Raw genomic sequence first — 72,089 nt, 5'->3', positions numbered from 1 at the left:
GTACGTGTCACATGACTAGGGCGATAACCTTTGAATACCACGGCCTCGTTTTCCCAAAAACTTGGACGCATTGTTGGACAAGTTCGCTGCGTCATCGTCAATATTGATGTCGGAGACGGTGTTGTTGTGGACGTTCATGATAGCATATCATCTGCCAGATAATCCAGCAATCACTTGACCTGATATAACGCAGCTGTGCTAGGATGAAGGTTACGCACCAACGGCCATCACTACCACCACGTCAACCACTACCACCACGACCACCAGTACCACCTCTACAATCTCTACCGGCTCTTCCGCCACTACAACCACGACCACCACTACCACCTCTACCACCACTACTACCACGACAACCACTACCACCACGACCACCACGACCACCACAACCACCATGACCACCGCGACCACCACCACCACCACGACCACTACCACAACGACCACCAAGACAACCACGACAACCACAACAACCACCACCACCACGACAACCACTACCCCAACGACCACTACGACCACCACAACAACCATGACCACCACGACCACCACGACCAATACTACCACCAGTATCGGTTCTACCACCTCTACCACCTCTACCACCACTACCACCTCTACCACCTCTACCACCACTACCACCTCTACCACCTCTACCACCTCTACCACCACTACCACCTCTACCACCTCTACCACCACTACCACCTCTACCACCTCTATCACCTCTACCACCACTACCACCTCTACCACCTCTACCACCTCTACCACCACTACCACCTCTACCACCTCTACCACCACTACCACCTCTACCACCTCTACCACCTCTACCACCACTACCACCTCTACCACCTCTACCACCTCTACCACCACTACCACCTCTACCACCTCTACCACCTCTACAACCTCTACCACCACTACCACCTCTACCACCTCTACCACCTCTACCACCACTACCACCTCTACCACCACTACCACCTCTACCACCTCTACCACCTCTACCACCACTACCACCTCTACCACCTCTACCACCTCTACCACCACTACCACCTCTACCACCACTACCACCTCTACCACCTCTACCACCACTACCACCTCTACCACCTCTACCACCTCTACCACCTCTACCACCTCTACCACCTCTACCACCACTACCACCTCTACCACCACTACCACCTCTACCACCTCTACCACCTCTACCACCACTACCACCTCTACCACCTCTACCACCACTACCACCTCTACCACCACTACCACCTCTACCACCTCTACCACCACTACCACCTCTACCACCACTACCACCTCTACCACCACTACCACCTCTACCACCTCTACCACCTCTACCACCACTACCACCTCTACCACCACCACTACCACCTCTACCACCTCTACCACCACGACCACCACAACCACCACGGCAACCTCTACCACCACGACCACCACGACCACCACGACCACCACTACCACCTCTACCACCACGACCACCACGACCACCACGACCACCACGACCACCACGACAACCTCTACCACCACGACCACCACGACCACCACTACCACCACGACCACCACAACCACCACGACAACCTCTACCACCACGACCACCACTACCACCTCTACCACCACGACCACCTCTACCACCACGACCACCACTACCACCACGACAACCACTGACACCACGACAACCACTTCAACCACAACCACCACCACCACGACAACCACTACCCTCACGACCACTACGACCACCACAACAACCACTACCACCGAGACCACCACTACCAACACGACCACCACGACAACCACGAACACCACGTCCACCACGAACACCACTACCAATACTACCACCACGACCACCACAACCACCACGACAACCACTACCACCACGACCACCACGACCACCACGACCACCTCTACCACCACGACCGCCACAACCACCACTACCATCACAACCACCACAAACCACCACGACCACCACAACAACCACTACCACCACAACCACCACCACCACGACCACCACGACAACCTCTACCACCACGACCGCCACAACCACCACTACCACCATTACCACCACTGCCACCACTGCCACCACTACCGGCTCTACAACCTCTACCGCCACTACCGCCACTACCACCACGATCACCACTACCACCACTACCACCACTACCACCTCTACCACCTCTACCACCACGACCACCACTACTACCACCGAGACCACCACTACCAACACGACCACCACGACAACCACGAACACCACGTCCACCACGAACACCACTACCAATACTACCACCACGACCACCACAACCACCACGACAACCACTACCACCACGACCACCACGACCACCTCTACCACCACGACCGCCACAACCACCACTACCATCACAACCACCACAAACCACCACGACCACCACAACAACCACTACCACCACAACCACCACCACCACGACCACCACGACAACCTCTACCACCACGACCGCCACAACCACCACTACCACCATTACCACCACTGCCACCACTGCCACCACTACCGGCTCTACAACCTCTACCGCCACTACCGCCACTACCGCCACTACCACCACGATCACCACTACCACCACTACCACCACTACCACCTCTACCACCTCTACCACCACGACCACCACGACCACCACTACTACCACCATTTCCACCACTACCGGCTCTACCGACTCTACCAACTCTACCACCGCTATCAGCACTACTGCTACAACCACTACAACTTCTACCACCGCTATCAGCACTACCTCTACCACCACTACAACTGCTACCACCGCTATCAGCACTACTGCTACAACCACTACAACTGCTACCACCGCTATCAGCACTACAACCGCTACCACCTCTACAACTGCTACCAACGCTACAACTGCTACCACCACTACAACTGCTACCCCCGCTATCAGCACTACCGCTACCACCGGTACCGCTACCAGCACTACAACTGCTACCACCGCTATCAGCACTACAACTGCTACAACCACTACAACTGCTACCACCGCTATCAGCACGGCAACTGCTACAATCACTACAACTGCTACCACCGCTACCACCACTACAACTGATACCACCACTACAACTGATACCACCACTATCAGCACTACTGATACCACCACTACAACTGCTACCACCGCTATCAGCACTACAACTGCTACCCCCGCTATCAGCACTACCGCTACCACCGCTACAACTGCTACCACCGCTACCAGCACTACAACTGCTACCACCGCTATTAGCACTACAACTGCTACAACCACTACAACTGCTACCACGGCTATCAGCACTACAACTGCTACCCCCGCTATCAGCACTACCGCTACCACCACTACAACTGCTACCACCGCTATCAGCACTACAACTGCTACCATCACTACAACCGCTACCACCGCTAGCAGCACTACCACCGGTACCACCGCCACAACCACCGCTTCCACCACGGGGATCTGACAGTGTACACTTAGTGAGAGACGAGTTCAGAGTATATTATGTGCGATTCTTCCAATGTATGTGATTGATTCAGTCGACATTTTCCGTAAGCGTCAAAGTTACTTTAGTTATTTACTTGTGGAAAACAGTTATTCATTTTAAGGATATCGGCATTCGTTTTCCATATGAGGCCACTGCTAATGTAATTTACTTTACACTTTACACAACGTAAGAATATATACTCTGCAAAAAAAGAAACGCATTGGTGATTAATATGTATATTTAATGGGTCATAAAATAATCAGATGGTAATCGATTGTTCAAAATTGGCACAAATCATTATCATTGACCCAGGTTCCATATGGCACACATTAAACAGTAGGTTTTTTAAAGGTCAGTTCTCGATATCTTGTATGGCAACCATGGAGGCAACCAGATCCCGAATTGTGGCCTGGTCTGGAAAATAATGTTTGCGTGTTGCATGATGGGAAGGACGTGTGGCCGAAGAGTCTCATCCGTGTAACGCTGTGCCGTGTAACAACCATTGTCAGATATCTACAGTTTTTGCGTTTGTTTGTTTGCAGGGTATGTGACGAGAATGTCATTTTACTGTCCTTAAAAGTAACCCATCGTATATGTATAAAATGGTTAGAGAAATTACACCAAGCCGGCCAACGTATAATATTGCAAAACATAACTCATCCCCCCCTCCCCCCCCAACACACACACTCACACACACATCCCACACCCCACACCCCACACCCCACACCCCACACCCCAACACCCCAACACCCCCACCCCCACACCCACACCCACCCCACCCCAACCCCCTGGATTTTTATAGAAAACAGTTTTATTCAAATCATGAAAATACAAGTTGGGGACAAGTGATACTTGGCCTTGCTCACTCACTCACTCACTCACTCAACCACTCACTCACTCACTCAACCACTCACTCAACCACTCACTCAACCACCCACTCACCCACACCCTAAACTCACTCACTCCACATCAAAGTTGCCACTCAAGGGGTGAAAGTTCCCATCGTTTTAGTTTCCCACGTCATTATTAACTAACCCCTAAAAAATGTTTTACCATTTACGATGAATCTGAGTGTGACATTCTATTTGAACATGGACGGTAACGAGTGACATATAATTATAAAAATACATTTACATTTCTTGTAGGGTAATTGAATGCCAAATATTTTATCATGTTTTCATGACGAATCAAGGAAACACAGATTATTAAATTCATAGTTAATACTGATACGTTGGCATATGTGAGTGAGTGAGTGAGTGAGTTGGGTTTAACGCCACTTTGAACAGTATTCCAGTTATATCACAGCGTGTCAGCTTGATGATGGAGGAAAGCGATGCAGGTCTCAGACGTTTATCACTTTGGTGAAACCTACGAGAACGGGTATGGTGCTGACAAACCTGGAAACATAATCGGATTCGAACCCACAATCATAGGTTTCTTGCATGCCCAAGGGACACAATTCTGCTTTAGACGACCAGGCCGCGGCCCCCGTTTTTGGATATTTGATAAGCAAGTAATATTTTATGTCAGTAACAATACTTATAGATGGTCTATGATTGTAAAAACAGCAATCAAGTATGTGAACCATTTGTATTACGACCCTAATGGATTGTTTAAATACGAGTGAACACGGACTTGTGAGTCCGTCGTCTGAAACACGTTTTCATTGAGAGTGGCATGCACGCTAACACTGGATAGATTGTGCACGTACCGCAGTAAGAGTTGTCTACCCTGTTCTCAGCGAATGAAGCGGAGTAAAATGACCATGAAGACCACGTTTGTCACGAAGTCGCCATGTATTTGACGTTTGTTCTCCCACGGTGGAAAACTGAGGTAATTTTCCATGCAATATATAAGTTGTTTTATTTTAAAAGACTAACGTTTACTATGTATTTGTCGCATTGTCAACTAACATAACCTCATTCACAGTCAATTACAATAACCGTACTCACTCTAAATTAACATAAGAGAAAGAGATGTATTCACATTTTTTGAGTAAGCGAGTAATTATATATATATTGAAGACTGAAGGAAATGTTTCCCTTATTTTATAGAATTATAATCAGTTTGATATTTTGAAAATATACCGGATCCGGAGTCATGGAACTGAAAACATGTTTGTTGTTTTGGGTTTGGGGTGGGTTTTTTTATTTTTAATTTGTTTGTTTGTTTTGGGTTTGTTTTTTCACTTAATTTGTTATATTGTTTCAAGAGCACATTTATGTACATACTGGCTTGTTGCAGCACTGCCTAGATAGTCCATCTCAGTACAAGCACATGGACACGTGTCACTGGGAGTATACATCGCGAGCACTTTGTATTTTTTTTCTTTTTAAACATTTTTTTAATGATAAAAGTTACGCTTTCAACATGTTCAAAATTATTTCAGGCGTATGAAGTGTCTTGATTAAAATACAAATGAATGAGTGAGTGAGTATAGGTTCACGCCGCTTTCAGAAATATTCGAGCAATATCACAGCGGGGGACACCAGAAAAGGGCTCCATACATTGTATCCATGTTGGGGATTGAACCCGGGTCTTGGGCGTGACGAGCAAACGCTTTATCCACCCCCCCACCCCACCCCCCCCCCCACCCCACCCCCCCACCCCACCCCACACCCCCACCCCACCCCCACGTGTATGGAACCAACGAGATTGGGTATGATGCTCATTACCATGTGTCACTATAAGGCCTTCGAGTGAGTGAGTGAGTGAGTGAGTGAATTGGGCCGCTTTTAACAGTATTCCAGTTATATCACGGCGTGTCAGCTTAATGTGGGAGGAAAGCCCGATGTGATGCAGGCCTTAGACGACTGGGACACCCGTGCCCCCATAAGGCCTTCGAGGGGCATGATAGGGGCATCTGTACCTTTAGTGTGTGCCATATCTCCCGTCTCTTTAAAATCAGATCTTATAATTACCCCGATAGATACCGTTCTGTGTGAAAATCAACGACACCGTCAGGTGAAGTTATTTAATTTAAGTTATTTAATTGGGATTGACACGCCGTGATATAACTGTAATACTGTTAAAAGTGGCGTTAAACACAACTCACTCACTTTACAATACGGAAATTCGTAGTTGAGTAAGGAAGATCAAATCCAAACATTAGATTCTATTCAAAACTTCATATTAAAACTGTAGATAAATTGTTTAATATAAACTCCAAATATATTTATTATAGATACTCCTCTAGCTTGGCATGTACATTTGTTACTGTTTTTTCCACGCGAGTACCCGGATGATACGCAACGCAACTGAGCGTGACCAGAGACTGGGCTACCGTCTGCAAGGACAGCTAAATAAACTTGGAGGCAATATTTGTTTTACGCATTTTTTAACACTGATTGGTTAACTGTGATCTATAAAGATTTCGACAAAGGGCGCATGTTAATTAATTTCTTCAGCCTAAACAAACAGACAAAAAGAACGGCGGAGCTCATCGGATGTCGTCATTTGGAAATACCCCAGATGATTATAGTTTAATAATAAAAAAAAAGTTTCCATGCAGTGAAAGCATTTTCGGATTTCGGATTGCGTCGATAATACGATTACTACTCCCTTGTCATCCACGTTTTTCTCGTATAACCCTACACTTGTATATTTGTCGTCATTCACTTGATGCTCAGTTAATGAATACACGTACAATTAGTGGTAGCACCACTTAGATTACCTGACAAAGGTGAGGTGAAATGTGTGTTATGTAATATACACGTGGTAGCCCAGCAAGAGATGAATGATCAGTTGATTTACTTTTTTTTGTAAATCAACGGATCGTTCCTAGTCATCAAAGGATTAACAGAAAATACGTTGATTGATTAATCACTGTTTTCTTGCACAGTGGATATGTCAAAAGTGAGTGTTTACATGTCTAGGAATACACTCATATCATGGCGTGAAGTGCCGATGTAAAAACAACATACTTTGTTCAAAGGGTTAACTGATAATAGGTTGATTGATTGCTCATTGTTATCTATCACTCGATGGATTTTTTAGGAACCGTGGACGTTATCAAAATAGTTGTCGCGTGGGCTTTCTCAGCCGACCCTTGAGACTTGACACCTATGTGAAACTCCTGAAACAATCAAAGTGGTCAGTTGAGAAACGAACACGGGTTATAATATCCCGAAACCATATATATCTTTTAAAATATTTGATTGTTACAGAGACACGTGGCATCGAATAAGTTTCTTTGTACAGCTGCAGACGAGAGTGATATTGTTCCTTTGTGTGGATATTCACGGATACATTCCTCGAACAAGTAAGCTGACTAAAATTATACACATAAATTTGGTAGGTTGTAATTATGGTATTTGCATTTTGTTTTCCTTCATTTGCTGTAGTATTGAACCGATTCGTTCTTGTTCCTCTACGTCTTGGTTGGGAAATTCTTCCATGCGCGATAGACGTTTTTTTCACAAGTCTTTTCCTTTGTAAGCGTGTACATATTACCGTCAGTTTTTAGAATGTGATTCTCTCAGGCAATTTATAAAATGTGTAAATATTTCAGTCATTTTGACTGAAAAATCTGTCCATTTCTTTAACAGATCGACTAAAATTGATTAAGACGATCGAAAGGGCCTAAAAACATCACAACAGATTATTATGTGGGATTAGAAGCCAAATAACATAGAAATGTACTTTTCAACGTAACATTTTCAGTCTCTTGGTGATGATATTAAACATCAAAAGTTTGGAATTCGTTACCATAATAATAGAGATGGAAATGTTTTTCAGTCAATTTGTAAAATAACTGAATACTTAGGCGTTTAATAAATTTGAAAATGTTACACATTTTGACAGTAAAAAAATATACACACAAACAATGCTCAGATGAAATATTTACTTTGTGTTGCAAGTCAAAAAAGTGTAAACGAAAATCGCAAAATTACCAAGCAAGTGGCTTATCAAAACTTCGTCACCATTACCGATGCTACCCACAAAGATACCTACATTTCCTTATTATCTCGAAAACTGTATTTCATTTTGTTGATCAATGTGACCATACGCCCTTATTGCTACCCATAAAAGTAAGTAATGCGCTCACGAATGGCGCAGCACAGGACGCGAACTAGTCTAGATTTCTGCTATACATCTGGGCACTCACTGGGAAAAAACAGTAACAAAGGCAACAACCAGTCCCGGGGAATTGCTTTAGATCAGTGCCCCTTTAACGTCGCGTCCAAGAGTATTGCACTTATATAGCGACGTGCATGTACGTGTGTGTGGGTGGGTGTGCTTGTACTAGTCCGGACTGATGCCGATTTTATAGTTTTATACAGTATGCTGACTCCGCGGCGACCAGTTCCTGTCTTAGCCCGGCCAGGCAGGGTAACAACAAGTACCATCTTGAAATGTCTTTAGGTATGACGCGGCAGGGTATCGAAGCCCCGACCTTCCGCTCTCCGTGTGAACGCTCCACCACTAGACCACGGAGGCGGTCCTCTTCGTCCAGCCCCCGCTGTGATATTGCTGGAATATTGTTAAAAGCGGCGTAAAACCAAACTCACTCACTCACTCACTCACTCACTCTTCGTCCAGCGTGGAACAGCATACAGTAATTATAACAGGACAAGACAGGACATATCAGATAGGTCGAAGTTTAATCGACTAAAGCGGATATTTCTTCGTGCCGGTGGATACCCGTTATCAGCGTTAAAAAATATGCAAAACATAAACACAATTTGCAAGACAAACTGTAGCAATATTACATTACAATCAATGTCGTCATTCACATTGTGGCTCCAACTTTTAAAACTTTCTTCAAACGACAAAATCACTGATCAAATATTCCATAAACGGCGGATCAAACAGAATTATGTCGTTACCATATATAGAACGCGTGCTTCATATCATCCCAAGGGCAAAAGTAACGGTTCCTATCGATGGGCTATTGAATAGTACGTGTTACCCTTACGTCTTCCATTGTGCTGTGTTTCTTTTGCTAAGTGCTCACTTCCGTTCCCATCATGCAATTCATTGTAGCTCCGCAGAATCAAAAGCAACATCCGGTGGGGAAGCTGTGAACGTGATTGGTTGAAAAGTGTCTCGCGCACCATGCACGTGCCATGCGCTGCTCGTGCTGAAGGATAGGAGATGGCCGGCCTGGTGTCATCGGTTTACTGACGTTGTTAATAATTAATAAACCCTCCGCTATTCCCATGTAGCAAAGATCCCAGCAGATTAGGGATTATTGGCGCAGACACCATCATCTCATATGACAAGAAAGAAACACCCCAATCAATTGATGAATTGGTATTAGAGCAATTTTCTCCTCGGCTCTGTTGAAAAGAAGATATCGACAGATCTTACAGAGCTGCTTGCATGTTTGTTTTGAAGCCGGCCATCTTACGATCTGACGGCAGTCCATTGTATGGAGAATTCCTGTTCCCACAGCCTACTTGCAGGGAAAAGTTACACAGCAACGATCAATCTGTAGCCGATAGGGGGCGCTCTCAGCATTGGAAACTGGCGCTAGAGGACGCTCAAAAGCACCGAAAGGAGCTTTCAAAGTTCATAACTTTAAATGAAGCATGAGGAACAACCGATTCTCTGACAGTGTTTGACGTCGAACCAACATTTCAGACTTGCTTCGCCTTAGGCTGTTCTCCAGCATTAAGCTGACACGCCATTATAATAAATTGTCTGCATTACTCATTTTAGGCGTACCGAATCGTATAAATATTGAAGAGCATTTAACAAGATAGTCAAGAAAGCTGCCTTTTGTGTCTCTATTAATACCACATGAACATATGCTGCCAAAACACACGAACATCCTGCCCCACGTGTCACTATTAATACCACATGAACATATGCTGCTAAAATACTCGGGCATCCTGTCCAACGTGTCACTATTAATACTACATGAACACATGCTGCCAAAATACTCGAGCATCGTGCCCTACGTGTCACTATTAATACCACATGAACACATGCTGCCAAAATACTCGAGCATCGTGCCCTACGTGTCACTATTAATACCACATGAACACATGCTGCCAAAATACTCGAGGATAGTGCCCCACGTGTCACTATTAATACCACATGAACATATGCTGGTAAAATACTCGAGCATTCTGCCCCACGCGTCCCTATTAATACCACATGAATATATGCTGGCAAAATACTCGAGCATCCTGCCCCACGTGTCACTATTAATACCACATGAACATATGCTGCCAAGATACTCGAGCATCCTTCCCCACGTGTCACTATTAATACCACATGAACATATGCTGCCAAGATACGCGAGCATCCTGCCCTACGTGTCACTATTAATACCACATGAACATATGCTGGCAAAATACTCGAGCATCGTGCCCCACATGTCACTATTAATACCACATGAACATATGCTGCCAAAATACTCGAGCATCCTGCCCCACGTGTCACTATTAATACCACATGAACATATGCTGCCAAGATACTCGAGCATCCTGCCCCACATGTCACTATTAATACCACATGAACATATGCTGCCAAAATACTCGAGCATCGTGCCCCAAGTGTCACTATTAATACCACATGAACATATGCTGCCAAAATACTCGAGCATCCTGCCCCACATGTCACTATTAATACCACATGAACATATGCTGGCAAAATACTCGGGCATAGTGCCCTACCTGTCACTATTAATACCACATGAACATATGCTGCCAAAATACTCGAGCATCCTGTCCAACGTGTCACTATTAATACCACATGAACATATGCTGCCAAGATACGCGAGCATCCTGCCCTACGTGTCACTATTAATACCACATGAACATATGTTGCCAAGATACGCGAGCATCCTGCCTCACATGTCACTATTAATACCACATTAACATATGCTGGCAAAATACTCGAGCATCGTGCCCCACGTGTCACTATTAATACCACATGAACATATGCTGGCAAAATACTCGAGCATCCTGCCCCACGTGTCACTATTAATACCACATGAACATATGCTGGTAAAATACTCGAGCATCGTGCCCTACGTGTCACTATTAATACCACATGAACATATGCTGCCAACATACGCGAGCATCGTGCCCCACGTGTCACTATTAATACCACATGAACATATGCTGGCAAAATACTCGAGCATCCTGCCCTACGTGTCACTATTAATACCACATGAACATATGCTGGTAAAATACTCGAGCATCCTTCCCCACGTGTCTCTATTAATGCCACATAACATGGTAGAGAGATCTGATTTCGAGCGCAATGGTAGAGATTGGAAGAGAGATTAAGATTTAGTTTCCATGGTAGGGATATCAAGATTCAGGTGCCGTGGAAGAGAGAATAAGATTTAGGTTCCATGTTAGAGAGGTCAAGATTCAGGTGTCGTGGTAGAGATGTCAAGATTCAGGTGTCATGGTAGAGATACCAAGATTCAGGTGTCGTGGTAAAGATGTCAAGATTTAGGTTCCGTGGTAGAGATATCAAGATCCATGTGCCGTGGAAGAGAGATCAAGATTTAGCTTCCATGGTAGTCACATCAAGGTTCAGTTGCCATAGCAGACAGATCAATATTTCGGTGCGATGGTAGTGAGATTGCATAAGATTTAAGTTGCATAGTGGAAAGATCATGATTTGTTGGAGACATCAGACTTCTGATGCCATGGTGGAGACATCAGACTTCTGTTGCCATGGTGGAGAGATCAGACTTCTGATGCCATGGTTGGGAGATCAGACTTCTGATGCCATGGTTGGGAGATCAGACTTCTGATGCCATGGTGGAGACATCAGACTTCTGATGCCATGGTGGAGAGATCAGACTTCTGACCAGACTTCTGATGCCATGGCGGAGACATCAGACTTCTGATGCCATGGTTGGGAGATCAGACTTCTGATGCCATGGTGGAGAGATCAGACTTCTGACCAGACTTCTGATGCCATGGTTGGGAGATCAGACTTCTGATGCCATGGTGGAGACATCAGACTTCTGATGCCATGGTGGAGAGATCAGACTTCTGTTGCCATGGTGGAGACATCAGACTTCTGACCAGACTTCTGATGCCATGGTTGGGAGATCAGACTTCTGTTGCCATGGTGGGGAGATCAGACTTCTGATGCCATGGTGGGGATGCCATGGTGGAGAGATCAGATTTCTGATGCCGTGGTTGGGAGATCAGACTTCTGATGCCATGGTGGGGAGATCAGACTTCTGTTGCCATGGTGGAGAGATCAGACTTCTGTTGCCAGTGTAGAGAGGTCAGGATTAAGGTGTGAGTGTAGAGTGGTTAAGATCAAAGTTTAAATGTCATTACATATACCAGCCACAATCAATTCAAACAACTTTTGCACGGGATCGCCCTGATAATGATGACAGAATCCAACTTCCATGCACACGATCGACAAGAGATCCCATGGTTCATACCGGAAGTGAGGTTATACGTCAGCCGAAACCACAGGTCAAATACACAATGATACTTTAGTACACGTGTTCCGTGTCCGGCACTACCCGACCTCGCGCGCAGTGTCCGGCGATCGATAGCGCTACCTGGCGGCGAGCGGGAGAACGGTCGATGTCGTTTGTCCAGGTGGCATGATGATGAAACTCTATTCCGCGCCGACGCCACGTCGTGGAAGCCGATACCAGCAATTAGGAAATAATTCGATTAACCCTACAAAATTAATCTGGTGGTGATCTACTTGGTCTGCATGTTGATACAAGCTGCCTGGAACAATACATCCTACTCGAGAGAAGACTGGCCTTTGTGACCAAGCACGGCCGCCATCTTGAGAAATTAGAATGATCAGATTGAAATTAGGGCCAAAGACATTGAACAGAGTGTGTTCCTGGAGGCACACATCTCAATGAGAAGAACAATAGGCGGTGTCGGTTTACAGCCCAGAGGTCACGTGATCATGTCTTTGGTTGTATTAGTCAGAAACCTGATTTTAATCTAATAATGAGTCGAGTTGTGAGATCAATGATACAACATCTTCACGATAATGTGGCATTCTACTAAGATGTTGACAAAACATGCTTTGGACAGCACGCAGCTGTAAGAAAAAACCGACAGCACTTGCTTGACACTATTGCGTAACAAAACTCGGGCAATTTGTGGGTCCGAGATCATACAAACCCTGGTAATTCATCTGAGAAATGTTGAACGCTGAGTGTACAATTGCCGTATCACTTTAGATTAAAAGCGCTTCTGATTACCATGGTCGGTAGGTTGGTTGGTTTGTTGTTTAACGCCGCACTCAGCAATATTCCAGCTATATGGCGGCGGTCTGTAAATAATCGAGTCTGGACCAGAAAATCCAGTGATTAATATCATGAGCATCGATCCACGCAACTGGGATCGATGCGTTCATCAACCAAGCCAGCGAGCCTGACTCTGATTACTTGGAACCACTGGTATTTGTAGCTGTGTTTTTTATAGCGGCAATACTAACTGACTCCTAGACTGACGCCTAGTCGCTGCAATTATATAATGTTTAAAGAAACAAGCAACTATACAACTCAAAAGAAGTTAAAGAACACATGATTCTTTCATATTATTATAGTTAATCTGCCATGCCATGACAGATTGACTGACTGACTGAGTATGGTTTTACGCCGCTTTTAGCAATATTCCAGCAATATCACGGCGGGGGACACCAGAAATGGGCTTCACACATTGTACCCATGTAGGGAATCGAACCCGGATCTTCGGCGTGACGAGCGAACGCTTTAACCACTAGGCTACCCGACCGCCCACATGCCATGACAGATTAACTATAGTAACATGAAAGAATTGGGAACTATTTAGCTTCTCTTGAGTAGTATACATTAAATGTAAAAGAAGACCCAGTGTGGAAAATCTAGACTTGCTTCATTGAGGGCCATACACATTACTGTAAGGGTTGCTCGTAAGGGAAAATATGGTTCAGGGACTGCGAGAGAGACTGACCCCACTGCACATTTAAAGGCGAACAAGGCTCGAGCAAAATGGCAGTCCTTGCCAGCTCCTTCATGTCGTTCAAATACGTGTTTGCATTTGTGTGAGAGCCCATATATTAAGATGTTTATCAGACTAAGTGGTGGCTGTCACTTATCACAGCGTCTGGGCCAGACAAAACATTGGTGCCAGACAGTAGCAACAAAATCCTCCTTTAAGGGTACACCTGTTTCGGTGCCGGGTGGACATTGACATCTCGGAATAACAGCCTGATTGTGTGGTTATTCTTTAATATTCCCTCAAATTCCCGTTCTCTGCTGATTCATTTTACATGTTTATCAGTACAACTTGACTATGAGTATGGAAATTTATACAAACCCAAAATGTTCATGGAAACTGAAGATCCTTCTGAAAAACGATGTAAATAGACACGAAATGAATCTTTCGGCCAATCTTGCCCCTTTCCGTCACTTTCCGTAATGGCAAAGAAGACTCGGCTGTGAGTTTATGAAATGGGGAAACTTCTGACCCAGCAGTAACCAGGCTTCCGCCTGAACACGATCTTTAACGCGCGGTTAACGTTTCAAATGTGTTTCATTAGTCGTATATATACTAATTTAGAAGAATTAATACTAAATATGAACTGACAGCCAAAGAAACAAAATAAAACTGCAAACAATAAAAAACACAAGTTCAAACTAAATCAATGCAAAACACATCGTCCAAACACAACACTGCTCTATCCAGAAAGTGATACACGTCCATGGCACGCTTAAGTTGGTTTCTTGTTTAACGCCGCTCTCAGAAATATTCCAGCCATATGACGGCGGTCTGTAAATAATCGAGTCTGGACCAGACAATCCAGTGATTAATATCATGAGCATTGATCCACGCAATTGGGATCGATGACATCTACAACCAAGTCAGCAAGCCTGACCACCCGATCCCGTTAGTCATCTCTTACGACAAGCATAGTCGCCTTTTACGGTAAGCATGGGTTGCTGAAGACCTATTCTACACCGGATCTTAGGGCTTACAGAGGACATTTATTGACAGGGCAACATCGTCGTCGAAGATTGAGATGTACGTCTTTAGCAGCGACGTGACTGGCAGAGGGTCGTCTTCACTGATGAAAGCCGGTACTGTCTGTTCTGAGCTGGTGGAAGACAATGTTTTTTCGTGTTTTAAGGCGGGGGGTATTCATACACGCTCCTGAGCGATTTTCAGATATGAGTGCCCTTTGTCCATTACGTTGAAAACTAGTTTTTGCTTCCCCGCCTCAATTAGAGCAACTGTCATGTCAATATCTGATGCTATATCACTGTTGTGGATCTACGCTCATGCTATCAACGTCTGGTTTGTATGACCAAGACATGATTGTTTACATATCTTCTTTGATAAGCATTTAGAAGTTGAAGTACTAAGTAAGGATAGGATTTATGGATGAACAACTTCTACATTACAATTAAGAGCGACGTTTCGGTGTAGGTTCTGACACCGTTATCAAGCAGGATGCTTATCACTTGCTTGATGACGGTGTTAGAACATACACCGAAACGTCGCTCTTAATTGTAATGAAGAAGTTGTTCATCCATAAATCCCATCCTTACTTACTGTTTACATATCGTCGTGAAACATTGGAATATTGCAACAATATTCACTCACTCACAGTCTTGGCGTATCGTTATTGTAAGGTTTATATTTATGGCACGATGCCGAATCGCAATAACTCGCTCACTATATCCCCATGATAATCTAGAGTTAGAATATTAATCCCCAGCAACCTATGTTTGTCTTAATAGGTGTGAATCGTGGATCGGATGGTCGGACTCGGAGACTTGGTTGATGACGTGTCAGCGAGCCCCGACTTTGCTCATAATAGACCATTCTTAATGAGGTCTCATGAATATTCATGTCTAAACCAGAACGAGGCTAACGTAGGCAAAGTCACCTTAACATAATGGCGGCGAATGCAAAAATCTGAACGTACTTCCTGATTTCACATTTTCGTTCGTGGAACGCTACATTCATAAACTGAGAAGGGAAAAGGCTACAAATATTTTTCTGAAGCTTATATCCACGGCCTGAAGGGTGAGTAATCGCTGTTCTTCACGTGTCTACAGGGGGCACGGACGGCCAAGTCGATTCGCTGTGCAGAGTTGCGTCCCTTGGGCACGCCAGAAACCTAGGATTGTGGGTTCGAATCCCGATTCGCCCCGATTATGTTTCTAATTTTGTCAGCACCCTACCCGTGCTCGTGGGTTTTAACGAAGTGGTAAACGTCAGAGACCTGCATCACTTCGAGCTTTCCTCCCACATTAAGCTGACACGCCGCGATATAACTGGAATACTGTTAAAAGCGGCGTTAAACCCAACTCACTCACTCACTCACTCACTTGTCTACACAACACGATAAGTCGCATGACCTAGATTTCTCGGCTAATGTTTACGATGTTGCTAGGGGAAGTTATTAAGGGAAGCTACTCTAAAGTAATATTATCAGGGGAAGTCATTCACGTTTATTTCATCGTTTTATCAGCATGAACAAAACAGAAGACTCTTCTTATTACGTGTCCAGGTTTCAAATCCTTCAATTCCGATTCGAAATCCTTCAAGCAAGCAGCATCACGGGTGTGTCTGGTGCAAACTCGATTATTTACAGGCCGTCGTGGTGTAGATAGAATACTGCTGACTGCGCCGTAAAATAACAAACACTCAAAAGTGAAAAACATGAATATCCTTCCGTTACTACATTGCCTTTAGGGTTGAAAATGTCCTTTCACAGGCCCTTGTGTCATTGCTTAAATATTTCCAGATAAATTAATACCACGAGTGTCAGAAATGTACCATCCTATTATATCAAAACGGCCAGACACTCCGTACAGCACCACTCGCCTTGTATCGCTGTTTCTGAAGTAAAATCGACCGCCTCCGTGGTCTAGTGGTAGAGCGTCCGCCCAGAGAGCGGAAGGTCCGGGTTTCGAACCCCGGCCGCGTCATACCAAAAGACGTTAAAAGATGGTACTTGTTGTTACCTTGTTTGGCATTAAGGGGCTTAATCAAGGACTGTTCGGCTCGGACTCAGTATACTGTGTCTGAGTTGGGTATTCATGTTAAACTGCGGCATGGTATCTTAGTGGGCTGGTACTATAAATCGGCATCAATACGGACTTGTACAAGCAGCCACACAGACACACACACACACACGTCCATATAAGTCCAATAATCTTTGACGCGACGTTAACCCCCATTGCACCTCACCTCTGAAGAAAATCGCAAATCATGCACAAAAACTTCATATCTACCTTGTCTGGAGTGATTATTCTATCGATTCCAATTCTTTGTTACCATGAAATAATGTCGACTCGACACTTTTAAGCTAAATTGGCACGAATGGCTGACACCAGTCCTGCACAGAATGGGGGGGGGGGGGGGGGGGACTCATATGGTTTATGATATATGAATAGATGTATATACGTAACAATAAGATTTATCGCACAAAGAAAATATGTAAAACATATATCTGACACTCGAAAATTACAAACGTCATCAAAACGTTCTTGGCTGAAAAGAGTCGCCGAAAGTCGTCCAAAACACAATAATGACACCAGATCGAATTCGTCACAATCGAATAACTATTTTTTGTTTGTTTCATTTCAGCCACCATCAAGCCTTGGTATATACGTTCTTTTGTCAGGCAATTGATCATGCAGTTTTTCAAACAGTTTCGCTGACAATATTGTATCAGACATTTTCTCTTTGTTGAATCCAATTATTTTCTAATATGTCGATGCTATCATCATCTTCAACATCAACATTTTTAATTTTCATTATTTCTATATTATTATTGTTGTTGTTGTCGACGTCGTCATTGCAGTGAATAGAAAATGCGAAACATGACACCTGTAACTTGAGTGAGTGAGTATAGATTTTCGCCGCTTTTAACAATATTCCGCAATATGAGAGCGGGGGATACCAGAAATTGTCACACATTGTACCAATCGAACCCAGATTATCGGCGTGACGAGCAAACGCTTTAACCACTGTGCTACCCTACCGCCCCCCTATAACTTGATAGAACTAACCTTGGCAACTTGTTTGCCATATGACTATTTGTTTTCTAAATATCAAATGACAAATGAATCTTCAAATAAAATGTAGAACAAACAATTGCGATACCGAGGCAGGAAAAGGCAAACATATCTTAATTTTAAATTGAACTCTAAATACTAATTAGTAAATGAAATAACGTGAATACAGTTTGCTGTGTATTTCTCTGAATGATATATTAGCATGCTGAAGGAATTATCCACTTTTCAGAACGCAATCTAAGCTCTTATATCTCTCCACATCCATCAATGACGACATGTTGCCGATGCAGCGTCAAATCTTAACTATCCCCTCCTTCCCGTAAACATCATGTACGTCAATGGCGCCGGAGATATCGATAAAAAAATGACTGTACAAACATATTTTGTATTGCTGTAATATCTAAAAAATATTAAATTACGGCCAAATTTGGATTTCTCACCAAAAAATGATTTGCCCCATTAACGTGAAATATGTGTCCTTCCTCTTGAATGGCGACCAATTCGGGTAAGTAGGACGTCTGTCAATAACGTCCTATTCACAGCCATTGGGTCACACTGTGCCCCTCTTGTCGTAATGGGCTTTGATAAAACAATTAATACATTCCATGTTCTTTTCGAAAGAAATTCTTGACGGGGTATCTCCTCCAAGTTTTCGAGATTATTCGTATTCTCTAAATTGACGACTTTGATTTACTCGGAGCGCGGCACGCTCCCTGAATTAATGGGAAAAGTTCACGTGAAGTGTATGCGTCTTATCTATAACCCCCACAATCTCAGCGTTACAGGGGCCCCCTCCTTAATCTTCTAACGTCCAAACACGGCAATTTTGAAATGAGAATATTGGACCCAGATATGAGCGAGTAAATGAGAGAGTTGATTGTTGTAATTAGGCAACGATCGACCAAACAAACGCCGGCTAAACGAACAGCAAGCGTGTGAATCCATGGGCTGGTTCGGGTGCACGCACGCACGCGCTGTGACGTTCTCGCCCCTCGAGATCTCGACGGTATTGATGCGCGCGCCGCTTGCCGATGGAGCATACTGTGCCTATTAAAACTCAATCCTATTGCAATTAATTATTTACTCGGCAATAATTCCCCGCTATTTGTTTGGGTCGTTGAAGCCCCCACTTGAACGAGACTTGGACGAGATAATAAGAGATGTTCAATATATTATCAATTGCTCAATTAAAGGTTGCAGCGTCGCCGGGTGAAGGAGAAGATCGCCTATTAATGGTCTAATATCAAAGATAGTTTTATCGCTATATCACCCGCTTTGTTTTCCTTTATTTTCACTAATTGTTTTATTGTTTTCCGTATTCATTTTTTCTGATCCGAGATTGTTATTGACCGTGTTTTACATAGAGCGTTATTAATTAATTGTTTCGCTTGACATAAGGCTGTTTATTAGCAGAAGCTGGAGGCCAGGAGATGTGACATGGCGGTTGAGGTGGCGTTGTTCCCACGGAGCCCGTCCTGGGTCACATAAGGGGTGACTGTAGTGTTGTGACGACCAGGTCGATGAGTATTGCGTTGGCTGGCGTTGATGCATGTCATCGTATGTGTAGTACTCATGCTGTCCACCACTGGGTTGGATGGTCCAGATCCGATTATTTACAGGTGAGGTGAGGTGAAATTGGGTTTAACGTCGCGTCCAAGATTATTGCACTTATATAGCGACGTGCATGTACGTGTATGTGTGTGTGGTTGCTTGTACTAGTCCGGACTGATGCCGATTTATAGTGCTAGCTCACTGAGATACCATGCCGAAGTTTAACATGAATACCCCACTCAGACACAGTATACTGACTCCGAGCCGACCAGTCCTTGTTTTAGCCCCTTAATGCCGAGCGCCAGACAGGGTAACAACAAGTACCATCTTTTAACGTCTTTTGGTATGACGAGGCCGGGGATCGAACCACGGACCTTCCGCTCTCCAGGCGGACGCTCTACCACAAGACCACGGAGGCGGCGATTATTTACAGACGACCGTGCCCTAGCTACTCCACTGTTAAACGTTGGGCAGCTATGTTTAAGGCTGGGAGAACAAGCCTTGATGACGACCCTAGGTCTGGACGTCCCTCAACTTCCATCACTGACGATTCAATCAAGGAGATAGAAAAACTTATTCTGTCGATAGACGTACTACACATGAACATTTACAGATAAATAAGAGATCTGCTCGTTGGTGCTAAAGTTTCTCAATTTTGATCTTAAGGAAAAAAGAACTGATATTGCCAGAGAAAATTTAGAGCTGATTGAGTAGGATTTCGTCAAATTCAAAAAGGGATTAGTAACGGGTGATGAAACATGGGTCTACCACTATGATCCCGAGTCAAAACGTCAGTCCATGGAATGGCACCATTCCACTTCTCCGGCACCAAAGAAATTCAACTCTTCAAGATCAGTGAAGTAAGTTATGGCCACTGTGTTCGGGGATGCATAGTGTTTATTGATTGATTACTAGTATTTGGAAAGTCAAAAGACGATTACCGGTGCCTACTATGCTGATTTGCTTCATCACCTCATCAAAGAAAAGCGGCGAGGAATGCTGACTGCTGGAGTTCTACTACTTCATGGCAATGCCTCTTCTCACACCTCTCGACTTGCAAAGGATGATGTGCGACAATGTGTGTTCTATAAGCTTCCTCGCCCTCCATACTCGCCAGACCTGGCACCAAGTGATTTCCACCTGTTTCCTAAACTGAAAGAACACCTTCACGGAAAGCACTTTGAGGATAACGATGACCTCAAAGCTGCCGTGAATGGGGTTTTCAGTGTGGCTTCAGAAAACGCCTTCCTGACTGGAATTGAAAAGCTTCACTATCGATACGAGAAGTGTATTGAAAAGCAGGGAGATAATGTTGAAAAATAAATGTAAAAACACTTTCACCATTGTTGGTTTTGTTTGTTAGGTTTAGAAGTTTTTACCAAATTGTTGTCAAGTGATTATTTACACGAAACAATTGAATCTTTACACGAACGAGGACGTCATATCAGGCATAGCATGCCATAATATACAAATATCACAGTCATGACATACAAATAACTTACAGTCTTGATATACAAGTATCTTAGTCTTGACATACAAATACCATACAGTCTTGGAAATAATGGTAACCACAGATAAAGTTATACATTTCTGCTTACATACTTTTTATGAACATATATATATGAACGAAAACATATACACTAAGGGCCAGTTCATTCGTCAGATGTATCATAAGGATTTGATCAGCATTGGTTTATTAAAAATTATTCTTAAAAGTTACAAAACATATCTAAAACATTTTGTGCACGTGTGGATTCCTAGAGTATGGAAAGTGGAATACTCCCAGGCTATATCACACATGATTTCGAAGATTACATTTGTTACATTGTTACACTCGTATCGTGATATATCGATTACATATTGGTGATATTTCATTCGGAAAAGTAGAGAACAAAGAAAGAGAAAACGTTGCAACACATTAATAATCTGCCGTTATTAAAACAGTGTAAGATCTACATGTATGGCATCAAACCATACTAATCTACAAGACTAGAAAAATATGTATCGAAAACATTACCGTGTAAGCAATCAAACGAATATTTTCGTTTTCTTTATTAATGACAGTGTGTTAGATTGCAATAAACTTGCTTTTTGTAAATATTGTTCTGCATTATCCATGGGTTATCACAAAATAATTCAAGACTTACATAGAAGCTACATAATATTTTTTTACATGAATTTCAAGTTCTTGATCCACAATGCTCTTTGATGATGGACATGCGGCAGATAGAGTGATACAAACAGTTTGATAAAGTCGTGCTTTTAAGTTGAAAATAGAGATATTGTCCTATCGAGTTGTCTGCTTAAGAAACTTTTTGATGATAACACTTTCAAATATCACATGCATGTTGAAGAATTTTGGTGAAAGAACTCATGTTTAGAAAACTTTTGTCAATTTTTCTTTGTTTTCAATTGATTCTTTAGAAATATAACCTAACAACATTGACCTAGCATACACCATTTTAAATAAAATCATTATTTTTAATTAATCTACATTTTCGGATGAAATCCATAGCAGCAAATTAAGGAGGAAATTACAACTCTGACAAAATACTCTCGACAAGATACCGTTTAGCGCTCTACACCACAAGCAATTCCCCATCGCCTCATATAATTGAGGGGGCGTGGCTTACAACCAACGGCGGTGTATCGGTATTTGATTGGTCGGCGCTATCGCTGAACCCGCAGTCTGATACTTTGACGGGTCGGTGACAGAAGTTTCGAATAAATAGAATCTTTAAGCAGTCGTATTGTACTAAGTTTGAGTGTTAGTGTGTTGTGACTCCGCACTCGGAAATCTCGGCCGCATGTAGCGAGTTGTATACGTACGTACATGGAGAGACGGTAAGATTCGAACCACGGAAACAAGGGACGAGTCGGACCGCTAAAGGACCTTACATTCGCAAGGGAGTTTATGTGAGAACAGCCGATATTCTGCCATGGATCTGTCCCTCAAGAAGAAATCGGCCTATGATATTGACAGTTTGCTTGGTGGCGGAGAAACTGCGAAACAGAAAGATCAAAGGCACTCGCCGACAATGGACACAGGTAATGTGATTGTCAGTCATTAATCATGATTGTTATCATAATGATATTATACATTGAACTATTAATATAAAGACCGTGTATGCTGGATAGATGTGGTGAGGGTTAATTGTGATTGATGATTTATATTGTGAGAAATATACTGTCTCGTTAGGTCTCAAAATATTGTCAAGCACAGAATGGTTTATTGTCTTGCATCGGGATGCAGTGTATGGGCTAAGGACAGCAATATTTCAATCAGGACTATTTTATCATATTTTCACGATTTGTACAACATCAAAATATTTAGAAAATAAATAATTTACCCAAACTATAAACTTAATCTTAAAGGATTTCAGGTTCCTTTGTTATGTGTATCATGCACAATATGAAATCCATACATTTATTGAACGTCATAATTTTAAGTCAAAAAACTATATTTAAATGCAATATTCATCAACATTTTAGTAAATTAGCACGAGCATCATATGTACAGGTGCATTTTAAACATTGTGAATCCTTTCTAACTCGGTGAAATTAATTCAAATCGTGGAGGGGTATTAGTGTATTATTTGTATTATTCTATATAACATATATGGATTGTATAGCATTATCAAGCATTTATATCCAAGAAATATAGAAAATACGGGTCTTACTTTGTATTGAGGCACTGTACAAATTTCCCTTCAACTCAATAAATTGAGAAAAGTGAGAAATTTATAATATAGTGATGGTTGTCGTATTGCATTTGATATATTTATTCATAAACAAAATCCAAAATGAAAAAAATCACAAATATGAACAGCAACTATTTCAAATTCACTTCAAGATCTGCATAAACTTTACTCCAAAATGATATATAAACTATTACAATGAACTATTACAATTATTGTTTAGAAAACACATCTTCTACCCACAGTCATCTGGTTATGCAGTGAGTCTTCATTCAACATCAACATGATCAAACAAAGATTGATCATATTTTCTGATAATCTTTGCTTTTCCTCAGTAAACTTTTAAAGAAGTTTACAGTGTGTAAGTGCAGAAAAGGAAAAGCACGGAACTGAAAACGGTAGATGCACAAGGTATTGATTTCTTATGAATGCATATTTGCCTCAAACATATACACATAATTATTGTGTTAAAGAACATAACGATGTTTGCATCTTTATACTGACAGATGAGGGCACAACGCGGTATGACAACAGCTAGGGTATCTTTACAAGAGATGCAGTTTATACAGTAATGTACCATTGGGTGACTTGGTTGAATCTTAATCTGCAGTTTGCTCGATCAGAAAATATGCATAGATAAACGTACCAATCTTCGTGTAGAATCATCTTGTTTTAATCAAATAAATAACATAACTATAATATTGTCATTGTCACTTATCATATATTGAGTTCGAACTGCGTGAAATTGATTTCTGTCTTGTTTATATATACCAACGATAAAAGTTCGTTTTCCTTTAAGGGGAAATATATGCGTCGAAATAAATGTTGAATAGTAACTTAGTTACGTAAACGTGAAAATGACGCACATATACATCATGTCAACATCAACTTAGACCTGTAGGAAGACAGCGTATTTGAACCATGTGCTAACCTCACCTAAACACGAGGAAGTGTGTAAACTGTTTGCTACTATTTAACGGTTTGTATTTTCCTAGCGATATTATATTAGTATTATGTTATTACTTTTAAATACATGACTGACTCTTTGTGTGCGCCCAGTAATGATACTGCCATCCAAACCACATTTTCCATGATGAAGAAAAGCTTTATTTTAAATCCAAGCATTGTATGTCATAATAGAATAAATTAAACACAATTCAGTTAAATAGAACCCCCATAAATATTGCACATTATGCCAACAATTGTGATTAGGAAATGGTTTAAACTTATGTCAAAGCTCGCGGGTAAAATACAAGACTTAGAATTGAACCAGGTCAGATACACGTGAAGACTTTGATCAAGGGCTTCAAATATTCGGGTTTGGATATACCCTGTTAGATTATGTCCTTTAAAGAAAGATAAACATTTACACATATATGCAGTCAACGAGGGAGATTTCATGTCGTGCTAAATACCAAGAGCTTGATAACGGTGTTTGTATCCACAACGACGTATGCAACTATCTCCCTTGTTCATCATAAGAACTTCTAATCGCCACTTAAAGAATTTAGATATACAGTTGAGGTACTATATTTTCTACACATTGTGTACATGCACCGAGACACAATATTGTCAGTAGTATATCCCCCCACTATGACACTGTGGGTATATGTTGATAACGCTGGAGTGCTTTCATTCTAATCAATCTAGGAATTAGCACCTAGATGTAATCACAGCGCGACATGTCGCCCGTCGCTGTCGAAGTTGAAGCACTCTGAACGCAGATGTACAAATAAACTAGTATCAAATATGTAAATTAATATCTAAGAAGATAATCGAATATGATCTATTTTTGTTGCCTTCTCGTGGGAACAGATTGTGGATGGTAGTCGCACTAATGTGTTTTAGAAGAAAATATAAAAAAATGAAAATGATATCGCAGTCAGTTAGCACACGAGACTGATCGTGTTCCGATGCGACCACTATAACGACTGAGAAGGGCATACTCAAATAGGAACTATTTAATTTCAGCTCTCACTGGTAGATATTGTGGATAGTCATTACAAAACGTGTTTGGAAAGAAAACGATACAAAATATGAAAATAACTCAGTCATATAAGCATGTCTTTTTCATACACTGTATAGATTCATCAATTTTGAATCAAGACAAAATCATAGTTCACAGGAACATGTTTAATAGTATTTTTATATACAATCTTGAAAACGTTATTCATCATATTCATAATTATAATAATAATCAACGTTTTGTGTATTAAATTATCACTTCTAGTTCTGATCGGGTCCTCACACTCTGAGATGAAAGTAATATAGCGTTACACTTTTAACTCTCTCACGCTGATAGACTCAAAAGTTGTGTGTGTGCTAGGTGTCGTGGTTTTCAAGTTCTAGCATCAATGCTCGGAGTTAACCTATATTATAAAGACATATGTTAGGGTATGTTATTTATGCAGTATTGAATAGTAAATATTAACATACAAAACTATCCTCTCGATTTAACGTTACTGTCAGCGATACTAGGGTCAAGAGAAGGATTTTTTGCACCACTTGTTCACACGGAGTGTTCGTAGTCGCCAAGTTTCGGTCTCTGGGTGGTAGGGTTAGGGGTGAGATTCACGCCATATTGTCCCGTGTCACAGATAGGAATGTTGGCAGGCCCAAATTATTCAATGTGTATGGGTTATTTGTGCACGTGAAGAGCGAGCATACACAACAGACGCCAGATATATCGGCCATTAACAAGATTACACATAGCTAAATGCCTTCTTCTGTGTTATAAACGGTGGCCACCAGCGCTCCATCAATAACACTGGCGTAGGTTCGGGGTATATCAAAAAGCTGAAGTTTATTTATTAAACACTGCGTTTGTGCTGAGAGGACTCGTAATTAGCGTTGAATGTACCCGCGGAGAAAGCTAGAGTGTTTTCAAGTAGACGCAATAACAGAAAACACGCTCCTTTAATCAAGTTCGCTGACACCTGAAAAGGTAGGATTATATGTGAAGGTGATGTTTAATGTCTGTTCAACCCTTGGTTACTTACAATGTCTAATATTGACACGTGTTCGTTCTCTATGTCATCATACATGTATTCACATATTTACCCCCCACCCCCCTCGTGCGAAGTGGTACAAATTAACCCCCTTGCGCGTTTTCAAACACAAAATTAACCCTTAATTGGCTTGCACCGTTCCATCACGTTTTCTTACGCAATTTACAAGAAGCGGAAGTTGCGCAGTATAGTTTTGTGGAAGCTGTTCGTGCCTCGCGACGTAAGCCCAGCACCCGAGACTGCGCGCGACGATCTCACGACAGGCTGACAAATGGCCTGTTTGTGTTAGCTTGTCCCCAACGTGAACATTTCTGGGTTTCGCTAGTTTGTGTGTGTACACCATGCTCTCTCAGTACAGTCATAACAACACAAGCGGTTACGCGGTCGAGTTGCCTAATATCTCCCTTTCACCGCGACCAGACACCGGAACTATGGAGTTGGTGGGGGGAGGGGGTGACAGACACTTCGTTTCGCATCTTGACGCCAGTTTAACTTTTATATACGCGACATATGTACAGCATTGAGGCGATAGCGACACTGAACGGGAGACGGGAAGCCATGGAGGTATGCTCCACGAAGAGACGGCGATAATCCACAATCACGGATTTCCATATGTGTAATACATGGCTGTACGCATAGAGGCACGACTCCATATTTTAACATAACCGTTTCACGCACTGTCTCTTTGTCCAACTCTTTTACAAAATGAGATTTACAAAAATATATATTAAAATATACAAGATCTGTGTTAAGAGCTATCGTCGCATATATATGTTACTGATTTTGTGAAGTTACCTTCTTAAAATAAACAAATACATTGAAACGTTGCATACACTATTTTAAAAACATACACTAAAAATCTTAAAATGGAATGGAATTTTAATATACAATATATTCAGAATTTCAGCAAATACCTCGCGTTTGGAAAAAATACGTTTTATTTACGAAATAATCATTTTTTCTGTACATAATTAATTTGTGTTAAAACAGTTTCGAAATACCAGAAGAAGGTTCATTTGCTATAAAAACGTATATTTTTTGTAAGGAATTTGTCAATTTCGTTTTAATGATAAAGAGTCATATATTAAAGTTTCAGCGAAAAATAGAAATTGTTTGACCAGGTAACTCATTTATAACGAGGCAAAGTCATTAAAATATAAACTTGTTTTATCAATAAAACATACATTGAACGTCCTATTACACATCTCGCGATCTATTCTAAATGAAATATTGCTAATTGTCTGCTTGGTAAAAATATCAATTTTCTTGTCAGACCATTTGTACTCGTCAAACCTTTTTCTTTTATGTTTGATTAGGAGAATAAACGAAAATCATTACTGCTGTTATATTTAATTACCGTTTCCGCGACAAAGAAATTCCGTAATCGTCTTTATTCTTTAACATATCGGGTGCGACGATGCTGATGTTGAGCTAAGCTTGCTGCGTCTGTCAGAACACTTTGTGCTCGGTTAAATACAAACAACCTACTCGAAATAATTGAATTATAGAAAATTAATAAAGTTCTATCCTTGATATTAACAGCTATAACACAACGCGAGCTGGGAGACAGAGAGAAAGCTTGTTTTGTACGTCTCCTTCAGCTATATTGATGAACTATCTCCCCAGCAATTATCTACCGCCAATTAAGATATTTGTCTTCAGAGGTAATTTACCGTCTGCGAGCTTCAGTCGAACAAACTCTTTTCCGATCGATAGCCCTGTAAAACTATTGGTAGTGAGTATTGAACAATCAGCCTCTTTTATCAAGCTCGCAAGCAGATAACTACAGGTTTGTTATAAATAATTCAAACTCGGGAAGAATTAGTCGATGTGAAGTTTACGATAACAGTCTCTAACTGCAACATACAATCATGAATTTGATGAATATCAAGCGAGATCATTTTCTATTATACTTAAGTATATATTAATCGGTCTGTAACACGCCATACAAGCTACCGGCTGACTAGAGAGTCATGAAATTGACGGCATGGAGTCGGGGACACATTAACTGCTTAAAAGCAGTACATTTGCGGCATAAGCTGATGACAACCTGTGATAACAGTTATCCAGCGACTCTACCGTTGTGCGTGGATTGTATTTCGAACATAGATAAGACCCAGGTCTTAATAGGTGCCCTCTGCCTCAGCACATCCATCATTGTGTTGGGTTCTCACTGATGTAAAAATCCATTAAGATGGCTTTTTAAGCCGAACTGTTTTTCATAAAACGATAATTACATTTTATTCTTAATAAATTATTCAATAACATATTTAGAACTGATGTTGATTTTGCAGTATTTGATGTGTCGGCTATCAGATGTGTGTGTGTTCACATTGAAATGAGCCATTCTAAGAGGTTGTTTTTAGGTCTATTTTTATGACTTTTAAACAATTTCTGTCAAAAGATAATCTCATTTATTCCCCAATGAGTTGTTTCAAATATTCCATTTATATTTTGATCTTCAATGTGATTGGAAATAAAAAATCACACAGCATTTTATAGATATCTCTAAAACATTCTTGTCAGAAATGTGAGAACAAGACATTCCATTCAGAATAAACAGAAAATATGGAATAACAAAAAAACAACATATATATTAAAGAGCATGTGGTATACCCATTGTCTCCGTTACTGAAGACGTCATCCGTAACAGATTTGATTTTACCGAATTACTTTTTTCTTTGCATGGTCAGAAGAGGATGAAACAGTTTATTACCAAACAACTGATTTTTTATACGCTAATTGATTCCAGCCTCCTCCATTTGTTAACTTTTATTTCAGGTTTAGAAATAGATAAAACCATTTACTCAAACTTTAAGTTAAAACACCTTCGTTTTAAACTGTTGTCAATATCACGTTATTGTAATAGTTGAAATATATTATGGCTTTATAAAAAAGAACCAACATTTATTTATTTTTCCATGGCGGCATCATAATGAAGGAAGAGTTTCAATTTTAAGACATAATGATATGGCGTTGTCATGGTCAATACTAAACAAGGAATGTTGTCCATTTTCAGTGTATATGAATATTAAGTCGGAGTAAAGTCTAAATATGATATAAAGTCATTTCTGAAGTGATAGCACTATCGGTTGAGATAAGTGTCTGCATTTCACGGTAAAGACAGATTTTAATATTGGATTACCGTCGCCAGTAATCTTCCCGATATATCCCCCCTCCTTGTTTATCTATATATATATAAGTATACTCAGAGCCAGTGTGCTTCGGTGGTAACATACATTACACATACTATCGATAAGGCTATGAGTTGTACCGTAGTATTAATAGTGCATCAACACGTTAAGTCAAATAATATATAAGTCAGCTTGCAAATCCTAGATTACTGTTAACGCAATATCTAAAAGGTCAAAAGTTATAAACAATAAAAGCATTTAGTAAATATTTAAAACTGTAAAAGTTGAAAAGTTATCTGAATTGGCGAGCGGCATTGTATAGTGAAGTGTACGGACTGGGAAGATTAATTTTTACATTAAAAAAAATATATATATCACTTTGTGGATGGGAATTGTTTCTTATGGGTGAAATATCAAGACGTTTGAAGGATTACGACATATTGTATCACAAGTCGCTCCCATAAAGACGTTAAAATCCATTTCGTGTTATGATATAATATTCAACCGCCATTTACCTGCAAAAGACTGATTAAAGTTATTGATGAAATATGTATTACTCTTCAGGGCTAAGATATATGTTATTGAAAAGTCATGAAAAGTGCACAGTGTCGTCTTTTATTGATTCCAGCTTTTTTATTGTGGAAATCAAATGGATAAGGCAGAGCTGCTTACTACGCAAATTCTTACCACAGAAATAATACATGTGTTTTACATATTCTTTGATATTCAAATTATGTTAATACATGACCGTACAAGGTTTATATATGTACGGTTGGTGTATATATAACTGCAATATGCAATGTTACCTCTAGTGAGTCAACGATTAAAATGTTAAGTGGCCATTATAAGAACAAAGCTAAATTATTTAATAAAAATTTAACTTTCTCACTCACATTCGTTGAACTTTGCACGTGTTTTTATGACACATGAATATTCATAAATATACCCCGTTAAATATATCACTGGAGGTACCAGTTAAAACACTATGCAAATAAATGCAAATATATTCAAATATATGCAAATATATGCAAATTGTATCAAATCCACTTATGTAGGACTAAAATTGGATTTTTCTCTCGGTAGTACAAGGAAACAAAAGCAGTGTTGTCATCGTCGTAGTGGACGAGGCTGGGCGTGGCAGCGGCTGCTCAAAGGCCGTCCATGTTGTATCAGCGTTATTACATCATGGGCAAATCAATGAAGGCCAATCTGTTCAAACAACAAGCCTTGTTGCTGCACCAGAAACACTTAGAAATACGGCTCTATTAATCCCGGATCCTCCGTTCCGAGTTCGTTTCCCGTGCCAAGTCGGTGTCTGTGACAACCAGCGTGTCTCGTGGCACGGACAGAGGCAAATAACGCACTGGTACAAATCACTACGCGATGTTAAAGTGTGCGTTTTTGGAAAGCGTGTTTGGGGTCGTAGATCCCCGATTCAACAAGTTCAACCCGCTACGGATCCCAAATCCAATAAATTCTCAACCAAATGTGTGCATTTTCTTAACGAAATTTCCTATGTTTCGTTTCCATCGATTAGCCGAAACCGTTGGCCAAACTGAAGACGCCATTGCGCGCTTTAAAAATGTGACGCAGCATTTCGTCATTGTTTGACCATCAAAGTTAGAAATGTAGATGCGCATTGCGGCCATATTGATATATACCAGCGGGTTAACTCGCCGGATGAGAGCCGCGGCTTTAACCGTTGATCTCAGATCGAGGGTCAGGTTTAGTTAATCCACGCTAATCCTTCGCATTAACATTAGTCATCAGGTGGAACGTTAATCTCGCTCACACGAGACCTGGCACGAGATGACCACTGTCCACCACAGTCTGTATATGTTTGTCACGCGGGCGCGTGTACATGCCGCTCCCTTTCATGGCCCTTGCATGACGTCATTGACATTGTGTCAAGATCAAAGACCGAATTCTTACGTATGAATACTATTTCGTCGAAATTTGAATCAAGCCCAAGGTTAAAATACTAAATAAAATCAAACCTCTGATTTGCATTTTACACAAAAAGTGTTTGTACTTTTTACGCTGAAACGTATTGAATTTATCTTCGTAAATTATTAAAATTAGTAAAAGGCATATATATTTTTATACATCTAAGTATCCATATTCTACAAAAATATATTACATTTGTACACAATTGATTTAAAGCAATCTCTAAAAAGGAAGCGAACAAACTCAAGTTGTGAAACTTGCATGGTCTTTGAATATATGATTGTGTTTTGTATTTTTTCTTCTTTTCTTTTTTTCTCAGTGTAACGTTTAAGTACAGATATCGTTATCAATCAAACTAAGAGCTAATGAAAGTCACTTCCTTCAAAGGAAAAGGTATCAGTAGGAAAAACGTCACATTGTTCAAATAGAAAAGAAGTTGAAATCCATGTCAATAATAATAATAATGATAATAATATTTGAAAACAGGATGATGAGGAGGAGGAGGAGGAGGATGATGATGATGATGATGATGATGATACGAGGGCTACTACAGCTGCTTAGAGCCAGATACCAGTATTACAGTGTCTTCAACAATAACTGCATTTCCTATCAATACGCGCACACAGCTCTATTCTCGTCATTGTGTCATACAACCAGTCCCAATTTGTTTGTAAAGAATGTATTTTTATTCATTATTGATCCTCGGGTATGTTGTTCAGGAGAAAAATGATTTCATGAAGGAAATAGATCTAGGGTTTAGGTTTTTTAAAAGTTTTTTAGGTTACCACGTGACTTCAATAGACAGTTGCGTTCTGTTCGTCAGAAAATTATGTCCATCGACGGTACACTGCTTGATGCGATAGCTATCAAGTATATACACTATATTAAAGTTCCAAATATGTCTCCTGTTCAGTTCACCAAAATTATCCTCCTAAACAAAACGGTTATGGTAATTCCAACTATAAAATTAAACTAAGATACTTATGGTCACACTTATTTATTAATCTTAATCGGACGTTTGATAATCCTGTCAAGGCAGTTTGAATTTATTATCATCCAGTCTTCAAAATGTCAAAGTCAGACACGATACTTCCGTATCATCAGAGGAGAGAAGCTTTTATTTTTTCATTTATCGTAAATTACATCTTGTAATAAATACAGTTTGTGACCTTCCTGTCTGATAGACATCTAAAGGGATGCAGTAATACTACAAAAGCATTTAATTGAATTAACCCCACTGCTCCTTAGCGCTGACATTCTAGCCGGGCCGAGCTTGTGTTCGCGCCAGTACTTCGTTTAATCTTGTGAATATTAAGTATCCCCATGGGATCCCTAACCCATCCCGATCCTTTTTAAGTTCCGAGTTTTCACTGAACCCGAGGCATTTAGATTGTGTGTCCCCTATAGATCCCTGATTGCTTTGAGATTACGTCGATTAGATTATAACCTCAGTGGTGAAATATACATGATGTGGTGTTTTCAAATCCCGGATCGCTCAACTGAAACGAAAACTAATTGCAATTTATGTGAAGTCTTAGCGGGGCTCCAAACCGGAGTGGGATCATTTCCGACTGATATTATCGGATTAATAAAATATTCATATATTGATAATTAAAATCAGTACGCCAAGAGGTGTTGGGAGAGCGAGTGAGCAGTGTGTGAAGCACTTGACACCGGAAGAGATCGCTGTGGACAACGAGTTACGCGGGGCTAGCACGTGTTTTAATGTTAATCATCTACCTAGCACCACAAACGAAACAATAGAATATAATATACTCCATTAATGGCTAGATGGCTAATTGCTTTATCAGCTGTTCGTATCTATTAACTTCACAAATCGGAATTAACCTCTGAGAACGTAAATGTTGAATAAATAACGCGTGCACTGACTGCAAACAAGGAGAAAGTTTTCTCACGTGGTCAAAACAGAAATATGCATATTCTGGCTTCGTTATGTTAAACTTTGGTGCGGGAGCTATTGTTTGTATTCTGTAACGAAGCAGTATCTAATGCGATACCTAATGAGATGCAGAATATCAATTTGTAGGATCACCTTAGGCACATATGTATTTAAAATTTAAAATTAATAACCATCTATTTTTTTAAAATTATTATTATCATCATCATCATCATCATCATCATTATTGCCAGAACCCGGAGCATCGTGGACAGTGACCACGTTGTCTTCTCTTTCCGTGCTTTTTAGAGCCCCTTTGCCGCGTCAGGATCCGCTAAAAGTGGATTCAAATTCCCAAATCTCTCCGAGTAGGGTCCTTTGTCTCTAAGCATGCATCCTACCATGCACATGGCTTTCACCAAGGTGGTAAACGTCTGGGAACTGTACACTTCGGATTTTCCTCCCCCATTAAGCTGACCGCCGTGATATAATTGAAATATATTGTTGTAAGCGGTGTTAAAACACTCACTAACTCTACTCATTCAACTTTACCTGCGATCCTAGTCTTGGGCCATGATAATTCCAAACCTTCTAAAGATGCACGTCTTTGAAGGAAAGCGCCTCTTACACAAAAGTAAGTCTGTCTTTTATGAATGGCTTTAAACGGTTTTAATTTCCTTTAAAAACAATAAGTCAAGTGAGGAGGGACTTGAAATGTCATTGAACATGCGATCATTTATCACAGAACTCAAGTATATTTTTTTCTTACAATAACTTAATTTGCATCTTATTATTTTCGACACATACCTTTTAATCTTTGGGCAAACAAGAAGACGGAAGGTACAACAGCCTGGCGTTCTATTTTCGACTCCTAACTTCCTGTGATAAATTACAAGCTGCCGAACGTGACTCGATTTTAAGAGCGTGTTTTCCGAGTACAGCCGAAGTCTTGCGAACACCGCCGATCTTGACGGAGAAGATGTTGCTAATTATTGGCTTATTTCGTGGACAACAGAGAAGGAACAAAACACGCGCCTTTCACAGAAGGGCAAACATAGAACGACACAAGCACATCTTCCGACACAGGCACATTTCCCGCTTATCATCCAATTAACACAGTTGTGTTTTCGAAATTTAATTTGCCACCGAACGCAGCCTTTCAGCACGTCACGTCTGCACGCGCCAATGTTCAATACGCACGCGTATGACGTCATGAATTCGCGCCGTTTCCCGCCTCCTTCATCTGTTTCTCCGTGGAGTATGTGGCCTACCGTGACGGCCTCAACACCACCGCCAGAGCTCTTGCGACCTCTACTTCACTCAATTAACGCCCCAATATGGCACTCATTTCCAGAAAGTCGACCAATTAAGAAGATAAACACCGTTTAAGGAGATCGCTTACTGTCGCCTTGCTCGGCACATCGCTCGACTTGACCTCCCTGACCTCTTCATTTGCATATAGTGTTTGTCTATTTCTTGTTGTTTGCGTTAGCGCTTGTCATATTTAGTCATAACTTTTACATTTCCTCAACGTGTTTTTATTCGATTACTGTTAACTAACCGAATTATATGAACATGAAGAGCCATTTGACTCGAGTTGTAACGGAGTTTGATATTAGGAGTCTATAATATATTCAGATGCTCATACATTGCTTGCAGATATCAAATAATTTACTATCTTCTTCAGATATTCAATCGTCTATTGATCAATCCAAAATGACTTAATATCAATTCGAATAATATGATTCCCTCTCCACTTTAAGATGAGGTGAAATGGGGTTTAACGTCTCGTCCAAGATTGTTGCACTTCTATAGCGACGTGCATGCACATGTGTGTGAGTGAGTTAAAATTTAACGTCAGGTCGGCAATATTTCAGCCATATCGTGACTGCTCGTGTGTGTGTGTGTGTGTGTGTGTGTGCGTGTGTGTCTGCTTTGCTACTCCGGGCTAATGCCGATTTTATAGTGCTAAGCCCACTGACATACCTTGTCGCAGTTTAACATGAATACCCCAGTACAGGGACAGTACACGGACACCGAGCCGACCAGTCCTTGCTTTAGCCCTTTAATGCCGAGCGCCAGACAGGGTAACAACAAGTACAATATTTTTACTTGGGTTTGGTGTGACGCGACCGGGGATAGAACCCCACACCTGCCGATCTCCGGGCGGACGCTCTACCACTAGACCACGGAGGTGGTCTCTCCTCTTCAAGAAAGCTAACGGTTTAATATGACGAAATGCGAAATAACCACTCGATATTTTCAGAGTTGTTCATTGTCACTTTTTCCATGATTTTTATTGATTTAATGCATTAGGAAAATTGGGAACAGAAGAAAATAAAATTTAAACTGTTCAAACAGTTATTTTACACACAAAAATCAGATTAAAAATCGAAGGGAAATTTCATCTCAGATAACTTCTTTTTTTATTTTATTTTTTTTATTATTATTATTATTATTATTATTATTATTATTATTATTATTATAAATGTACAAGCATTGAACCAATGGAAACAAAATCCGCGTTAGTCACCAACGTGGCGTAGTGCTTGTCTGTCTTCAAGTGCGCACAATCAATAATGCAAAGCTAAATACACGCTGATTCACGGGAAACAAATGGGACGTAAATATTTTTAAAGAAACGTTTTCTCTTGTCATTCTTCCAATTTCCGAGAAGGTAACTCGTAATATCAAAGATTAACACGGAATTACCTGGACGAAATGCAAGATGGTAGATTGCTCCAACGCGAAAAAGGTACGGTAATTGATGATGTTGATATCAAGGGATGCGGAGGGGGGATGTTTTATGACCGATTTTCTTATCACATTGTAAATGCAAATTTATATAGTTTTTCGAGATCTAGGGGCAGGGGAGACCCAGTCGTCGTAGGCGACGAATTCGCTGTGCAGAGTTGCGTCCTTTACACCTATCAGAAATTTAGGATTTTAGGTTCGAATCCCAGATTCGTCCAGATACTGTTTCTAGGTTTGTCTGCTCGTGGGTTTCGCTGGAGTGGTAAGCGTCAAGATTACCGGGATTCCTCAATTATCAAGCTGGCACTGGATTACGGGGTAGAATATTTTTTGTTCATTATTATGGGGTAGAATTGTCGTATATACTTGTGTGACTGCATTCACCATGCTCGATGTTGTGGATCGTTGCTGATATTTTCCGTCACTGGTTTGTCCGCAATGGACTAAGCTAAACACAATAGAACATTCGACCAACTGTCATCTGAATGACGGATCAAGATGGAAGCTGGATGGATAGGGTTGCACATAAAATATGGATTTTAACCGGGTGGCATATTTAACGAAACACGGAATGGTCTATATTAATTAATAATCATAATTAATACATAAATGTAAGACTCCTGACAGTAAGACCTGCAATGACTGTCGGCGATGACATTAAGGGTATCGTGTCTATAACATAATCGGCGTGAATCAAGTTGAGAATGTTGAATTGCTTTGCTAATTAGTCAAGGATGGGTTAAACAGGTTCCTTGGGTGCCCTGCAGTGGTGAGTGATGAGGTTGAATTAAGGATGCTATTTGTGCGTTAGTGTTGTGTATTGGTCCTTGGTCCTCGGGTGTATGTGGATTCCTTGTGTTGATGAAGGCCCTATGGACGTACGGGGGACCCCTCTACCGGTTGCGTTCACCGCCCTCCTCAAACAGTGGGAGATGACTCGCACAGGTTCTGGTGCCACAGACACGCACACTAATTAATAAGGACAAATAAAATCGAATTAGGTAAATTTTCAGCTAATTGGCTACTAATCCTAGCGAATCTCTGCCAGGCTTTGGGGGTATGAGGCAGGGGTTAGTGGAGCGAGCTCCGTTGGCTCTCCGTGTGGTGTTTCTCCCGCGATACGGCGTGTGCGAGGGTAATTACATTACCTAATGATTTCTCTAAACTTTGGGTCGGCCTGCGCAAACAGCGCGATAGACAACTGAAGCCAAGAGAGCACAGTGCAAGCCGTCCTTCACAGGTGGCCCGTAAACTTACAGTCCCGTGCTATTTGTCGCGAGATCTCGGGCGCAATCCGCGCGTACACACCGCGCGGGACTCGCTCCAGCTGCCGCCATGGTACCAGGTAGACCCGCGGGTCACCCCGGTGCATCATGGGACACACCAGCACGCGCACACCGCGAGACTTGCACGCCCTCTAGTGAGCATTCCCTCTGCAACACATCACCCCGGTGTGAAGCTCGTCTATAGCGGCTGAGATGTGGATGGAATAAGTCTCCTGTAGCCCCGCGGAGGGGTGACCAAGTACCTGTGGGCACTGGAGAACATATGCATATCTTGTGTCGTCAAGGTTTTCAAAGTGAGGGGTGGGAACGCGGGGGTGACTTAGTGCACGGTCTCCCTTACCGGAGAAAATATATTTTATGCGATTTGAGAAAATAGGATCCATTTACAAGGGCATCCTTATTTTTGTGTTTCTCATTCCCGTGACCAGCTTCTGAATGAACGGGCGGGAAATCTTTTTTATTAAATTTAATATTTAAAAAAAAAAATATTTATATTTTAAAATTTAAATTTAAACATTAAAAATTAAACATGCATTTGGTAGATAATTTTATATTTTTAGACCCCCGGGACAAGAGAAACATAATAAATGAAGATCTTTTCAGGGTGACATATGACAATGTTTTGGGGGTGAAAATAGGTCCCTAGAACCCAACTCCAACCAAAACGAAGATCGGTTACAACATCACACCATGATTGTGTTTAGTCATACCCCGATGACGTGCACCGTTGCTTATTACATGAATCGCTATACAATTTTCAGACTCTAATATTTTTTCAACCGCCGTTATATAGCGGTGGCGTGAGTTATTTGGTTGCAATATAAAACACCCATTTTAATTGGCCTGGCTGTATCGGTGTAGCATCGGACCCAGTCAGCGAGGCCAAAACACGAACCGGAAGCCGACATAGTTTAGTCCACCGTTTTAGTTGAATGGCGACACTGATATGTCGAAAAATCAGCTAACTTCCTGTTAGATTCGAAACGTTGATTGGTAACCTTGACGATTCGAAACGTCGATTGGTAGCGTTGACTATTTCACTTGGAACGCATCTATCCGTTATGACAGGGTCTCGCTGTATAACTACAAAATAGAAATAAATTTGTTGAAAATGCAGAAATATATACTTACATAACGTGTAACGTTTTTGGTAACCACAAGGGGTTTACCAAAGATGTACATATCTATATACGTCTTGGGGTTTACAAAGTAAAATATTCAGCGTTCAATAAATGAACATTTATGAACCTTTATCTCAGTAAGACATATTGGGAATGAGAGGATCAAAATGGGGCGCTTTTGTAAATATATGATACTTTACGTTGGAGTTAAAAAGGCCATCAGCTGATTGTGATGTACAATAACTTCTTCATCCATATAACTTATTCTTACTTAGTGATTCACAATCTGCCCTACATAAGGGGTATGGGGATACTGCGTGTAGTGGTGGTGTGTGGGGGAGGGGAGGGGGGTGAGGTGTACATCATCTTTGTTTGAGATCCATTTCGGTTACTGCTTCAAATCGTGTACAAAAGACTTTTCGGCAAATGGAGCTAAGCATTTGTTTCACATATACATATATTTCAGGACATTCAGCATAGCCAGGAAACACTTTCTGTTTTGTTTTAAACGAAATGAGTGAGTGACAGGGTGACTTGAGTTGCAGTCAACAATAGTCCAGTGATATCACATCCTTGTTTATCCAACCCCTAATATTTCCATTCTGTTGTAAGACACGTCGCTACAAATAGCCTAGTCTATCTCCCAGACTCCAGAGAGAAATATTTTAAAAATACAACTCAAGTCTAAAATGATTTGCCTCGGCTCTCGGCCTGAAATTAAGTATTGATCTGGGCTCCATTTGGATTGTATTATTTTTATTTTGTCGATATATATTTTTTAGATATTTATTTCTGGGACTTAATGTCAATCTAGAAATAACCGTCCAATCAGATTACTCTAATGAGCGAGAGAAATCCTGTGCTAATTTGCTGACACTTCAGATGGAGATGGTGCGTTACTTTCGAAACGAAGCTTTATCTTGGAATGATTCCAGGGTATTTATCGTAATACAATGGATACATTATTCCCTGGATAAGCGAGGATCTGGACCAGACAAACGAGTGATTGATATTATGAGCAATACATAATTAACCAAGTCACTGAGACTCAAACTGGGATCCCCAAGGGGTAGAGCCTGAGTTGATGCAGATCTTGAAACCAGAGGGGACGGGTGCGAGTGAGTATGGTTTTACGCCGCTTTTAGCAATTTTTCGAGCATTATCAGGTCGGGGACGCCAGAATTGGTCTTCACACATTGTACCCATGTTGGGAGGGAACGAGTGACTGGTAGGGGAGCCCACGAATCATGATCCGGTTGAATGTGGGATTCGAACCCGCTATCAGGGGATTATTGCACGCTTAAATGACCCAACTCGGCTTTGGGAAATTTAATAGTTCGGCACCTTCTTTCACAGAAACAGTGTCTGAAGCAGTGACTTCAAAACTACCTTGTCTCTTAAAAAATGACCCTACCACCACAAATATTAAATAGTGGTCCCTCGTGCAGCATGCATGATGTTTACGGCGTAGACTGAATGCGAGATGCAGAAATGTAAATTAAATCCGCACGTTTTATTTATTTGTTTGTTTCTTGTTTAACGCCCCACTCAGCAATATTCCAGCTATATGACGGCGATCTGTAAATAATCGAGTCTGGACCAGACAATCCAGTGACTGATATCATGAGCATTGATCCACGCAATTAGGTTTGGTTTGGTTTGTTGTTTAACGCCGCACTCAGCAATATTCCACCAAGTCAGCGAGCCTGACCACCCGACCCCGTTAGTCGCCTTTTACGACAAGCATAGTCGCCTTTTACGGCAAGCTTGGGTTGCTGAAGACCTATTCTACTCCGGGTCTTCACGGGTCTCAAACCAAGTCAGCAAGCCTGACCACCCGATCCCGTTAGTCGCCTCTTATGACAAGCATAGTCACCTTTTACGGCAAGCATGGGTTGCTGAAGACCTATTCTACCCCGGATCTTCACGGGTCAAAACAGCATGTGTATAGTACACGTTTTTTGTTTAACACTATGTATCCATACGGATCCGGAAGGCCCCGATATATTTTCTACGACTTTGAGGTAAGAAAGTTCCACTGGAATTAACATGCGTCTGAGCAAAGTGAACATATAACCAGTTTGGAGTATCTGCTGAAAGCGCCATAAGTCGAATAAGAACCGAGTGCGGTCTAGTGATATTTTCGCTACTATCTCCGAAACTCTTCCCTTGTTAACAGCTGTGCGAACATTCAACATACCTAAACTGGATTTTGTAATTTGGATCAAGGCATTTAATTTAGCCCTACACTGGATACCCTCGCGCTGGGGACTGGCGTGCAAACAGGCACACGGTGCGACCACAAACAACTCGGTGTTAGGACATACACGAGAGGTAACCCAATTAGTTCAAGTATTCCGCTAATGTCACATGACCCTGTCAACACGATGACTGACTGTGGGTAGCTTATAGCAGTGATTAGTAGCTGTCAATCAAAACACGCTGACCGTTGACTGGGCTTGTTTCAATGGAACGCGGTTTAACTTGCGCCGTGTTTTAGTATCTTCTTTTATAGACGACTTTACCCTTCAAACATTACTTTTATAACGGTTACTTCCCTTGTTTTCCTCACACAGTATTGAAACAAACAATTGAACGTGTGTATGTGTGGTGGAGGGGGGGGGGGGGGTCACTTCTACCCATTTTTAATCTAAATTTGACGAATATGTAAGAGTGGTGAATCATTAACACCAAAAAAACCCACACTACGAACTTTAAAAAAAGCAAATTTACTAGGACTGCCAAATGGTCGGCCTAGTCCTCCTTTCAGATTTTAAATCAGATTAAAAATAATTTTTCTAATATCTGATAATATATCATCATTTATTATAAGAGGTATATGTAGGATAAATAATTTTTCTTAATATATGCTGTAAATTAATGATCTATAAAAAAAAAACATAAAAAACGGTAAATATAAGTTCATGACAATATGTTATATTTAAAAAAGGACTTATCAACAAGATCAATCCTTCACTGTCTCGGTATATTTTAAGAAAGTTTATTTCACATGCTCATATTCTGAAATCTATACCTAAAAGCTGAATATATATTGATAAGAAAACTGCCCAGTTCACTAATTGGTTTTCGAAGATAAATCCATTAATCTTAGTTCAGCTTGATGGCGATGTTTCCGGGATTCCATGGGAACCACTAAACATCCTTTAGTCAAGCAGAACTAAAATGAAAGTATTCATATTTCAAGAGATAACATTAACGAGTTCTTTCCTTAATTTGCTTAAAACAAAATAATCGAGGATACTAAAAGCTTCAGTTCTACATAATGAATAATTAAGGCATGTCAAGCACGTTAACAGTTTAGCACACATGAATACATTGCCGTAGATTTGTATTAGAAATAGTATTCTAGAAATGAATAAGGCCCGACCATTTGATATTCTTGGGTGGGATGGGGGAGCCTGAGATTTTATCGAAGAAAGGAAATTGTTCCAGATAAGGCTTGATAGGAGATTGTCTGAGCCAAAAGATACATTGTTGCATGATATTATTATTATTATTATTTAGGGTTATAGTTTTAATGGTAGAATGTAACTCATTCGACTTTATTCGCATTGTCAAAACACGGACAAAAGGTGAAACAAACTCATTTCTCGAATTTGTTATTTTTACGTAAAATGTTTGAAAACGTTGATCTAACTAATTTTAAATACCACACAACTTCAGCCAGAATGTATATATTTTATACCATTGTTTTACATTTTTCATTTTTCAATAATCAGAAACAATATCTGGGATGTGTTAGTGTTAACCATAAATGCACCAGGGGAATATTATGGATGAAAAGGCTTCAGCAGTTGCAAAACTTGGATCAGATCGGATGTAATGAGTTACACCATCTCTCCACAAAACACACCAGGGCATAGAAATCCACAAACAGCACGCTTCCTGCAACAAAGGCGCCAGATTAATGATCAAACAATCCAAACCATTGGCATCGAAGATACACAAATACCAAAACATAATTAATTATAAGTAAAACATCTTAAATTATTCCCAGAAGCATATTTCCCATGCCCTAATTATCTGTCTGTTCTTCGTCGATTAAATAAAACACAACTTTCAAAAGGGTGAGCGTTAAGTATCACACCGGGATAAAGGTTTACTCAATTAACGATGTTCCCAGGAAATATCGAGTTTAGAACTGCCGTTTGCGTTACCAAAGCTCCTTAATCAATGCCTAATGAAATTCAAATGATCGGTTTGGACGAGAATAAGGGTTTAAAAGCTTGCTAATGGAGCAGTAACGTTGCATTAAACCAAGATAAACGCTTCAATGGGGAAATGTTTAACACCCGAGATGCCTAGTCTGTCGATGTGGGTGCCCCGACTGATGCTAGTCAATCCCCCCCTCCATCCCCCAATACTTAGCCCTTGGCGAGGAGCCTCGACCGCCCAACTCCAAAGGGATCTAGAAAAAAATCGAAAATGATATTTTGTGTGAAGTGGATTCTATTTTATTGCTAAATCCCCTGAACGGCTCAAGCTGGGCGAAATAAACCCAATAGTAAAAGACAGGGGGAAAATTAAGCGATTACTAAAGCTTGTCCCACTATAATCTGGTGAAGTGCCACTATACTTAAAGAACATCGCGCTGTGTTTGATAAAACATATCGATAAAAGACCAAGTGCAATTAATCTGGTCATAAATGGCGCCGGGCCTCCGCCGTAGTGTCGGAGAGAAGAACCACGTCGCGAGCATGTAGCGTCAACCCTTACCCGGATCAATGGCTGCGTTTGCGACTCAACTTAGCTCCGATTACAGAGAGATTCCGTTCAATACTAATCGTCATACACACGATAAGCTCTTAAATTAAGCGCTTACAACATTGTTACAAGCAATATATTGACTCTAAAGGCCTATAACATGATTACTTCTTTAGCCACAAGCGTGATGTCCGTTCTAGCGTTATCGTCATTGTGGGTCCTTGTGAAGGGTGCACTGTGGTGGAAAGTGTTCAAATAATGTTTGATTCAGATTCGAATGTGTTAAAATAGACCTGAATATTCTGCTGATCGAGTGGTTGATTAATTGAAAATACGACGCAAATCCTCGACGTTACATCCTCTTCTGATAGATCAAAAAAACTATTTATCCTGTAGAATAATTGATACATTTATAGATGAATAAAACTTAATACATAGAATTCTTCTTAAGTGAAGTACAATAAGTGTCATTTTTATGTTAAATTATCCTGCCACATGATTAATATGTTTATCTTAAAATATCAAATATAGGCTCTGTGGTGTTGCAAAGACTGTTCTCTTGACGTCATAATCGTAAAAAATGGAGGACATGTAAAAAGACGTTCATTTCACTGAAACATGAATGGGTAAAAAAACGGGATCGGCGAGACATGAATAGATTTCAATTTGTCCCCATTACTGTGTTGAAACAAGACGCGGCATGAGGAAATGTTAACATAATAGTGACAATAACATGGAATCTCTCTCCATATCCTACACCATTCCTACAAGACCTTTGCAAACACGTTGTCCGTAAGCCACAAGCAAATAACAACACGAGATGCACGTGCATTGATCGGCGTGCGCAAGAGCGGAAGCGCACAATAAAGTCCGCCTCGAGGCAGGAACACCGGATTAAATAGCCCCGTGCGACGAAGCAAAAATTAGAATGTATCGACTCTTGATAATCAATACTTGAATGTAAGAAAACTATAAAGTATTGTTGCCGTATAATTGTGCAATTTCAATACACGAGTAGCATGTATTGAGTGAAAAGGACCACTGGCGTTCAGAAGAGAGCACTTTCTACACTAAGTGGTAATTAAAACTTAATTTGCGGCAAGTGCTTGTTTGCTCGCCGAACAACTCAATGGACGGTTTGATTTTCAATTCACAAGTTCATGAGAAAGCAATCGTGTGGTTTTGTCTTCTACTGATAATAGATTTTAAGACTTTTTGGTCCAAACAAAAGAATATTGTTGGGATGGCAATCTTTTATAAGATAAGAGTGGGTTTAAAGCAGATACGTACGACGGGAACACGTTCCCACGGAAGTGCTTCTAATGTAGTACCGCAGACAGGAAGTGACGTCAAAAGCACACTCAAGTACGCACTGTACTGCATGGTGACAGGTATAATTGATTGGCACAGAAAAGGATTATTGCGTTAAAGCACAAAAAACTCTAAGGGAAATTAAATGAACAGTAACGATTCTATCTCATACCTAATATTAAACCTATCGTTATAAAAGGGTAAACAATTATCTGAGACTTGTTTCATATAGATTTGATTTCGTTGAAGTCGTTTTCCTTGGATAGAATGTTGCTTTAATGCTCTCTTCCTGTGTTCCCAAAGAAGTGCACTATGTACTTAATTTCAATAATTGTTCATATCGCTGATAAGTTCTTAAAACATGTCTCCTTCATATTTAAGGGTACTTTTTTAAAACGCGACGTTGTTTACAAAAGCCGTACTTCATTGCACTGCATCGTCTGAATTAGTTTGGACTGGTGAGACTGAAACACTTTTACGTTTTCTTTGTAATATAAAGACAAAACATTCTTGGATTGGGTACATCAATAATTTGTTTCCAAGAATTAGTGTAATGCCTAATAGAATTTATCCAATACCAATTTCAGTCCTAACATCAGCTGGCCAAAGTATTTTTGCAGAGTGTTATAAGCATTAAATCCACCAGAAACCGAAGACCTTAAACGGATCAACGCGCGACAATCAATTCTTTCAAGTCGTGGTTGATGCGCTGGTCGTCCAGTTTAGTGTGTGATCTGGTAGGTCCAAACCCCAACATATGTTGAGTTCCCTGACCCTATCGCCTCGTTATAGTTATCCTAAACCCAATCCAATAATTCCTTTGCGCGTAAAACGGCCAAGCGGCACGCGCGAGGTGCGTAATCTCATCATCGAGATCTCGCGGTGACGAGATTTGACGAGATTACAACCTGGCTAGTATCCGTACGGTGGGTTATCTTTGCTTTTAAACTTGAACCAGTAAGTCAATAGCGATATCAACCACTCACGACAGAGCATGTCCCCTTACTTTGAGGCGCAGCAATTAGCCATGACGGCCCAATCTTCAAAGACTTGTACTGGTTCGGCCAGATCGTGTTGTCTTTACCGCGTCGTATCTAAGGTCGTTAAAGTGTATTAAGTCCCGTTATCTGACGTGATTAAAAAGTCATAACGGCAGTGATTTCCTTATACAATTAATTCAATTTCAAAAGATTAGCTGTAACCAACACAGCCTCGTTGGATTGATGATTCGTTACGTAAATAACCGATGCTCGCAGTTGGGTACAAATTCATGAGTGCCCTTCTTTTTTATATCATTAGTTGATAAGGACAATACCGCTCCATGCTAAAACACAACTGCTAAATTAAACGTATTTGACTGTTTGCGAATCAAGACTCAACGACCTTTGCTTTGGACAAATTAGGATTTACAGTTCATATATGTCCCAGCTGACGAGAAGTACAATAAATAGCCGACGTATTTCGTATTGATATGCTAGTTCACATCCACTCGTGTCGGATAATCCCCTTGTACAAATACAAACACACAACAACACATGACACCTTAAAACATTAAAGTTAACGTTAAACTAACAGCATCAAGGATTTGTCTGTATTCAAATTGTTTTTTCGCCATTTTTTCTTTTGTATATTCCGAAAGACATTTTCGTTCAAATGACGTTGAGTGACGTTAAGCACGTATCTTTTGTATATTGCAGGTGCCCGCCCGCTGAGCTGGCCTGGGTCAGAGGCTGGTACGCCCCAGGGGGTGGGGGAAGCACAAAAGTTACCCCCGTCAGACCCTGCCTTACCAGCACCTTGGTACAACGACAACCTCTGCCAAACCCGACACATGGATGTCCCGTGGTTCGTGCGTCCCGCCGGAGGTACGGCTGACTTGAGGCTTGCCCGTGGAGGTGGGTCAGGAATAGGGGAGGACGCCGAGCAAATAAACAACGAGCTAGACACACCTGAAAAAAAACCCGGGGGACAGACGCCTGGGACATGCTCAGCCGATGATAAAGACGGGAAAGAAGAAGAAAGTAAACTGGAAGTTAGTGATCGAGCGACGGAAAAAGAAGATGAACAATCCCTTAACTGCTCTGTGACGTCAGTCGATGACGCTGATGATGACGACACGTTGAAAGATGACGTCAAAGATCACGTGACTGATGACGATAGTAAGGACGGGTGTGACAAGCTCGGCAGTGACTGTGGGGACCCTGAGGGTGATAGAGAGAAGGAATTAGAGGAGTTTGGGAAGAGAAAACAGCGAAGATACCGTACAACGTTCACTAGTTATCAGCTGGAGGAACTAGAGCGGGCTTTCCAGAAGACTCACTACCCGGATGTATTCACAAGGTTAGTCACGCACTTTTTGCTTTTGACGTCACTTCCTGTCTGCGGTACTGCATTACAAGTTATTCCGTCGTTGCTTCTTTAGTGCAACTTAAGGAACGATAAAAAAAATTGTAAATAATTTTTACAGCTTTGCCCAAGGAGTATGGGCATACATACAGATTTATATTTCATATATATGGCCATGAGGCCAATAGTACAATGACCTTTTGATGTAGGAACATTTGTCGTGAACACCACTTGTATACTGAATGTAAATAGATATTCATATTTTGAATTTTATGAACATTCAATGTATCATCCTAATTTAAATAACTTATTAATAAGGAATATGTACCAAAGAAAATACATTTAACTCTTCAATAGGTAAGTCAAGGTATTGCCACTGATCGACAATCTCTGATGCACTTTTAACGTAATTATCCGGTTTATAACTGAACCATTTTCCGTGATGGTACACACAGTTACTGTTAAGATGTTTAAAACAATTTAGGACCGAAATTATTCACTAAAACACGTGAAAAAACATAAACTGACAGAAATACGAAGTATGCTCTTAAAAATTGAATTTGACCGAAACTTACATACATTATCCAAACGTTTCTAGGCTGAAAACAGTCGCAGGAACACTGCACACGTAAGGTCTAAAAACACAACTATGATACCCGTATCAACTGCATCACCATCGAATAACCATTTCTTGTTTGTTTCATGTACTAAACGTTGACCCTATCTCCTGAATTCCAAAGCCCTCTCTGCAAAATTTGTTACGCTAATTATATTATTAGGATTTCGTGTTATACACATCGACAAGATACACATTCTATTTATCCGAGAAACTTGTTACTACATTATTATAACACACATTAAGCATAAATATTTCAGGTGTAATAAAAGAATTGTAAATGTCAAAATTGAAAGGTGATATAAATTTAATTGAAAAAGGTAAATAATCATTGACATACAACTGACATACAAAGTGTTTACGAATATCAATGTTTTCATAATTCCATTTTAAAACGTAAACGTTACGAAGAATGCGTATGTGCTTCGCCCAAATGGCCAAGGTTGTCAATGCTTACACAAAAATCATTGGTAAAAATTAGACATCCGACCAGATTCCTCCAATAGTTCTAATGACTGCAAATCGCGTTATTCGTCCTTGTTTGACACACCTGTGCTTTTTACCCCGTTTTTTCTCAAAATGTTCTTAATTGACAAAATTGGAACACAAAGGTTTAGGAGTAAGGCATGCCGCATGAGTCAGTAATGCAAAGCTTCTGTAATGGGAGACCTTCGCCACTGCGTCTTCGAACCTTTCGTCAAATCGGCAAGAAAGCACCAAATATTGTATCAACTTCATTTCAACATGGCCTTCTTGCTTGTTGGATGCCTTAACGCGACCTTTCGCCGACTCTAACAAATTTTCACTCTCGCGAGATGTTTGCTCCTGGTTTTAAGCCTAGGGTGATCCTGCTAGAAGCGTTTATCTTCAAATACTTCATTGCCCTCAATAAACAGGATATAGCCCTACGCCGAATCTTCTCAAACTTAGCCAGTAAACAATACTTGCTAACTTGTGTGAAAAATCTGACCGTGTCACTCAAATCAAATTATACATGCGCGGATAAAAGAAATTCGTATTTGATGGCGGGAGATGCAAGTTGTAGTTATTCGACAAATAGACGAGAAATTCAAATTTACTTCCCTTGGACGCCCGTGAGATGCCGAGCTACGTCTGGCGACTTTAAATATTATTTGTGGATTATGACTGAAGATAGCAAGGTGAGTTTTTCACCTGTCTTTACTTGATCAGAGAGCTTTCATCCCCGCCGATGAATTTCACACCTGACAATACCGACAGCAACACCACGCTATATCCGGACGGGAGAAAATCAAATCTTGGAGTTAGCGTTTATGTGAAACGCGTCATCTGACCGCTTCCTATTATTTCGCTGTTGACCACTTAAATGACTCATTGGCCAAAGTTAGAGGACACGGCCGTCTGGACACCCAATGCAATATTTCACAGAGGCCGCCTTCTGTTATATTACAGCCCCCAACTTCAAAACACAATGTTTAGACTATGTAGCGTAAACTGTAGCTCATCACAAAACGCCTCGTTAATTTTCTGTGATTAAAATTATCCTAATTATTGAACCTTGACGATGCCTACTGTGATCATGAACATCGGACACCCTGCTGGAACTTCAATCTCTAATCTATCATCATCATCATCATCATCATCATCATCATCATCATCATCAACATCATCACCAACATCATCATCAACATCAACATCATCATCATCATCATCATCATCAACATCATCATCAACATCATCATCATCAACATCATCATCAACATCATCATCATCAACATCATCATCGGCATCATCATCATTATTATTATTATTATTATTAAACCATCACCATCAGTATAGTTCAGTTAACGTTATTATTATCATTATTTTAGTAATATATTTGATCTTATAATGTATATTTTTTCGAATTTTATTTTTGAAACTCTTTTGGTACTTTATTAAAATACACCTCAAAATTATTTCATGTATCTTAACGATACTAAACACATCTATATAGCACAAATATATTACATGTAAATGTATTTTTACTTCAAAAAGTTGACAGCCGTAATTCATCGATTAAACCACTCCCTCAATGTAAAACCTCTAAATGCATTACAAAGCTTGTTTACTCCCGGCTCATGTCGGTTTAACAGACCCAAAAAATCCGATTTAATAAACCGTGATCAAAACATTGGAAAATAACTATTAAGCGTGGAAGGCGATCTCTGCTAGAATTCAATATCCTTAGCAATTCACACTGAGCGTCTTTTTCATCTAAATGTGTCGATTTCTAAATTGCCTCCAAGGAATGCCCGCGCATCCTGATGAAGTACGCGCTTTTCTGTTCCACATCCGGACCCCGGAACTTCAGGATTTCAGACGAACACGTAACAATAAGGCAACCGCAATTAGGGGATGTGTTTTCTATTCAAAGACTGCCGTTTTTTTCCTGTATTAAATCCAAATATCATTGTGAAGGACAATTAGAGAATCATGAGCAATAGGCTAACGATCTAATGTCAGCGAGCAAGCTGCGACTCCATTCATGAGAGTCACAGAAGCTCCATACAGCTCCTTCACATAATCACCATAGGAAAGGCTGCGGCCATTGTCAGCTCCACACATCCTCTTCAGATAATGACTGAAGGAAACACATCGGCCATTGTCTGATGGTAATTGTCCTCGATGAAAAAACTAGAGAAAATTAACATCTGTTCCTTTGGAAATAAGACCCGAATTTAGTTTTATTTTGTCACGTCAACCGTTCGACTCTTGGTCGTTTTGACGGAGCCTGCAAATGAAGAAAACTCAATTACCCTAGGGCTAACGAGGGAGGAACGCGTGACAGCGGCGTTGACGTGAAATAGATTTTAATATGGCTGCAAGTGTCTTTATATCGACCGTAGGGTATGTTTGTGTATCTATCTGTTTCCAACGTTGTAGTAGGACCGAAGGGCCAGAAGCAGGTTAATGAGCGATTTCATCACGAGACAGGCGAAAGCTAATTTGAACAATATCAAGGGCTGTGATCGAACTCGGCCAGACAGATCGATAATACTAGGTGATCAGAGATCAGGGCGCTTGGAGGGGGGTGATTAGAGAAGAGCTGGTTAAATATCACGACCATAATCTTTACATCTGTAATATCAACGTTTCCATCGTCATAATTACCATCATCAATACAATTATCCGTATTATTTTATTATGTTCAGCTAATTATGAAGCAAGATAACAATAACAGTGAGGTGAAATGTGTTTTAACAATCACGTTCAAGATTATTGCACTTTTATAGCGACGTGCATGCACGTGTGTGTGGCTACGTGTAAGTAGTATATATAGCACACATGCAGCTGACTTCGTTCACTTATCATCGCGATCTTTCATGATTCTGTTTCAAGAAGCGAGGTCTGCAGTCCGGACTTATGCTTATTTTATAGTGCTAGCCCCCTAAGATACAATACCGTAGTTAATCATGAGTGAGTGAGTGAGTATGATCTTAAGCAATATTCCAGCAATATCACGGCGGGGGACACCAGAAATGGGCTTCACACATTGTACCCATGTCGGGAATCGAACCCGGGTCTTCGGCGTGACGAGCGAACGCTTCAACCACTAGGCTACCCGACCAGGCATGGTAAAACAAGTACCATCTTTGTTACGACGCGACCAGGGGATCGAACCACTGACCCGCTGCCGGGTAGACGTTCTTGCCACTAGACCACGGACGCGGTGCGCACACCATTGAAAGAGACTCGGCGTGTTGCAGTCAACTCTATAATAGCTAATATTAATAGAGCAATACAAATTGAGTTCCATTTTAAAATATATTATAAAATATTAAAACATAAATTAACCGATGAACAAAAAAGTTTTAAAATCTTAATTGTTATCATGTAATAGGATTACTCAGTGATACAGCAGGATAATATCAAATTTATGTATGAAAAATGAATATACTTGAGTTAACGTTTAAAAATATATTTACGACCGCAAACTACAGGTATTAACTGTCAACACGAGGCGAGGCGTTGTTCTATTGGGTCGCAATTGCAAGACTTACATATTGCCAATGCGACGTTAAGTTACCCCCCTCCCCCTCCCCCACAAAGAATATGAATAATAAACATATTTTCTAAAAAGATAACAGAGTATACAGAGATGCTGAACGATGGATGAAGCAGACATGCATATGAATAATATTGTTTATGTGAAGGCACCATTATGGCATGAACATGTATCCATAACTTGCTCTAGGAATATAGTAATAATATTAAAGAATAATATTAAAGATGTCTTCTCACCTACTGAGGGGATGTGTCGTATTAACATACATATTTGAAACATGTTTAGTTAGGAATATAAAAACGTTGGGTACATATGGTCAAAAGTAAGAAAACAGACCTTTCAACAAACTTAAACCTGCCCCCCATAATTAGTTCATGTTGTGTTGCAGAGAGGAACTGGCGATGAGGATAGATCTGACAGAGGCAAGAGTTCAGGTGAGTCTGCATTCCTATATGTGTACTGTCAGTATTCAAACTTTGCCCGTCAATGCACACATACAGCTGTCAATAGGCACCATCTACCTGTCAATAACCAACCGATGCCCACAACACCCAAACAATAACCATCTATACCCAACATATACCCACCAGTTCCAATCAAATGCCCATCCGTCGCCGGATACCTACAGCTTCACGACATAAACTTACTCTACAGCTTCACCACATAAACTTACTCTACAGCTCCACCACTTAAACTTACTCTACAGATTCACCACATAAACATACTCTACAGCTTCACCACATAAACTTACTCTACAGCTTCACCACATAAACTTACTCTACAGCTTCACCACATAAACATACTCTACAGCTTCACCACATAAACTTACTCTACAGCTTCACCACATAAACTTACTCTACAGCTCCACCACTTAAACTTACTCTACAGCTTCACCACATAAACATACTCTACAGCTTCACCACATAAACTTACTCTACAGCTCCACCACTTAAACTTACTCTACAGCTTCTCTACATGAACTTACTCTACAGCTTCACAACATAAACATACTCTACAGCTTCACCACATAAACTTACTCTACAGCTTCACCACATAAACTTACTCTACAGCTCCACCACTTAAACTTACTCTACAGCTTCACCACATAAACATACTCTACAGCTTCACCACATAAACTTACTCTACAGCTCCACCACATTAACTTACTCTACAGCTTCTCTACATGAACTTACTCTACAGCTTCACAACATAAACTTAACTTTTAACAGTACGTTAAAAGAAAAACTGAATCTGAAGGGTCTCAAATTGAAGAATCTAGGTTTGGTACCGTGCCGTATCTGTATATCACATCTTGAACTTTATGTTTGATATTCACATGCTTACTCCTTTCGCGAACACCTTGTGTCATCACTGATTTTCAGTGATCCATCCATATATTTTTCACCGCTATTTTGCCTTTAACGCCCAGTGGAATCCTTTTCGGAAGAAAATCGAAACTGATTGTTCTCTGGCGTTGACATTGAATACATGCGCGTCTATTTCCTTATATAATGTTTCTATGGCAACTACATTCCGGAATCCGGGATAACCGAAATCCAGATTAGACAACACAATATAGTTGTACGTGATAATTATTTAACGTATGGAAATGGATAGCATAAATTCCGTCCGGTATCTGGGTGAAATAGGGTAAGACAGATTACAATTTGTACTACTCAAAAGAAGTTAAGGACCGCCCGATTCTTTCGTATTGCTATAATGAATCATGACATGACAGTACAATAGTGGTATAGATAAATATTAAGATTGAATTTTTGCATAAAATAAAGCAAGTCAGTTTGGTATCTTTAGTGTGAAATTTGATTCATATAATTTCTGTTGTTTGGGGTTGTTTTTATTTCTAAACTCATTTTCAAGGAAGCATGACTTAAGAGTAGAGCGAGCACACCTTGAAATAACACAACTGGGCACCTGTCTACAAACAACATCATCTGTGGGGTCTTTCACTATGTGTTTAACGTGAAAAAACGAACAAACACAATTATCTTAATACCATGTTGATCAGGGACATAGTGGGGTTGGGACGTTTTGTTAAACCTAAACGTCAGCTTGAAGATGTTTTGTGTCATTCTTGACTTCTAAAGGTATCTCCCCTTGACCTATTATACAACGACTTCAGTGTCGGAATATCGCATGCAGGAATTCAATCTTTCAATTAAAACCTTAAAAGGTTGTTTTAAAATCCAAACACGGAACACAAATCAATTACAACGACACGGAGAAAAATGAACACTCTTGTTCTTTCACGCAAGGAGCAAGCAGGTGTGATAGGCAAACAAGAGGAGAAATGGCGGGGAAATAGGGCGTGGTAAATCGCCCGCAGCACAAACATCAAGCCGACCTTGATGTCGTTTGACTTTTAGTGCGATAGAAATTCCATTGAGTACGTAGAACTACACGTACACAAGCAACGTTAATTTACTTACCGTCTCCTGATACTCCGAAGTAAGGAGAGATGATTTACGCCGTACAGGGAGGTATTTGTTACTGCAACGTCTCGCAACAAAAAGGGTAAATAATATTTATCCCAAAATTAAAGCTATGGTCAGGATATTTTATGGACACAAAGATTTTACTTCAAAAGTTACTTCGATTTTCTTTCCGACTGAAATCGAAAAGTCTTGTGAAAAATACACAATTATCGATAATGCGTTAAATGTATGGACACCTCACCTAATTTCGAATATTTTTATTGACACATGTGAATTTTAATTTATCACCCAACAGTCTAATAAAAATTGAAAACTCCTCAGCAAACATAGGCGTTTTAAGCATTTATGGGGTCCTGTTGATATATTTGATATCAATAGACACTCGGGTGAAATTCTTTATGTATTATCCAATAATAGCTCACACAGGAAATATGTCAATTTTAATATTTGATTGCGATGTGCCTGTATAATGCCAAGGTAGTCTAAAAAATCAACGTAGTCGTCAAATTATTACATTGTTATTGTACTTAATGATGAAGACATATTAGATAATAAATAAATTATTACCCATAACTATATTTTGATGTAAAACATAGATTTATCGAAAAAAAATTATGTTTTTTGTTCAACGCCACACTCAGGAATAATCCTGCTTTATGACGGCGGTCTGTACATAATCGAGCCTGGACCAGACAATCCAGTGATTGTTCTCATCGATCATTGAGTATCGATCTACCCAATTAGGATACGATGACATGCATCAACCAGGTCAGCGAGCCTGACCAACCCATCCCGTTAGTCGCCTTTTGCGACAAGCATAGTCGTCTTTTACGGCAAGCTTTGGTTGATGAATACCTTTTCTCTTCATGGACGGACCTTCACGGGTCTATCCATAAAAGTTGAAAATATCCCCCACGAGCCTCGGAGTTTGCTACTTTAATCATGTTTTCATACATTTGACTTCGAAAGACGCTAGGTGAGATTATGTGCATTGGTCGCATTTCGAATTCGAATGTTATACAGTTAAACGAATACGATGCGGAAGCAGTGAACATAATACTGATGACACGAACCTTTTTAAAGAAAACAACTTCTTACTTGTTTGTCAAGACATTTAAGGGTACTTCTTGCATCCTCATCGGGGAATATTTGTCACGACGTTTATGGGTATTCTTGGATCTCCATCAGGGGAATATTTGTCACGACGTTAAAGACATACTTCTTGCATCATCATCGGGGAATATTTGTAACGACGTTAAAGAGATACTTCTTGCATCATCATCAGGAGAATATTTGTCACGATGTTTAAAGGTACTTCTTGCATCCTCATCGAGGGAATATTTGTCACGACGTTAAAGAGATACTTCTTGCATCATTAACGGGGGAATATTTGTCACGAAGTTTAAAGGTACTTCTTGCATCATCATCGAGGGAATATTTGTCACGACGTTAAAGAGATACTTCTTGCATCATTATCGAGGGAATATTTGTCACGACGTTTTAGAGATACTTCTTGCATCATCATCAAAGGAATATTTGTCACGACGTTTAAAGGTACTTCTTGCATCCTCATCGAGGGAATATTTGTCACGACGTTTAAGAGATACTTCTTGCATCCTCATCGAGGGAATATTTGTCACGACGTTTTAGAGATACTTCTTGCATCATTATCGAGGGAATATTTGTCACGACGTTTAAAGGTACTTCTTGCATCATCATCGAAGGAATATTTGTCACGACGTTTAAAGGTACTTCTTGCATCCTCATCGAGGGAATATTTGTCACGAAGTTTAAGAGATACTTCTTGCATCATCATCGAGGGAATATTTGTCACGACGTTTAAGAGATACTTCTTGCATCATTATCGAGGGAATATTTGTCACGACGTTTAAAGGTACTTCTTGCATCCTCATCGAAGGAATATTTGTCACGACGTTTAAGAGATACTTCTTGCATCATCATCGAAGGAATATTTGTCACGACGTTTAAAGGTACTTCTTGCATCCTCATCGAGGGAATATTTGTCACGACGTTTAAGAGATACTTCTTACATCATTATCGAGGGAATATTTGTCACGAAGTTGAAGGGTACTTCTTGTGTTTTCAAAAGACGACCGATAAATGTAGATCAATATTTCTTCGCCTCATTTTACAACAACATAAACACAAATCAAAGTCTTCATCGTGTTGATATCCATAGTCATCCGAGGCGACAAGTAAAAGGACATTTTAAAGGTCAGAGGTTACAAATAAATCGTAAGTTGCAGCACACGCCATTTTAAAATATTTGCCTTATAATCCCTATCGGCATCTGATGTGGCTATTTTTTAAAGTTTTGACATAGCTTCAGAAAAAAAACACCTTGAACAGATTATAATTCAGGAGGACTTGCCCAGCATCTTCAACTATCCTTATATCCTGTTTGTCATCTAATTAGTGAGCTGTACTTTATTATTGCCAACACGGCTACCTGCCAATGGAAGCTATTTCTCCGACCTTTCGCTATGTAATTACAAGGAAGCAGTTTGAATGCTTGCTATTTTCGGAGGACAATTTCGAAGTAGAATTTGATGTTACGGGTGGAATCAAGAGTGTTTCGTTTTGGCCTTTACCTAAGTTGTCCCACGCACGCGCACTGCATTACTCCTATAACGAGGCTCGCATACAAGGTATTTGGAATTTGCTCTGGGCGGGATGTTGCAAGGGAAATTTCAATAACGAAAAGCGAGCGAGTTGTCGTGTGATGCTGTTAAGTCATTGTTCCTTTATTACCTCTGTTAGAACCTGTTCCCAGAGTTTTCCCTTCTACCAATAGTCAACACGTCGAGTTTGACCTCAGCTCAGATAATCTGTTTGTAATCTGGAAGAGAAGTGTAACGACAGTCGGAAAGCAAACTACGGTCACTCTAACGACATCCGTAAAGCAAACTGTCAAACAAACATGGTGGCCGGGAGAGGTCGAAGGATGGAGACAGGTCTTACACAGGTTAATGTCCATCTGGTTTCGAGCTTCCGCGCGGAACGTTTACTTTCCAACATGTTACAATACCGCTAATCTTCTGTTGTTAGTCGCGTACACAAGACTCAGTTGAGCATGCACTCGGCTCATCAATTTTAACCAACTCCTCACACGAAAGTTCAAAGACGCCAAAAAGGTTAAGTCAGATAAATTAAATGTTTAGAAATTTTCTTGATTTATTCCCGTGCTAACCGTTTGTAAATACGACCTCAAGTACGAAACGTTTTCATGAGTTTCTTCTGGTATTGGATGTTTGCAAATTCCCTTTCGTTTTTGGACACACAAAGTTGCTTTTGTTTACGAATGAGCATTACATTTTTCAGAATTAGAAAAAAGTGTGCGCATGATTTGCTTTTCGTCATAGTTTAAATCTTATATCTATTTTGTGTTATTTTGGGAACGTGAAATAGGAATGTTTGTATTAAAAGTGAAAACGTAAATATACGCAAATGTCCTATGAAATTCCTTTTATTGTCTTCTTGACACTGAAGTTTATCTTAGTAACTGACATCTGTCAAAACAACGTTTGAACCTCTGTACCAAGGACAAATATCTCATGAAAATATATACAAGAGAACATTATTATTATTATTATTATTATTATTATTATTATTATTATTATTATTATTACAATAGTTGCACTTTCCCATGTTTAATCTAATACCATTGTCAAGCGATGTCTCATTAGTTTAAGGTCTATCCTTGTTTTCAATCAGTTAACGCAGTATGAAAAAATATACGAAGAATATTATATTGTAATTCCCAAGGAATAGGACATTAACGATATTAACTAAAGAGTAACGGAGTTTCTGCAAAGGTTATTCATAATGTGAGAAGTATATGCCACCAAGGCTGCATAAACAAAGTGGCTGAAATATATCATTCCATTATCTATTATTGATTGTCGTGTTCAAAGAAGCGGCATAATAAATAAGTTTGTGCGTACATGTATGAATAAATATGTTCCCATGAAAACATTTTTCTCTTCAGATCAAAAGATAAAATATACAACCGATATATGTATATTTAAATATGTTTTCTCTAAAATCGTGAACGCTAACGTATGTGGCTTTTTTTAAAATATTTTCGTCAAGAAAACATTAAATACGTTAAAAAAATAAAAATTAACTTCTTTGACCGTGAGAATCTTTTAACAAACATGTTGTCTTGATTACATCTAGAATTCTTTGTTTAAGTTTAAGCTTTTTGTTTTGGCTCAATAACGAAATGGCTATGTTTGTGGAGATATTATCGGCATTTAACACAAATCGTCTTTTCAGAACCCGACGTTCGTTCAGATGTTTACCTTAATGGATAACCACTGCATGTTTTGGCGCTTATCATTCTAAATTTTATTTTCATCTTAATTATTCATTCGAATAACTGAACAAAATATAACCAAATATACAACTAACATTTTTTTCTTGAACGTCGGCTTTTAGTGTTTTGTAAAAGATACGTTAAATTTGAAAATGAAAAATATATTACCTGTTTAATAATTGATTCAGCTATCTTTCATAATTTCGAGTTTGTTTTAGTATTCGGTTATCAGTCTTTCATCTTTGGCAGGGTATGCTTAACAAATTTGTCTTTTATAGTAAAGTGAATGTCATTATTTTGTTTGGCATTTCATTTCTCATATAAATGGCTTTTTCTATTCGTTCGTATAGTTATCTAGATGATAATCACTAAACAATTATAAGAAATGTGAGCATAAAAAATATGCTGTATTCGAATCGATCTTCGATATTTTGAAAAAAATCACCTGACAAAGGGTCAACGTAATCATCTATAATCATCTATACCACCGAAACCAGTCAGTGAAACTACATTTAAAATCTGAAAAATAACTTAAATTGCAAACAGGTTGTGTCTTAAGTTTGCGCGTGCGTCGTCTGACAAAGGGTCACCGTAATCATCTATACCACCGAAACCAGTCAGTGAAACTACATTTAAAATCTGAAAAAAACTTAAATTGCAAACAGGTTGTGTCTTAGGTTTGCGCGTGCGTCACCTGACAAAGGGTCACCGTAATCATCTATACCACCGAAACCAGTCAGTGAAACTACATTTAAAATCTGAAAAATAACTTAAATTGCAAACAGGTTGTGTCTTAAGTTTGCGCGTGCGTCGCCTGACAAAGGGTCACCGTAATCATCTTTACCACCGAAACCAGTCAGTGAAACTACATTTAAAATCTGAAAAAAACTTAAATTGCAAACAGGTTGTGTCTTAGGTTTGCGCGTGCGTCACCTGACAATCATCTATACCACCGAAACCAGTCAGTGAAACTACATTTAAAATCTGAAAAAAACTTAAATTGCAAACAGGTTGTGTCTTAAGTTTGCGCGTGCGTCACCTGACAAAGGGTCACCGTAATCATCTATACCACCGAAACCAGTCAGTGAAACTACATTTAAAATCTGAAAAAAACTTATATTGCAAACAGGTTGCATTGTGTCTTAGGTTTGCGCGTGCGTCACCTGATAAAGGGTCAACGTAATCATCTATACCACCGAAACCAGTCAGTGAAACTACATTTAGGGTTTGCTTTCCTAATCATTTCAAACTGTAATGGGTCATCGTCTCCCGCGTAATGTGACATAGTTGATGGTTATCGAGCACAAATATTGACTTAAAACTGTCATCCGCACACAAACTTTCAATTGGCATTAAAGGCTTTTTAAGAACGATTTGTCGAATCCATAACAAAATAATAAGGCGTGCTTAAAGAACCGATCAGCCATGTTCGGCAAAGACGATTGTGCTCATGCCTGCTTGTCTAGGGAGCGCTCATTATTCCAAACGTCTCAGGTTGCTAAAAGTGCGAGCTGCCAGCCACCGGTAAAGGGAGAGTTCCTTGCAAATTGGCTCTACAGTAAAGTGTTTAATAATAATCTTTACAAAACCAATCCAAGTTTAAATTATGCGTTTTATAGGCCTTTATGCTAATAGACGTGTCAAAATTGCCCTATTCATAATACGGTCTAGCTGATAAATAGCGAAGAAAGGTACGCCTGTGTTGGTTCTGCTAACTAGGTATCATAGTACAAGCTCCTCTTTCTCCGCGAAGCTCTTGACATGCTGCTCGCCGTGTTGACACTGGCTTCCCTTCTCTCAACACGGACACTGAGACACCCGAGAAGGCTCACAGCGAGCCTCTCCATACAGAAAAAACGCTAGGTTTACAATAATTAGCGGCTGTAGTATTGGCACAACACGACAAGACGTTGACGTCAACGTCAAGTGGATTCCGACGTCCAAACAGCACCCCTTCTATGTCCCCTAATCACTAGATCTTTTCAATGGTGACTTAGTGATTTACCTTTCAGTACTAACGTGATCCTCCTGCCTAGTTTGGGGAAAGGGGTGACTGTAATTTATCTTGTCGTGATCGAGGGTGTGTTTTTATATCTGGATGTGACGTTTATTGTGGGAAAAGCATTCAGGATTGTCTCTTTCAGCTAAAACGTTGAGTTATATTGTATGATACTATAATGTGTAGTGTTCATTATTTGATTATGTTAAAGGGACCATTTAACTCTTACAAAACACACTCGTGAAGATCCGGGTTAGAAAATGTCTTCAGCAACCCATGCTTGCCGTAAAAGGCGACTATGCTTGTTGTAAGAGGACATACAAGATCGGGTGGTCAGACTCGCTGAATTGGTTAATGCTTGTCATCGTATTCCAACTGCGTTGATGTTCATGATGTCAGTCACTGGATTGTCTGGTCCAGGCTCGATTATTTACCGACCGCCGTCATGTAGCTGGAATATTGTTGAGTGCGGCGTTAAAAAACTAAACTCATAAACAAAGCTTATAAAACACTTCAGTCTTGTTTTTCAGTCTTGCTTTAAACAAGCATCTTTCATTTCTGGGCAGCTCGGCAACCAAACCTTTAGGCTGAGGGATGGGGTGCGTTCACGTGTGTTTGTGTGTGTGACCGCTGGTACTAGTCCGAAATAATGCCAGTTTTACTGTGCTGAGATACCATGCGGCGGTTTAACATATACCCGACTCAGATACAGTACACTGACGCCAAGACGCTTACTCCTACGCCTACCTTAATACCGAGTACCAGGCAGAGAAACAACAAGTACTTCTTTAAACGTGTTTTGGTATGAGGTGGCCGGGGATCGAACCACCAACCTTCCGCTCTCCGGGCTGGCACTCTATCCACTCGACCACGGAGATGGTCTGCTAAGCTCAGTGACATTTTCAGTCGTAGAATGTCGCAGTCTAAATGAAATCATTGAAACACTCTTCTTGTCTGTTGACCAACGAGGGTTGGTCGGCTAGCCTAATGGTTAAAGCGTTCGCTCATCACGCCGAACACCTGGGTTCGATTCCCGACGTGAGTACAATGGGTGAAGCCCATTTCTGGTGCCCCCCGCCGTGATATTGCTGGAATATTGCTAAAAGCGGCATTAAACCATACTCACTCACTAACTCTTGACGAATGGGGGCTTAATATGGGAATTGTGCATTGTGCAATTATTCCAAGTTTATATTCATCATTTAGTATATAATGTGAAATATGTCCTGTTCATGGAGACTATTTATAAAAATATAATGTGCAGTTTTAATTAAGACCAGCGATTATATCAAACATTATTCTCCACTGAAGAGCCTTGTCAGTTAGTTTTAACCGAAATTTGGTATCACCATGACAACAGGATATACTACGCCTGCATCACGACTTCATCATTGCCTAAATCCAAAACATCCAAAAATTCAGGATCGATCGTATTGTATTAATGCCTGGCAGGGTGGTCTATTCGTTTCGGGCGCCGTATTTCGTTTTGCAGAGTTACGTCCCCTATGTATGTCAGAATCCTGTGACCATGGGTTCGAGTCTGAGATTCGCCCTGATTATTGTTCTTGGTTTGTCAGCACCATACCCGTGCACGGGCTTCATCAAAGAGGTAAACGTCTGAGACATGCATTACTTCGGGGTTTCCTCCCACGGTAACTGAATCCTCACAAAGTCTATTAATTCACCCGTCTATACCTGTGCGGGGACCTGACGATGTGAAGGATCTTGTCTGTCAGCAAGCCGAAGGTTATGCGGTTCACGACACCCGAGACCAGGGTTCTGCTTTCAGTGTCATCTATTTGCTGAAGAAGGAAGAGAAACAGGTTAAATTGGCCTTTAAACACTGACTCATAGCTCGTCTAATCAGATCGCCGTGGGCCGTCACTGTAACCCTGTAGCCTTTTCGGACATTTAGTGGAAGCGTCTTCATCAATTAACCCGGTGACCTAACAAACACAACTGACCGCAGAGGTTACCCGCTGATAAATTGCCCAGGCTTGTCGGGATGGTTCAAGAACAACTCATCCTCATCCTCATCCCCTCCCTCCTCACGCTACCCCTTCCTTTGAGTCCTTAATCATCCTCTTCATCCCCGCTCGGGTGTTCCTCACGTCTACCCCTACACATCTACCCTCCATCTCCCGTTCGGTTCTTGCTGCGGCGTCTCTCTCTCTCTCTCTCTCTCTCTCTCTCTCTCTCTCTCTCTCTCTCTCTCTCTCTCTCTCTCTCTCTCTCTCTCACACACACACAAACACACACTCACGCACACACACACACCACGTCAATCTATCACCCTACCGTCAGCACACAGGGATGGGACCCTCCCCGTAGCTCCCCCAACACTCCGACCCCACGCCCGACCCCTATATTCTCTCCTTAACCCTGTCCGTGGTGCGTGTTGTCAACACTGTCTCAGGTCACCCTCCTTTTCAAGTGTCACCTCTCAGGAATAATTGGAAAGTAAACACAGAACGTGTCGAGGTAAGCTCAGACATTTGCCGTGTTTAACTCCGTCACACACCTACACAATAGCCGTCGTTGACTCAAAACACAGTTAAATGTTCCTCTGTCCCCGCCACTGTAAAACACAACCACTAACCGGGCCCACCCCGTGGCATAGATGTCTCCCTGTGATAGACACGTGTCCACCGCTACCTCCGCCATGCGTCGTCATCGTCTTGACAGAGCCGCCATCATGATGAAAATTATATCAAAACAGATTTACACTGTATCTAATAAAACAACATCTCAACAAACACTTGACAAAACAATAATTAAGGCCGGGTATGATGCCTTGTGACCCGTGAAGATCCCGATAGAAGAGGTCTTCAGCAACCCATGCCTGCCGTAAAAGGCAACCATGCTTATCGTAAAAGGCGACCGTGCTTGTCGTAAGAGGCGACTAACGGGATCGGGTGGTCAGGTTCGCTGACTTGGTTGATGCATGTCATCGTATCCCAATTGCGTGGATCGATGCTCATGATGTCAGTCACTGGATTGTCTGGTCCAGACTCGATTATTTCCAGACTGCCGCCATATAGCTGGAATATTGCTGAGTGTGGCGGTTAACGACCAACAGAAACAATGTAGCGTTGTGGTTCGTGTGGCACGGGTAGCCCTGTTTAAGGGGCCGAGCATTTGATATGGGGATGGAGGCGGGGTTATCTTTTCAATATTCTTTCTCGAAGATGCTAGAAAAAAAAGTTTGTCCTTATTCTGGACACTGGACATCTTCTGGACAATTGTGTGTTATGCATCTGTTGTTGGGCGTCTTGCAGAGTTAATTTTTTTTTAATGTTTTGAGGCGCTAACTGAAATTGTTTTTTATATATATTTTCTCAACCAAGGGCCTGATTCGGCCTGGTCATGTACCATATCAGAAAGTTTCACCTTAATTCATCACTTCGGTCTAACTCACTCACTCTATGCTGTTCTACTCTTATCCGCTTTCATCTGAAAAGTTGGTGGTCGGGTAGCCTAGTGGTTAAAGCGTTCGCTCGTCACGCCGAAGACCCGGGTTCGATTCCCGACATGGTAACAATTTGTGAAGCCCATTTCTAGTGTCCCCGCCGTGATATTGCTGGAATATTGCTAAAAGCTGCTTTAAAACCATACTCACTCACTCATCTCAAAAACTAAGCTGATGTATCTTGTTTCAGGTTTGGTTCCAGAACCGACGAGCAAAATGGCGGAAGAAGGAAAAGGTTGGAACACAAGCACACCCCTACTCCCCCTACACAGGAACTCTCAACATGGCGTCCAGGGGGGTGCTCCCACCCCAACAGCCCCACCCTCCCCAGACGTACTCCGACCTCCTGCTCAAGACGTACGAAAACCAGCTACTCAGTAGATACAGCCTGGCTACGTCACTTCCGACGGTGACGTCAGCCTTGTATAGCCCTGTTACGTTTGGACTCTCTTCCGCCTCAGCTACTTCCGGTCTTGAACTGCGCACGCTCACACCCCTCTCAGTCCCGGTACCTCCTCCGGGAACATTTCAACATTTGCTTGCTAGTATGACGTCATCGGCTGCAAAAGCGCGGGAAAACTTTGACACAACGCCCCCGGTTCCCGGGCTTTCCTCTCCTACATCCGGGGTTGTAGACTCAGAACGCCGGTCGTCAAGTATCGCCGCCCTCAGGATGAAAGCCCGTGAGCACGAGATGCGACTCGGTATCAGTGGGTGCAGTAATATCGTCTACTGACTAGGCTGAGGTAGTCAACGTCGCGTTGACGTATCTGACTGTCGACGTCCCGTTGACGTATCCGGCTGTTGAAACAATGACAATCTACAATTGCTCAGGAAGAACCGCCATAGGCGTGGCGTCCTTCACCTAAGTTGATATGATCAAGGTCAAGGACAAATCCCAAGGTCACATATTGTGTGCGCAGACACATGCAACCAGAACGCTGTGGTTCATGTCAGTCCGAGTACATGTTGGAGTTGAACTTTAATGGAACATTATTGGTTATTGAAGCAGTGTCTCCATGACAACCAAACAGAATGAGAAATGCCATGACAAGATGATTTTACGATATGGATGACCTACATAAAGTTGATGTGGGTCTCTTCAAAGTTTATGTATAGTTATGACTGTTTTTGTGAATGAATGAATATGAATTTTGACATTGCGCATGCGTACTACGTGTAGGAATTGTCTGACCTCAAATGTAAATATTATGCCATAAAATAAGTACTTGTGTTTACGTCAAAACGTCCTTAAAAGATGTAGGTTGGCAGGAAAAAAATAATTTAACAATACGTCAACACGCCAGGAGATGGATTACTAGAAACACAGGTGTATTTTGTTTCAGCCTTATGCTGTTTTCTACAAAGTGTCAAAGTCCAAACAATACCTTTTAATGTCACATTTTGTGTACACGGTGTCTGATAATGGTTTTGTGTAGTATCTGTGGTATAAATAAAATAACTCGTGCTCAAAATATGTCAAAATTGTTAAAAAAATATATCCAAAATATTTCAAACGAGCCCTCAAATAATAATGTTATGCTCGTTGAGGAACATTTGTATGACTACCGTTTAACCTTTGTCAAAACCGGAAGATCCGAACATACTTATTGTTGTTTATTTGTTTATGATTGTTTCTTATCACAGTTTGATTTTTAAAAAAGCGTCTGATTTGAAAAAAAAAATGAATTAATTGCGAAACAAAAGTCTAAAAATATTTCCTTAGAGACTGTATGATTAGCATGGCGGAGTGCAATATCCACCAAATATCGTACACTGGTGGCCAAATATTGTTGGACTATCTTTTGAAGTGGTTATATATCTCACTGTATTTAACAATAAGGATCTCGTTATTGTTTGGTTTTGTCTATGTGGACCTTTATTTATGAATTCAGATAAAGTGCTGACTATTTCTCACCAGCTGAGTGCCCGTTGGTGTTATGTTTGTGGGTTACTGTGCCAAGATGAAATAAATATTTGTTACATGTATATAATACTATGTTGTTTGTATCTTAAGCAGCCTTCGAAATTGACGCTAGTCCGCTAGCACGGGACTACTAAATTGTGGTAAGGACAAGTGAAAATTCAAGCATTTGTAGGATGGCGGAGGCGGTCAGTAGAGCTACAAACTCGGGGGACTCGTGAAATAAGGCTTACACAAGTCATCTGGTATCGTCATTACGAATTTCTAAGGCTGTTAAAGGAGTGCTATGTTCCCATGGGTAATGGCTAATCCGTCTAGGTCTAGACGTCGGAAATAGTCACGTGTGGATGAAGACACTGGTTAATAGTTCTAGCCCACTGGGATACCACGCCACAGTTTAAAATGAATACCCCACTCAGACACAGTACACTGAATCCGAGTCGGCCAGTCGAACGCCGAACGCCAGGGGCGTATGTCGCGGCCAAGGGATCGAACCACCGATCTTTCGCCCTCAGGGCAATCATAGTTTATTTGTTTGTTTGTTTGTTTGTTGTTTAACGCCGCACTCAGCAACATGCCAGCTATATCGCGGCGGTCTGTAACTAATGGAGTCCGGGCCAGACAATCCAGTGATTGACATCATGAGCATCGATCCATGCAATTGGGATACGAAGACATGTATCAGCCAACTCAGCAAACCTGACCAGCCTATTCCGTTAGTCGCCTCTTACGACAAGCACAGTCGCCTGTAACGCATGGGTTGCTGAAGACCGATTGTAACCCGGATCTTTACGGGGTGAAGATAGGTATCACGTTGGTAGGTACACGGATGAGGCCAGAGGGGGACGTGTTGTTTCGGATTCATTAGTTCTGCAAACTTCAAGAGGGAGTTCTTTAAGCAATATTCCATCCGTATGGCTTCGGGGGAACACCAGAAATGGGCTTCACACATTCCCATGTGGGGAATCGAATCCAGGCCTTCAGCGTGATGAGCGAACTTTTTAACCTCTAGACTACCCCACTGAGGCGTCAATGAGACACTTACTGTTATAATCAATACGTCAGACAAGACGGCGTCAGAGAGACAGTTACTGTTATAATCAATACGTTAGACAAGATGGCGTCAGAGAGACAGTTACTGTTATGATCAATACGTTATACAGGACGGCGTCAGAGAGACAGTTACTGTTATAATCAATACGTTAGAGAAGATGGCGTCAGAGAAACACTTACTGTTATAATAAATACGTCATACAAGACGGCGTCAGAGAGACAGTTAGTGTTATAATCAATACGTTATACAAGACGGCGTCAGAGAGACAGTTACTGTTATAATCAATACGGTAGACGATATGGCGTCAGAGAGACAGTTAGTGTTATAATCAATACGTGAGACAAGACGGCGTCAGAGAAACAGTTACTGTTATAATCAATACGTTAGACAAGATGGCGTCAGAGAGACAGTTACTGTTATAATCAATACGTTAGACGATATGGCGTCAGAGAGACAGTTAGTGTTATAATCAATACGTGAGACAAGACGGCGTCAGAGAAACAGTTACTGTTATAATCAATACGTTAGACAAGACGGCGTCAGATAGACAGTTACTGTTATAATCAATACGTTAGACGATATGGCGTCAGAGAGACAGTTACTGTTATAATCAATACGTTAGACGATATGGCGTCAGAGAGACAGTTACAGTTTTAATCAATACGTTAGACGATATGGCGTCAGAGAGACAGTTAGTGTTATAATCAATACGTTAGACGATATGGCGTCACAGAGACAGTTACTGTTATAATCAACACGTTAGACGATATGGCGTCAGAGAGACAGTTAGTGTTATAATCAATACGTTAGACGATATGGCATCAGAGAAACAGTTACTGTTATAATCAATACGTTAGACGATACGGCGTCAGTGAGACAGTTACTGTTATAATCAATACGTTAGACAAGATGGCGTCAGAGAGACAGTTAGTGTTATGATCAATACGTTATACAGGACGGCGTCAGAGAGACAGTTACTGTTATAATCAATACGTTAGAGAAGATGGCGTCAGAGAAACACTTACTGTTATAATCAATACGTCATACAAGACGGCGTCAGAGAGACAGTTACTGTTATAATCAATACGGTGGACAAGATGGCGTCAGAGAGACAGTTAGTGTTATAATCAATACGTTAGACAAGATGGCGTCAGAGAGACAGTTACTGTTATAATCAATACGGTAGACGATATGGCGTCAGAGAGACAGTTAGTGTTATAATCAATACGGTGGACAAGATGGCGTCAGAGAGACAGTTAGTGTTATAATCAATACGTTAGACGATATGGCGTCAGAGAGACAGTTAGTGTTATAATCAATACGTTAGACGATATGGCGTCAGAGAGACAGTTAGTGTTATAATCAATACGTTAGACAAGACGGCGTCAGAGAAACAGTTACTGTTATAATCAATACGTTAGACAAGACGGCGTCAGAGAGACAGTTACTGTTATAATCAATACGTTAGACGATATGGCGTCAGAGAGACAGTTACAGTTTTAATCAATACGTTAGACGATATGGCGTCACAGAGACAGTTACAGTTTTAATCAATACGTTAGACGATATGGCGTCAGAGAGACAGTTAGTGTTATAATCAATACGTTAGACGATATGGCGTCACAGAGACAGTTACAGTTATAATCAATACGTTAGACGATATGGCGTCAGAGAGACAGTTAGTGTTATAATCAATACGTTAGACGATACGGCGTCAGTGAGACAGTTACTGTTATAATCAATACGTTAGACAAGATGGCGTCAGAGAGACAGTTAGTGTTATGATCAATACGTTATACAGGACGGCGTCAGAGAGACAGTTACTGTTATAATCAATACGTTAGAGAAGATGGCGTCAGAGAAACACTTACTGTTATAATCAATACGTCATACAAGACGGCGTCAGAGAGACAGTTACTGTTATAATCAATACGTTATACAAGACGGCGTCAGAGAGACAGTTGCTGTTATAATCAATACGGTGGACAAGATGGCGTCAGAGAGACAGTTACTGTTATAATCAATACGTTAGACAAGATGGCGTCAGAGAGACAGTTACTGTTATAATCAATACGGTAGACGATATGGCGTCAGAGAGACAGTTAGTGTTATAATCAATACGTTAGACAAGACGGCGTCAGAGAAACAGTTACTGTTATAATCAATACGTTAGACAAGACGGCGTCAGAGAGACAGTTACTCTTATAATCAATACGGTAGACGATATGGCGTCAGAGAGACAGTTACTGTTATAATCAATACGTTAGACGATATGGCGTCACAGAGACAGTTACAGTTATAATCAATACGTTAGACGATATGGCGTCAGAGAGACAGTTAGTGTTATAATCAATACGTTAGACGATATGGCATCAGAGAAACAGTTACTGTTATAATCAATACGTTAGACAAGACGGCGTCAGTGAGACAGTTAGTGTTATAATCAATACGTTAGACAAGACGGCGTCAGAGAGACAGTTAGTGTTATGATCAATACGTTATACAGGACGGCGTCAGAGAGACAGTTACTGTTATAATCAATACGGTAGACGATATGGCGTCAGAGAGACAGTTACTGTTATAATCAATACGTTAGACAAGACGGCGTCAGAGAGACACTTACTGTTATAATCAATACGTTATACAAGACGGCGTCAGAGAGACAGTTACTGTTATAATCAATACGTTAGACAAGACGGCGTCAGAGAGACAGTTACTGTTATAATCAATACGTTAGACAAGACGGCGTCAGAGAGACAGTTACTGTTATAATCAATACGTTAGACAAGACGGCGTCAGAGAGACAGTTACTGTTATAATCAATACGTGAGACAAGACGGCGTCAGAGAGACAGTTACTGTTATAATCAATACGTTATACAGGACGGCGTCAGAGAGACAGTTACTGTTATAATCAATACGGTAGACGATATGGCGTCAGAGAGACAGTTACTGTTACAAACAATACGTTAGACAAGACGGCGTCAGAGAGACAGTTACTGTTATAATCAATACGTTAGACAAGATGGCGTCAGAGAGACAGTTACTGTTATAATCAATACGTTAGACAAGATGGCGTCATAGAGACAGTTACTGTTATAATCAATACGTTAGACAAGACCGCGTCAGAGAGACGGTTAGTGTTATAATCAATACGTGAGACAAGATGGCGTCAGAGAGACGGTTACTGTTATAATCAATACGTTAGACAAGATGGCGTCAGAGAGACGGTTACTGTTATAATCAATACGTTAGACAAGACCGCGTCATAGAGACGGTTAGTGTTATAATCAATACGTGAGACAAGATGGCGTCAGAGAGACAGTTACTGTTATAATCAATACGTTAGACAAGATGGCGTCATAGAGACAGTTACTGTTATAATCAATACGTTAGACAAGACGGCGTCAGAGAGACGGTTAGTGTTATAATCAATACGTGAGACAAGATGGCGTCAGAGAGACGGTTACTGTTATAATCAATACGTTAGGCAAGTTGCTAACGAAATGTCCGGGTTTTTTTTCATTCCGCTAACACGGCACAACGAAAATATGAAATTAGAAAAGAAAATCTGACAAGATATCAGAGCTGTGTCTTTTAGAAATGGCGAGATCTAATTGCGATGAAGGACAATTGCAAATCATAATGTTGCGTTATTTTCTGATCTACCTACGAGTGGCAGATCCTGAGGGCTGCGGTGAACATGAAAATAACATCTGTCTCTTGCTCTGTTTTTGACAATCACCGCCTCCCTGTTTAATAGAAAAAAGGCTTGAGATGTTAAAAAAAACTACCTCTCTTATAAGGAAAACTATCCACAAAGGCTGGTAGGATGAAACAAAGCTAAATCTCCTCTGGGTGACAAAAAACTCATCTGCCCAGAGAATAAAATATCTTCAAAAGGAATGTACTGCCATTCTTTAATAAAAAAAATGTAATTGATTACTTTTTTTATAAAAAGAAAGTGTAAATGACATACACTCAAATTTAGACAGGGATACAGTAGACTTGTTGGGTAATTATCAGATTGGTCGGGGAATGGGTTTTCCACCGCAGTCAGCTGTATCTGCGATCAGCAAATAGTGAGTTAGTGAGTTTGGTTTTACGCCGCTTTTAGCAATATTCCAGCAATATTACGGCGGGGGACACCAGAAATGGTCTTCACACATTGTACCCATGTCGGGAATCGAACCCGGGTCTTCGGCGTGACGAGCGAACGCTTTAACCACTAAGCTACCCGACCGTCCCCGATCGGCAAATAAGAGGTGCGGTTTGCAGCATGTTCAAGGTCGGGGCACGATCTACACAACCAACCAAGTCAAAGAGTATGACCACCCAGTCTCCATTTTAGTCGACTCTTACATGGGTGAGTGAGTATAATTTTACGCCGCCTTTCGCAATATTACAGCAATATCATGGCGGGGACATCAAAAATGGGCTTCACACATTGTAGCTACGTGGGGAACCGAACCCGTGTCTTCCACGAGACGACCAAACACTGTAACCGCTTGGCTACCCCACCGCCCAGTAGACCCTTACAACAACGATAATGTGCTGTGGATGGATTCTTCCCATATACACGATAGGGTAGAAGGGGTTGTGGTGGGGTTAGACTTGAGGTTGAGTTTGTGATGGGGTTTAGACTAGTTGTTGAGGTTGTGATGGGGTTAGATTGGTGGTTAAGATACATTTGGGCTGAGGTTAGACTAGTGGTTGAGATTGTGATGGGGTTAGACTTGTGGTTAAGATACATTTGGGCTGAGGTTAGACTGGTGGTTGAGGTTGTGATGGGGTTAGACTTGTGGTTAAGATACATTTGGGCTGAGGTTAGCTTGGTGGTTGAGATTGTGATGGGGTTAGACTTGTGGTTAAGATACATTTGGGCTGAGGTTAGCTTGGTGGTTGAGATTGTGATGGGGTTAGACTTGTGGTTAAGATACATTTGGGCTGAGGTTAGCTTGGTGGTTGAGATTGTGATGGGGTTAGACTTGT

At 40.7% G+C, this 72,089-nt stretch overlaps 1 protein-coding gene across 1 annotated transcript; it reads left to right on the top strand.

The window, feature by feature from the left end:
* The first annotated feature begins 22,845 nt into the window (after positions 1–22,845).
* Positions 22,846–65,737, top strand: LOC139447163 (ALX homeobox protein 1-like). The gene is made up of 4 exons (XM_071228358.1): positions 22,846–23,038; positions 46,569–47,211; positions 52,249–52,294; positions 64,311–65,737. Exons 1-4 carry the CDS (start codon positions 22,930–22,932, stop codon positions 64,854–64,856), a joined length of 1,344 nt encoding a protein of 447 aa, XP_071084459.1. The 5' UTR covers positions 22,846–22,929; the 3' UTR covers positions 64,857–65,737.
* The last annotated feature ends 6,352 nt before the right edge of the window (positions 65,738–72,089 follow it).

This window comes from Haliotis cracherodii, unplaced genomic scaffold, assembly GCF_022045235.1.
Source record: "Haliotis cracherodii isolate W230 unplaced genomic scaffold, xgHalCrac1.p SCAF_7, whole genome shotgun sequence".
Lineage (NCBI taxonomy): Eukaryota > Metazoa > Mollusca > Gastropoda > Lepetellida > Haliotidae > Haliotis > Haliotis cracherodii.
Note: the sequence above shows the minus strand (reverse complement) of the source record. Positions and strands in the feature narration are given on the sequence as shown.

Excerpts from the sequence above, each read along its gene's own strand:
- LOC139447163 (XM_071228358.1), top strand. The coding sequence starts at position 22,930 with ATGGATCTGTCCCTCAAGAAGAAATCGGCCTATGATATTGACAGTTTG. Across the intron at positions 47,212-52,248 it reads TACCCGGATGTATTCACAAG|AGAGGAACTGGCGATGAGGA; the intron begins GTTAGTCACGCA and ends GTTGTGTTGCAG. Across the intron at positions 52,295-64,310 it reads TGACAGAGGCAAGAGTTCAG|GTTTGGTTCCAGAACCGACG; the intron begins GTGAGTCTGCAT and ends ATCTTGTTTCAG.